The 72089-nt window shown below is 34.5% G+C and overlaps 3 protein-coding genes across 3 annotated transcripts; 2 read left to right on the top strand and 1 right to left on the bottom strand.

Moving 5' to 3' along the window:
- Nucleotides 1–12504: 12504 nt before the first annotated feature.
- LOC127851267 (uncharacterized) lies at nt 12505–35778 on the top strand. The gene is made up of 5 exons (XM_052384914.1): nt 12505–12697; nt 29646–29760; nt 33024–33362; nt 34198–34907; nt 35220–35778. The coding sequence occupies exons 2-5, from the start codon at nt 29655–29657 to the stop codon at nt 35235–35237; spliced, it is 1173 nt and encodes a 390-aa protein (XP_052240874.1). The 5' UTR covers nt 12505–12697; nt 29646–29654; the 3' UTR covers nt 35238–35778.
- Nucleotides 35779–47551: 11773 nt separating this feature from the next.
- On the bottom strand, nt 47552–59058 carry LOC127851269 (superoxide dismutase [Cu-Zn]-like). The gene is made up of 5 exons (XM_052384916.1): nt 58891–59058; nt 58163–58259; nt 57249–57318; nt 55124–55238; nt 47552–48632 (listed from the first exon to the last, which is right to left on the bottom strand). The coding sequence occupies exons 1-5, from the start codon at nt 58960–58962 to the stop codon at nt 48525–48527; spliced, it is 462 nt and encodes a 153-aa protein (XP_052240876.1). The 5' UTR covers nt 58963–59058; the 3' UTR covers nt 47552–48524.
- Nucleotides 59059–59173: 115 nt separating this feature from the next.
- On the top strand, nt 59174–70591 carry LOC127851270 (probable 28S ribosomal protein S6, mitochondrial). Its single transcript, XM_052384917.1, has 3 exons — nt 59174–59360; nt 61510–61649; nt 70281–70591. The coding sequence occupies exons 1-3, from the start codon at nt 59313–59315 to the stop codon at nt 70513–70515; spliced, it is 423 nt and encodes a 140-aa protein (XP_052240877.1). The 5' UTR covers nt 59174–59312; the 3' UTR covers nt 70516–70591.
- Nucleotides 70592–72089: the final 1498 nt, after the last annotated feature.

The raw sequence follows: 72089 nt of genomic DNA, 5'->3' as shown, positions 1-72089 counted from the left end.
CCTGATTGCTCAGGTGAGCTTTTGTGACCGGTCTTTGTCCGTCGTCCGTCCGTCCACATTTGTTCGTAAACACTCTTCACATTTATTGTCCAATCTTCATGAAACTTGGTCAGAAGCTTTGTCCTAATGAAATCTCGGTCGAGTTCGAAACTGGGTCGTGCCGGGTCAAAAACTAGGTCACTAGGTCAAAAAAAAGAAAAAACTTGTAAACACTGTAGAAGTCACATTTCATGCCCAATTTTCATGAACTTTGATCAAAACATTTTTGTTTCCTTGATATGAAAGTTGAGTTCGAAAATGATTCCGGTCAGTTGAATAACATGGGGCTGCGGGGGGGGGGGGGGCAGTTTTCCTTATTTTGCTATAGAGAAACCTTGAAAACACTCTAGAAGTCACAATTTTTTCCCAATCATCATGAAAGATGGTCAAAACATTGGTATTATTGATATCTCGGACGAGTTCGAAAATGGGCCAGATCGGTGAAAAAACATGGCCGGAAGTCACTTTTTTTGCCTAATCATCAAGAAACTTGGTGAAAAGATTGGTTTTATATATATCACATAAATAATTCCATAATTATTGCCTTTAGAATGTCCAAATTTTCATTATATTATACAAAATCCTTGTAAACACTCTAGAGGTCTCAATTTTGTTTAAGATTTTATGAATCTTGGTCATGATATTTATTTTTGTAAGCAAAGTTTGATGTTTGGTAAGGGGGGTCAACTCAAAATATAGGTCACCAGGTCAAATCTTAAAAAAACAAAATCACTCCATATGACAGAGTTTTGGTTCAATAATGATGAAACTTGACCAGGATGTTTGTCTGGACAATATCTAGGTCAAGTTTGACATTTGGTAAAGATTGAATGAACCGACTCCTCTCAGGTGAGCGAACTAGGGCCATCTTGGCCCTCTTGTTATCTTATTGACATGAGGTTCAAATGATATGACCTCCATCCATGAGATAGATATGTTGATTAATTTTTATGCGACTTTCATCTTTTCCCAGTATAACAATAATCACGAGACACATGTGTGTGTAACAGAATTTTATTTACACCGGATAGTCAAGAAGTACTCAATTATGGTTTTAATTCTAGGATATTGTTTTATCCGCCATCTTATGGTAACTTTTCTGTCTTCATGGGCGGATGTCGGTTCAGTTTGTGACGGTTTGGTAATACAATCATTTGCAGAGTTTTTATTGTATTTTACTGATGGAAGCATTGGAATGTTTATACGTGCTCCAAAAGCCAAAAACACGTGCTTTTTCTTTTACCGAAATATGTGTTTGACTTTTCCAGGGGACACTATGCCCCATGTGATGATTACGCCTTTAGGTGCATTATCAGGAGGCAAAACAATTATATATACACTATTACATATACTTTAAAGAGATGAAACCATAACATATTAAATAGAAATACGGTTGTAAGAATTCCATATATTTTATATAAATGACTTGAAACCTTACAAATCTGAACAAGAATCCCGTTATTTATAAAAATGATTAACGGAAAAAAATCCCTTAATGAAAAAGGGAGTGTCTTTTGCGCATAACAACATAAACTGTGCCATCTAAGGATTTTTTTTACATAAAATATATAAAGAAGTATGCTTAATCTTACAGGAAATACAAATACTACGCTGTTATCCGGCAGTTACACGTAGTTGATGTGTTTACATTGTAATACAATAACAATGACGGGTTTGTTTGAACTAATAAATATCAGAAAATGCTGAATAATTAAATAAGTTTTTACTTCCGCCGTTGTGCAACGATTAATTGCGTGTAACGAAACTCCTTTTTGCATTTTCTACACGTTTTCAAGTTTATATTGAAAGAAATGTGTAATTTGCAGTTACAGTATACTAAATAATTGTTTAACGTAGCTGTACTCTCTAAAAAAAATATCATAGTTGACTCGAAGGCATGTTTTACACTTTAAACTATTGTTCTGGCTTTATCTTTTGGAGATAATAGTAGGGCATAAAAGGTGTTCACTACTAAATCTCTGGAATATGATACACTTTTAATAGAGACTATAGTAAAATATCGCACTGAAAAAGGTTTCATTCCACTAGAAAACGGGCGGAAAAAGTTGCAAAAACAGTCGATTTTGATTTGTGTCAAGATCTTTCTTGGTTCGTACACGATATATCTTTTTTATTGCACAAATCGATTTCGCTTAGAATGGCCTTTAAGAAAAGGTAGGTTATGAGGGTCTCTATGTGCAAAATGTTTCATTTATTTTCGCTTAAAGTTGTCGCTTTTACATTGAATTATATAAGGAAACTATTTAGTATATTATGACATAGAGCGGGCGATAAATCCTATTCTCTTTCCTAGTTCAATTTTCTTGGCAAAGTTTTCATGTTACTGCATGTCTTAAGCGAGTTCAAAACGACCAGCTTCCTATAGTAGACGCAAAGAAGATGCAAAGAAACATGAACTGTGGCAAATTCAATATTTGACGGAAACGACTGCCTAACCATAGTATTTATGTCCGTTTAATACTGTCGGTGGAGAGGAGAATCAACATTATGTTCCATCACAATAATTATATAATTATATAATTAATGTTACGCAATTTCACGAATAGGGGTGTTTTTTGTTTTTCAATATACACTAAATGCGCACGTCTAATATCCCATGCTGAAAGCATTTGATGTTATATTGAGCAATAGACAGAAATTAATCGGTCCGCCTTTCGATTACTAGTATTCGCCCTGGCAGAGGGGGTAATCACGTGACAAATAAGATGGCGACGTCCATGCCGAGGCAGGTATTTTTCGTCGTTTTATACCCTTTATTACTTGTATTATTATTTTTTTATTCCGCTCACTTTCCAGGCATATTAGCAAGACAGTTACTGGCTTTTATTTCATAGTAATATTCGCTGTATATCTCGACTTTAATCGGTGCGAAATTTCTTAGCGGGATGACTTAACTAGGGCTTCACTAAGAAAATTTGCGGGGAGTAAAGTCGAGATATAAAGCGAATTTAAATACGAAATAAACGCTAATCACCTTTTAATTGATATGGCTGGAAAGTGAGCGTCATTTAAAAAATAAACAGAAGTAGCCTCTTTTCCTGTATATTCGGCCACTTAAGAGTAAAATAAACTTTTTCTACTGAATGAAAAGATTTTCAGCACACGTGAGACATTTAATTAAACATTTTATATCTTCCCCACAAAAGTATGGCAAAATAATTTACAACCCAGGTATTTCCTTAGTAACAGACCAATAATAGGTGGGCACCCTAGCAACCCTAATTTGTTGGTATCTTTCCTATCAATCTGTTCAGTCATCATTTTTATAGGAAAACATAAAACTTTGTAAGTAATTTGGATATAAATAATAAATACAAAAATACTGTTTAAACGTGAATATTTTCAGAATTATTGGTATTTACACAGCATGTGGCCGATTTTACTAAATTTGTACTTAAATTTAATTTTTCCCTAAAAAAATCAAAATTCACATGTTTTTAACCAAAATACAACATCTATGTTATAGATTTTTTTAAGTAAGCATAACTAACTTAAGGTTTATCAGAAATATGTCATAATTACCAAAATAAGGGGGTGGATGAATCTATAGGAATGGATGAAACAATAGGAAAGCAGGATAATAAAGGGTATAAATCGGCGATATGAACGTCGCCATCTTGACTATCACGTGATTACCCCCTCTGCAGTAAATCAGCTGAATCATGTTTCCATATGGTTATGATTTAACACAACAACTTTGATAACATAAATACGCTGTATTAAATCTTAAACACTTACAATACATTTGTATGTTGTTTTTTTAAGTTGCATACTTATATATGTCTTAATATAAACGAAGTGGATATACAAATGAAAATATTTAAGGTCACGCATTTAAGATTTTCACTTTATAGTGGTTGTTTCCAAGCATTGTAATGTTGCAGAAAACACTTTGTAGTTTTTTTTTATCAATTAACTGGTTGTTAACATTGTTTAAATGCACGTAACTTAATGAATACATCCAAACAACTGAAATACCGTGTAGGCATTGAATATATGTTCCTAGATTTTTTCAGAAATCGTTATCCTTTATGCATGCGCAAGAATCTTTATGGTTAGAGAAAACAAAATGAAGCTATGTTGGATTATTAAATGGTTGTCATATTTTGCATTATGTATATCCATTTATAATTAAAAGGCAAAAGACACAGAGAGTTTTTATACGATAATGTTAGTACACATTACGGTGTACAATTTCTGACATCGTATACTAATTGTAATCCATCAAAAGCGTTGCCTCGTATGGCGTATAAAGCGGTTGGAATACTTTCTAGAATATTCATTATGGTTCGTGAAATTGCAGGAAAGCGATATTTTGTTGTCTGTTTAGAGGCCTGATCATTGCTTTTAGCAAGTTAATCAATAGTTCTCTGTGATTTGAATTTGCCATCAGCAAAACCATTATAGTGCGTCAACTTGAGAACAACCGATATTCTTCTGACAAATGTATACAGATTTCAAGTGATGTCGTGAAGAGAGACGGATTTACATAGCTATTTCTTTGAACGTCCATTTATGTTTTAGAAACAATTTAGCTTTTAAAACCATACAACTAAGCTTTAGACGCAATCTAAAAATCAATATTAGTGTAATAATCGTACAGAATATTCAAAGAACGATTAGATTACGAAGATTCTTTAATAATGTAAAGTCTCACCTGACAATTAACGTCTCTAAATTACATCCATATTAGGTTTGACAAATGTACTTATGATATCCCGTATTTATTTAATTACCGACGTTGTTTATCTTGTATTTAGTCTAAGAATATGTAAGTGAAAACGTGTCCTCAGCAAAATGCCGAAAGGTCTATAATGTCAAAATATCCCATGTTTTCAGAAGCCTTTAAAGTACATGTAATGCGAAATTCCCCTGACTTGCAGCACAATTGTCCTTTCTGCAAGTGTTAGATTTTGAATAATGCATGTACATGACCTTGATTTCCAAATCCTGCCAAGAATAGCACGCAAAACCAGAAATCATGTTACAATGATAGTAGCTCAAAACGTTCGCTAGATATTGTGTACAAACGAAATCTTTTCGGATCGACCGACTGTCACTCCAACCGACCATAATGTGCATAGCAATATGGCCGCTTCTTTAAAGACAGCTTACTATTTGTTGCTTTCGATAAGTAAATGACGAGCGGCGTCTAGTATGCAAGGTTCAAACTATATTACCATATAAAGTGTACAAGCATTCAGATGAACTTAAATGAACTTAATTCAAATATAGCCTTACAAACCATGATCCCGCTAGTACGATCCATGAACGTTCAATACATCCATTACGTGCTTTACTTGTGTTTTGTGTGTGGAACATGTGTTTTGTGTTAAAATGTCTGAAAATCGATTCCTTGTATATTTGAGAATATAATAATTTCGTTATATTATTTTGGTCATGATTAAAAAAACGACTTAGTATTTCATACGAATTATACACTATTGAAAGAAGTATTGAAATCGTGTTTCTGAATGCTGCAATAAGACAGAAATACACAAGTGCATGTCTATTCAAATGCCAGTTGTACATTAACCAAGGAAAATAAACCGTTTTGGCTTGCTATATGTCATCGGAAGATGTGTTCTCAATATACAAATGAGTCATGTAAAGACTCAGTTAAGAAAGCATACAACTATAACATAATTAAAGCAATAATGGCTAATTAATACCTACGCACATTTGATATAATAGGTGAAAGGTCTAATGAAGGGACGTTTCTTTACCAGCTCAATTACCTTCATTTTAAAGCTTTATAATGTACACAGCATTTCTTTTATTAACCTGACAATACGTGATATTATATAAAGCACATATATGTTTGGCTACATAACACGCGTGGAATACAACTACATGTACATGTATTCCAATAGTTTCCCTTTGCAAAGTGAATTTACGTCAATAATATACTTAGCAAGTTCGTATAGATGAGCTCTGCCTTACATATAAAATAATAACTTCTATTTCTGAATGCGCTATTCACAGCTGCCTTAAAAGGAACTGCTGGTTATTATCAGGTTTTATATTATGCTCACACTGTAAACAAGTACATGTTTGTTCTATATTGTCACTGCGTTCATTTATTCGTAAGCATTAACACAGGCCAATCCTTTTTTGGGAGCCGTTTTGCACATTTACTTCACCCTTTCCTTTACCTCTTTTATAAAACCTATTTGAAGGCTTGTAAGGTAAATATTAAGCTGTAGGCGGATTTTTCCCCATGTTTCACAGATTGTGTTGGCCGAAAGGCATTTAAAATAATCAAACAGTTAAATAAATACTCTAAGTAATTCCACAATGACATCACTATTGACACGAGGAAGATTAAATTTAAAACTTTTATTTTGATTAAGGTGCATATTGTAGCACTTTTTTATTGTCAACGCAAAGAATCACAACAGTATATTTCTACTTGAAAAGAAATGTGCAAACAAAAATTAAATGTATAAATAATTCAACATACATAGTATGTATTAAACACGAATCCCCTCTTTGCACAAATTCCTGATGTAAAAGTATTAACGGTGACACAGCTCATACAAAGGTTGTTTTATATAATTACGGACAGTTTTAAATAAAACGTGACTAAGATACATATTTAAAGCTAGATTTGAGTTTATAAGGACGTACTAGTAAACCATGGGGTATTTTAATACTAATAAGCAAACTGTATTTGATTGACACTGCGTCACACAATTTAACAAATAAACAATTGCTGTTGCACATTGTTTACACAAACCGGGCAAATGTCACACTACATTTCAAATTGCGCCATGTTATTCAGAGATGATTTCATACTATGATACTGATACTTTTAATACTGAACATTTCAGGAAATTTAAACATGCACCACCTGTTGCTATTTAAAGGACAGACAGATAAGTTTGACGCAAGATTTTATTACTGAGAGCAAATATTATATCAAAACTGGTGCTAAGATATTACTAGCAAAAATGTGTATAGAAAATATACAAAAAATAACAAATAAAACTGTTAATCTTAAGATTCAGCATCTGATTTTTGAATTTCTGTTATTGTGCGGACACTTTTTGATGAAAATTATTAGTATGTTTATAAGCTAAGACAAATTAGCCTCGAGTTCAATTTGAAGTTTGTGAATTGATTTGATATTGTAAAGTCAGTTAAGAGAAATTATACAATCGATATGTGTAAAATCAAACATAATGTAATTGGCCTTGTACAATAAAATGGATTCATAATGTTTCAATTTCATGTTTTAACCATACTATTATAATATACCATATTATAATCAAGTTTAAAAAAATATGGAAATGTGTTGTTGTTTTTTACCCCTGTTATCCGAAAATAATAAAACGCACAAACATACCACAATTTAAAACAAGGACAATATTGTAGATATGTTAATAAAAAAACTACTATTTATAAATTAGTTTAAACCTATTTATTTTAGCTTCATAGCATCGAAAGCCTTAGGCATATTGATACACTCTGGGGTCTGTTTCTTAGATAGAACCAGTACTTGGTGTCTATGGAGGAGATAATGAGAACGCTACCCTAGTAGGGGATCGAACTCGCAAGCTCCCGACCTATAGGCGGACCACACATTCACTACACCACTGCGACCCTGTTTATCTATTTGTAACTATTATGCAAGTAATATGCATTTACTATTACGCAAGTAATATGCTTTTTTAATTATAAAACAGCGATGATGCATATCGTTTTTTAGATAATCATGGGCATGTCCAATGCTGAGCGACAAATGCTGTTTCGACAACGTAGAGATACTGATGCCGAAAGGCAACAGGCGTATTTGCAAAAAGGAAGAGAAAGATACAGAAGTGACCTTGATTAAGCAAAAGCAAAACCAATAATGCAGATGTCGGACAGAGAAAAACGAGCTACAAGAAAAAGTGGAGATGCCAAAAAAAGAAGTAAAGAGTCCGAGAGAAGGACCTTAATGAAAAATTAAAACACCTAAATACACCTCCCTCAAACCCTGAATATGATAATGCCAGTAGACGACAGGAAGAACAACACAAAAAGAAGAAACACAAGAAAGAAACAAAGTCCAATAGGGAAAGAAAGAAACTTTAAAAAGAAATAGAAAGATTAAAGAGGAAGGTAGAAATGTATACAAAAGAATGGTCAGAAAGGACCATCAGGACAAAAAGAATGCATCTGACACCCCCAGAACAAAAACACAGAAATTACTTCGAACTTTCACAAAAAAAGATGTGAAGATATCGCTGGTTGGATATCAAGTGTTGTTAGAGTCATTGAGAAAGAAGTACAAAGATAAAAGAGCAAGTTCAAAAGCAGACATAAGAAAAAGCCTCTGTAACCGGACAATTAAAAAGTATAGGTTGAAAACACAAATATATGAGATTGGAATTCGTCCAACACGCCATAAGACAAGGAAAACAGGGTATAATTCACTAACTAAGAGGATCGCCGAAAAGGTTCACCAGTTCTAAACCCGAAATGACAACTCAAGGTTGATAACGGGAAAAAAAACAAAAACACATACAACGGTTAAAAACCGGCGAAGAATCTTGCTTTTGAATTTGAAAACCCTATATAATAATTTTTTGTCCGAAGGGATAACAAAAATAACTTATTCTGTGTTTTGTAGTCTGAGACTTTTCTATGTTTTATTCCCCAGAACAAGTGACAGGAATACATGCATGTGCAAAACATGCAATAACACGGAACTAATGGCTGAAGCATTGCACATGGCTAAAGCTTTAGAAAGAACAGAGTTAAATAAACTAATTGGAGAAAAAGTGTGTACTGCTGAAGAAAATAGTTGTATGTATGGCGAATGCAAACTTTGTAAAAAAGGAATATCTTTCTGAATAAAGCAGTCCTAAATAATGATATAGAATGGTTTGAATGGCATACAAACAAAAGAAGTTCGCGAGATTAGAAAAGGCAGAACCATGACAGAAAAGCAAGTAACATTGACGGTTAGGGATAGTAAACAGGGTTCTGTGACAGAATTGATAGATAAGTTTGAGAAGCAACTTCAAAGATATCAGAAACACGTTTACCGCACCAACAGACAATGTGATTATTTTAGTCAAAAACGAAATACTATGGGTAATACAAATTGCGTCATACACATTGATTTTTCCGAAAATTACATCTGTGGATATTACAAGGAGATTCAAGGCATGCACTTCGGTGCTTCAAAAAACAACAACTGAGCTTGCAAACAGGTGTTTTATATATGAAACCAGAAATGCATCCAACTGTAACATCTGGTGAACTTAGTTTTATTGATCATGACTTTGACATAGACCAAGATGCAGTATCAAATATTCCTGATGATGTTCAAGTACCAAAAGGAGCAGACAAACTGGTTCCAGTTAAAGTTAATTCTGATGGTAATTGTTTACCTTCGTGTGGCAGTGTTTTTGCATTTGCTACACCAGACAGAAGCGATGAGATGAGAGTAAGAATAATTAAAGAACTAGCATTGAATGAAGATGCATACTTAGATGATACCTTTTTGAAGAAAGGTCTTACGTCTAAAAACGAAAAATCGTTGAAAAGCCAGTTTGCATAGTATCAGAATTGTACATACCTGGTATGACTATGAAACTTGATGAAAGCACAATTCAGGATATTTACAGGAAAGAGGTTTTATCGATAACAGAAAACCTATCATTTATGGGCATATGGCAGATGTTTGCTTTAGCAAGTGCTTTACAGTCTGTTTACCCTAATAAAGGAAATGGCATAGTTCGAGCTGTTTTGAACATAATAATTTTGCCTTGTAACAGAACAAATTGAAAATTCAGTGTCTATTTTATGGACTTGCGCAAGGGATGACATACCACTGGATCATTGGTCAACAAATCACTTTGTTGCACTGGTCTCATTAAATTAATGCCACCGAATCAGTGATAATAAGACGTGTGATCCTAAATGTAGAAACAATAAGCTTCCTGACTTATTCCATGTGCCTGATATTACAGACTGTTTGAACAGACACGTCCTTGTTAAATTCAATGGGCAGCCATATCCTGAATTTGTGCAGGACATTGATTGGAATGATTTGGAAGTTTCATGCAAGCATCAAGTCGGAACGAAAACCGGAAACTGCTTCTTCTGGCCGCAAAAGCTCAAGGATATTTCTTGGTATGACTATTCAGATTTAATGACTGTAATTCTGGGTCCAGTTCATGTTCCAGATTCGCGCCACTTCAAGATCTCTAAGAAAATCTGGAATCAAGCCTTGCAAAATTGCACGTAATCGACGTTACATTTTGTACCTAGATGAACTACATGTATGACCCAGTATTACAGAAGAAAACGGGTTTTCATATTATTTTTTTATTAGTTGTTACAATGTTAGTTTGGCAGTTTGCAGTTTAGTAGAATTGATTTCAATTAAATAGTTTCTTTGTGAAACATGAACATGATAGCTTCAAGGAGACGATTCTAGCTGATTTCTACGAAAAGGCTTTGATTAACAAATTTAGATTGCATAACATTTTATTGATGAAACCTAAAATTGTAATTTGTATGCAAAGATGTTCAATTGTTAATTGCAAAGTTACAGCTTCTTGTATTTTTTGCTAAGTTGAAGTTAGTCTTGCAAATAACAGTGTTATGTCTGGTACGAAATAAATTTTATCATTACTAAAACGTTCAAACGTTAACATAGCATTTGACGATGTAAGTAAATGTCAATTTGTTGAATTGTGTATTTCTAGTATTTAGATTACCTAGTAGCATTCACTATATTGGCTAATTCATTACTAGTGATTGAAGTTTGTTCTGCCATAATACTAGTAGTATATGATCTGATGCATTATGATAATGCTGTGTATTTGCCTAGTCAGTTCTGTTTTTATATATTTATATATTTATATATAGTATTTATTAGCACTAATTATGTAATTATTATTTAAAAAAGTTGTGTACTGGCTTACTCATAATTTCATGTGCTTGTTATAATCATTTGTATATGTCTATTACTGTAGTTATAATATTGCTTGTACTAAAATGTGCCCACATGGGCCATTGGCCTTCTGGAAACGCTGTAAATAAAATCTGAAATATGAATCTATGTTGAAAACATGTTGTTAAAGTTCAAAATAAAAGTTCATTAAACATTTAGGTGACAATGTGTGTCCTTTCAGTTACACACGTGTATTTTATGTAACAGAGCTTAAACATGGTTGTTTTTCATTTTAGTCGATTTAGATCTTACAGGCTTTTGGAGTAAATACTTGAGTTTTAATTGACACAGGAAGCCCCAATGCATCAACATTTTCTGTTAAATATTGGACAGCACAAAACATTTGTGATCGAAAACTTACATTTTACTTTGTATTTGAAATTATTTCTGTAGCTGAATCAAAAATTATGATTAAAGTTTTATTTTCAGTTTTGTAACTCGAAACTTGAAATTTAAGGGAAAAAAATCTACTTATTTTAGGCTCCTCTTCAATTTTTTTCTTATTGTGTACCCTAAATTCCAGCATTCTATACATAGATGGTGACGTCACTACGTTATAGTGTCATCTCTAAACTAAGACGCATCACATTCTCCTGGTTTGGTGAATTATACTTCCGCCAAAGTAGTTCTGCGTATGAATGAAAATGTTAATAATGAAAGAAAAATCCGTTTTTGTGTGTTTAAAACGGAGTGTTATCTAATCATGTTTAAATGTGATTTTGAATCTATATCAAGACTGATAGCGATAATCAGAAGCACGATTACCAGACCTACTTTCGCTTTCACTTTTGACTCGTAAAAGAAGTGCTACCCACACTTTCTTTCGCGTTAGTACACAGGCCAGTAAGACCGGTGTATACACAATGCAAATTCCAGTTGTTTAATAACTGTTACTGTAAGAACACTCTCTAGGACCACGCTTTTTTTTAAGTGACTCAATGAACAGAAAGATGATGAATTAAAGGTGACAAATGTGTTTGTACATACTGCTATACAACAGACTTTCAAATAATGCAGAAATATATACAGAAAAATAACATTGAGAATTTAATAAATTTGCTATTGAAATATTGCTTACATTTGATATTTGTTTATATAACGATTTATATATATCAATACGTGTGTTGTATTTCCATTTAATTACCTGGCGTTAATTTAGAAGTATTATGATGGAACAAGTGTGGAATATCAACTTTGCAATGTCGTCTCATGGTTAACTATACACTTACATATTGGATGCGGGTGTCACTTCACTCAAAATGTCTTTGTATATATTTAATGTATACCTAAATAGATTTCGTGCAAATAGCTTGAACATTTTTTTTAACAATGGAACCAATCTGACCGTTTATTTTCTCGTACAATTTCAGGTGGCGTTTTTGTATAATTGCGTTCCATGCAACTGCGTCATGTAAAAAACTTTTTTTTCTGCCAATCAATTACACGTGTAGACGTACAACAGGAGCGTCGCCTTTCTAGCATCTGCCTCCGTCTGCGACACATCCTCGAGAACTAATTGATTTCTATTTCGCTATCTCAGCGCCATCAAGCCGATATCTCTCTCTCCCAATGTATTGATTTCATTCCCAGCATTCAGTGCTCTCCCAAGGCGCATTAAGGCTACACTTTGGTCAAGGAAAAATCAGTTTCCGAACTGGATCTAGTATTTGTGACTACCATCTGGTACGTAAATTGCTTGTCATATTTAGTTTTATGTTTATTTGAGATCTTCTGTATAATATTTTATACCATTTACTTGACTTAATTTATTGATTGAGAAATGTTATTGTAGTGTACATGTTCAATACCATACTGAGTATTTAGTCAGAATCAATTTTTAAATTATCTTACAGATGTGCTGTGGACTTTCTGAATATATTTAGTTTTTGGACATAAAGATTCAATGCAAAAAAATTCTCTACACAAACAATAGTTTTGTAAGATATTCTTGAAATTTTATTTAATTTAACCTTCTTTGATTACACTTGTAATCAAATTGTAAACATATGGCTCATTTTGAACCGTTTTGCTTTGGGTGTTTGCTGATAGAATTTCAATAGATTGCATCAAATGCTACATTCGTGATTTATGTAACATTAGTTTTTTTTTGATTGGCTAAACATTCTTTGAATGAACAATCGCATGACGCTAAACCGCTGAAATGACTACGTCAACGTTCTTAAACAACTTTTGAATTATCTGTTTGTGTAAAGTTTGAAGTATTTTGTCGTTAAAAATACGGGATAAAACGATCTGACTAGCTAGAGCTTTCATTTCATAAACCCGTCTTAGTAATTAGTGAGTAGACTTATGGCTAGCTTTCTACATGTATTACTGAACTTGTTTAACACAATTTAGATTTTTTTTAATCGACAACTTGTTTCAGATTCATGTATGTAAATGTATATATATATAATTAATTTGAATAACTATATTATAAATAAAGATATTATTTGAGTACGTTGTAGCGGTAACCTTTGGCTTGCACTGAATGGTTAAAGCCCGGAGTTAATAGATTGTTTAAATTTATTATATTTTTTCATCTGTGTATTTAAAATAAAAACATATACGTTTGTCAATGGCGTTTGAATGTATTTTCAAATCTGAAGATGTTCTTGAGTCCTTTACAAATTTAATACTTAACATCATCAACATAATGTGAATTGTCAATTTAAACTTCCAATTTAATTCCAATACCTTTTATTTATGACTGTAGTTTCAAAGAAAGGTAACACTTATTTTCCTAAATAATTTTAGAATAATTTTGTTAGTAAAATGTTTATAAGCAAATGTGTCTCATTAATCAAAGTTAGCTGACTGTCAATTGTAAGTGACGGTATGCTGAACAAACGATTTGTTTCTTGTTTACTTTTACAAATAATTGCACGACAGAAAATTATAAATATTATAATCAAAACTTTCGGGGCACAAGTTTGTAATCTATATTTCTGGCATCTGTTAAAAAAGACACACATTTTGTCTTTATAAAATGTAAATAGTATAACATGAAATAATAACGTTCCTACTTGTTAATTGAAGTGAGCTTGAATCCGTATCTGACAATTATTAAAATTCCCTGTGAAGAATGGAACAAAAACTAGATTGAAAAGCAAGAAAGTTTTCACTCGCATTTAATGAATTTCGACCCAATTATACTAAGTTTTTTTACTAAAATATACATGAAAAATAAAAACAACACTAACACTTACCAGAACAACACAATTAGAACAACATTACCGCTAATGTACGATAACCGATTATGCAACAAATTGTATATACCTGAAGTGTAGTGACCGTTGAAGTTACATTAGTCTTTAAACAACTTATGTGCAGTGGCCATTGACAGGGTTAGTAAGGTCTGTTGATTATGCAACAAACTTTATAAACCCGAAGTGGAGTGAACGTTGAAGTGACAATAGTCTTTATACAATTATTGTGCAGTGGCCATTTCCAAGGTTAGTAATGTCTGTTGGTGTTTATTATGTGATAACACAGTGGCCATTTCCAAGGTTAGTAATGTCTGTTGGTGTTTATTATGTGATAACACAGTGGCCATTTCCAAGGTTAGTAATGTCTGTTGGTGTTTATTATGTGATACCAATCCTAACATGTATTCGATGTAATAGAATCACAAGAACGCCATGGAAACAGAGTCTTGGTAAGAATCGATTTTTTACCCAGGTTGGTTGATGAACATGTTGAAGAATTCAAAGATCGAATATTGATTAAAAAATTGTACACACATATGTTTAACCTAATAATAGTATAACATACGGCGTCTTATTTACAGCAAATATAGAATTAATACAAGTTAATGTAATGATTGTGCCAATATTTACTGCTTGCCATGGCAGCGATCTACTTTGTTCGATCGATTTTTTTCTCGTTTAATTGTTTAGCCTCTGGCACCCAATCCCCTTGTTATGTTTACTAAGTGCACCGTTTTGTTTTCAATTAGTTTTTGACTTTCAAACAGTTATTTGAAAATGGTTATTTTTCGGGTTTTTTAACTCTCGTATATGAATAAAAATGTGATTTTATATACTTTTGATTTAAAACAGTTCTAAAATATTTGTATTGTTTATTGTTTCGTCGACTGATCAGTGTGTTTAAGCAAGCGTGTGAAAATGCAAAATCTGATGTTATAAGCATTATCAACAGTTTTTTAATCAGCAAATAAAGTGCGTGTCTTTCGTATAAAAAGATAGTATTAATAGATTGGAACTTTGCGAAATTATACTTACACGAAAATATAATTGAAACAGAATATTATCGTTATAAAATAAAGGTTTAATATATTTGCTTTGCATTCCCTACCGTTCCCTACATGTGCTTCAATTAGGTCATTTATCAGTTACTGTTATGTGAATTTATACATGTAAACCAATAGAGTAAGGCAAAAAGAAAGAGTTGGTTGACTGACCGCAATGATATGACTAATATTATGTTGAAGCGACGACAAAAAATACAACATACAAACTGTGTTTTTCAGAAATTGCACTTGCTGTGAATGTTTAAATTGTTAGCTGGGTATATAGAGAATACTAGGTCGGTGCCGAATAAAGCAAAGTTTATTTTGCGAGGCTTAGAAAATCTGAACCACGAGCCTTGGCGAGTGGTTCAGATTTTCGTGCCGAGCAAGATAAACTTTGCTTTATTCGGCACCGACCTAGTATTCGATTTATCCCATCAATTTTCTTAGTCGTAAATTATTTCTTTAAACATAGAATAGGAAAATCGAACTAGACGGAAAATCCCAAAGATATTTTAAGAAAACATTGTTTCATTATTTTAATCGTGTCGAGCCTAATACATTACAAAAAGATCAGTAACCAACCTGTTTTTCGTTTATCATACCTCTACGTCCCCGATTTTTAAGAAATAATGAAAAAAAGACACTAAACAACTGCATCTTTAGCGTGAAACAACATGCATTGTGTCGTATGACGTATTAATAATGACGTCACGAGTACGCGCACTTAATATTTGTAAATAATGTTTATTTGCTTTTTGAGTTGCATTATGTGTAAAAACTATTTTACATCTTGGTATCAAATTGTTTGTTTTGTTAAATCTGATTCGATTTTACTAAAAATGATTACTTTATAGTTGATTCCGAGTAATATGAACATTCTTCGCCGCGCGTGACAGCTATATTTCAGCACTGCTGAAATAAAGGTAAATTTATTCCACAGTGGTTTATTTCGACAATGCACGTCTGATGATGGGATAAAATCCATATCACCATATTATTGTGTTCAGGAAATCGATGTTTCCTTATGTTAACAAATTATTTTCCGTTCAATAATACAAGATGCTTTTTTGTTTAAGACTTGATTCTAGATATCAACGCAGCAATTCAAGAAATGTCACTATTGATTAGTTAATTATTTACCATCTCGTTTAACAAGACGATGCCAGTAGAATATCATTATTGATTATGTTACAGGATCATGACTGGGATAAGATGACGCTGTATCATTTTACATGGAGGCCACACAGAAAAATGATTGTTTTAATAGAATTTGCTTCCATGAGCGCTCATAAAACATATAAAATGCAATTTTATCAAAGCCCTTAAATCTGCATTGTGTCATTTATTTGTTTTACTATTGGCAGTGTACTAGTAAATTTCTAAACTTCATATAGTGTAAATTGTACCGTGATATCTAATAGTTTTTCAACGAGTAGTACTTTAACTACAGTTGTAGATTTCAATGTAATATTGAACCAACAAAGAGTATCTAATAAATATAAAATTTATGTGAGCACATTACGAGCGATGTTGTATTGCATTTGTTTTAAATGCAGCACATCAGTAAAATGATACGTGATATAAATATTTAAAATGTTTAAACAATTGTATTTAAATGGCGCCGAGACTACTGAGTTCAGAAATGGCTATAATCAAATATTCTCTTAATTTACTTTTATTTTTGATATCAACACATATTGTGCAGGCGTATATTACAATGAATATGCATAAGAAACAAATAACACCAAATTAAATAAACAAAAAGATAGACATTGAGGATTTTAATCAATACCCCTATGAAGGAAATAGTAATTCCTCTGGTCAGATTTCATAAATGTCAATCGAATCAAGCTAACAATGATCGACCTTCAGAACTCTTACTATGCAAGATATGTCAATAGCGGTTCCAGTAATTATTAGAATTGAAATACATGGAAGGGAAAATTTAAGATTATGGCTTTCTTAGCCGATTTTTAGGGATAAACAAATGCTGCTCGATACGAATAAACGTACTAAATGACATCTGGGTTATCAATGCTGACGTTATTTCGCGATGGATCTCAATATTACACAAGGTCGATGTCATTTTTTAATTTGCAAGCACGGATCCTATGTGCTGTGATTCGCCTTATCTAGTTATGGTGGAGGCATTTATCAAATGTTAATCCCTTTACAAACACATACAACATTTGGGAGGAATTTTACAGTTCCAATGAATAATATGAAAGCAATTATATCCAAGATTCATTATAAGATGTCTTACCGTTTGATTTAGTAAATTGCCATAACACATAAACGAGCATAATTTACTAAAGAGCGATATATACTAGCAAGCATTAATTAGCTTGGAAAGAAATGTGTGCCTCGTGTATGGAATGTGATTTAGTGAAAATTTATCGGAAAACAAATCTGCTAGAATAAAATGTTTATTCTTGGATTCACTTCTAATATGTCTAGTCGAACAAAAGCACTATTGGAATTGTAAACAACGATGCATTAAATAAGTACACGTCATCATTATTGAGCAAAGGACGAAATAGAAATATCGCTCGTTTTATATTTGTTATCGTGTACCACACATATCGATAAAAAGGCAGCAAGAGGTGCGAAAACTCAAGTGTACAAGGCAAATATTGACTTCCAATCGTGAGATCTCTGTTTCAAGTCCCCTAACTCAGTGAAATTCCGATATGAAATAACTGTGAAAGTGTTGTGCTTTGCATTGTAGAATCATTATTTTATTTCGTTGATATGTTTTGTTATAAATAAACGTTATTAATGCAACTTTCGAAAAAGCTTTGAGCCTGTTTATACATTCGACAAGAAAACAAACTTTCTGACATAGAACATGCTTTTGCTATGCACATGTTAAGTGCTTCGACAAAGTTGGCGTAGGCGTTGTTTATGCATTGAACATGAGCATGGAAACAATTCAAACAAACAGAAAACGAATGAAAAATGCATCGCTTTTTATGATAGCACTTTCACGGGGAAATAAGGTTGTATCATATCAGCAATGATAACATATACATTAAGTTGATTCAGTTAATAACAAACATCATGTTATATGGCAAAAATCGCTTTACTATATGGCACCAGCAGTATCTTTGCTTAAGCCACCATTATGGTTCCTTTGTTTTCGAATATCTTCGTTTGACATTTTAATTTTTCATTTACAAAAACACAACGGACATACTATATACATGTTATATAGAAAATTTACCCGGATAATCTTTACATTAAACACGTTGAACAGTTGTTGTATGAGGTTCGTATTTCTTTATAAGATAAATTGTTATTTTTTCATGAAATGCTAAAGAACATTAAAAACCAATCTTAATAAAGATAATTGTTCTAATATAGTTCATCGTGTCTGATATCATTCAGTTATACAAATACCTATGAAAATATTTCATGAGTGATTTCCAACATATAATACACACAATCTCAACGGATATTCCCGTGTGGCATATCTTTCAGTTGCCTTCTGCAATTAGACAACAATAACAAACACACCCTTTCTTATTTTCGCATGTGAGGAACCATTTATTGGGCGTCATGTTTTGTTTGCATTTTTGCCAACGTCACGTTGGAAAACAATCCTTCAAACGTGTCTTTTTACGTTTGAAAACTTTATTTTACTAGATTTGCTTTTGAACAACCAAATTCACAGATAAAGGTGTATTTGATTTTTTTAGAATGACAAAAAATAAATAAATCTTTATAAAATCCAACGTTGTGAAGTCACTAGTCAAAAGGTTATTGGAAAGAAATGTGTGAGTTTTGGTAAACAAAGTTATGTTTGATTTTTTTTTTATAAACGTCGTCACCTGCGGGATGAATTGTGGTCAAAGCAAAGAATTTATTCGTATCACACCTTCGACATTGAAATTAACTCTACATCGTTGAAAATATAAATTCGACGGTGTATGTTTGCAACGTTCTTTAAAAGCCTTTCAACATTGTTTTACAGCACACGGGTGGCACTGTGTCTGAATTTCCAAATCTGCGGTACACTTGTGTTTTTAAATTAAAGTATGTGGGGTGCCCCTGTGCTCGAATCTTCAAACATCTGTGTGTGCTTGTTTTAAGTCTGAAGTTTTGTAGAAATTAATTTATGACACGCAAAATAATATAAAAATGGAATCGAATTCCAAACTGACGGTGCTATATGTGTCTCAATGATTTTCTTAAATTTCTGATAAAACGTTCAAGTCAATTTAAATGTGTACATTAGTCACACAGTTTAGAGGCCCAATTTAAAGGAATACAGCTTTAAGCTATTGTTACAAATATCTATAAAACTCTTGTTATCTTGCTTCATGAATTTATGGTATTTCCGTTTTTTATTTTTTCCCCTGTAGGCATCCCTGACGGCTTAACATTCAGTTTAATACCCTTTTAGTAATGCGTAAACGAATGTTGGTTACACCCATACTGATTAAGCATTGACTCATTGTGTGGCATCATAGGAAGGGAATATGACTGGGAGATTCAACAGTGATCATTATTGCACGAAACTAGAACTTGTAAATAAAACGAAAAATCAACAACACATACAGCAGTACTTTATTATTTATACTCACTATAACTCCAAAACTAAAATGGCGCGAAGTAACAAAGCATGGCAAATCCAAAAAGATGCGCGCTGAATAATGAAATACATAAATACATATATACATGTATTAATGCATTTGAAAGCATTGTTACACATTCAAATATATGGAAACATACAACTCAAACAACCAAATGGTGAAAAAAATCACGTATGTATTCATTGTGCATGTCTATATTCAGGCCGTTATTTTGTTATCTTTTGTTTTAGGTGAGCAAGGACCATAGATTTTGACGAATACCAATACAAATAAAAATTATTTTTAAATCTTATAAATTTTCACATCAGGACCTGGTATTTTATTAAAAAGTTGGTTGATTAAAAACCGTAAAGTAGCAAACAAGGTTTGATCTATATGTCTGTAGAGCTGCTTATCATGTTTGTTACAACACACGTACTAATGGAAAGTTGCCGAAATGACAAAGAATTTAAACCCAATCACATTTCAGTATAAATCAAATGTTCGTGCAAGTTTTGTAAAAGTTTGTAATATACACATCCAATTAAGATTTTTAACATAAATCCTGCATTTTTTCCGAAGTGATGTATTGCTTCTATATCTGATAGTAGAGAGTAACATATCTATATTTGATAAGTGACAAATATAAGCTATTTGAAGGCAAAATTGTCCGTCTATGTATCGACTTCCATTTCTTGAAAAATAATATAATACCTGATCCATGGCAAAATATATTTATTTAATTTTCGCCTTAAATGAAAATTTATAAAATGTTTCACATGACACAAGTTTTCTAAAAATGCATCTTTTTTTCCCTAATATTTTGCTCGCAGTGCAAGTAAAAGTTATAAATGTATGGAAGAGTAAACAAGAAATACCTGTAAAAAAGATATACGGCGTTGATTGTGGTTTGAGTTTGTGAAAGGTAAAGAGTTCAAAAAATGAGACCAAGGATAGCGAATGTCTTTTTCTGTGCAGTTCTTAGCTGGATCACACGCAATACTGGATGTTACGTTGAGTTTTCGCGGCTTATTTTACATAATTACATATTTCTGTCATAAACCTATAGATACAAAACAGAAAACCAAATGAAGAATGGAAGTGAAATTTAAACATATGAGTCAACCGGCCACACGCGAAGTATCCGTACATATTTTAAATATTTATACGCGCGTTCTTCGAACAAACCTGTTTTAGTGGTTTGTCGGGCATTGCTTTTTGATTCTATTATTAACAGTATCGAGAATCATCGCGCTCATGCTTAATACATTAGGCAATATGGTGGAATAATTCTATTAAAATTAATTAAAAATAATATTTATCATGGTATTGTTGAAAACACATAAAGAATCTATTATTGACATACCATAATTATATCGCTGAATATCTTCATTTAACATCTTTTGTGGTCTAAAGAAAATCTCAGTTCACCTAGTTCACGGATAGGGTCTATATTATATAACAAACTGGCCAAGAACTCAGGTCAGCACATAAGCGTCTTCGGACGCAGCGATGACCTGTAAATAAACCCTGATAACTCGCGGGTTGAAATGCAATGCATAAAAGTGAGGCCACGCTTCCACTGCTTTTTTTACTTTTACATGTTAACATGTTGATAGGAATATGAAAGTCAGTACTAAAATGAGAACATAGCCTTTAAGTAAAAACGCTGTTGCCTCTGAAAATAAAAGATGGACGCACAAACTGTATTGATTTCGAATTTGAGTGTAAAATTGTTCTATCTATTAAGCCTTTTCATTAGAGATAAAATTGTCTCATGCTGAACACGCAGTAAAATAGTGTTACAAAGACGCGGAAATGTTTCAAATGTTCTGATGGTATGCTCATATCAGCCTATGGGATAACTGAAGTGTATTCATTCTGAACTAGCCGCGGGAAATTTTATTTGAATTTTATTGGACAGTTACAAAGGTCAGGTAAGGTGAAAAGCTGGCGTATACAGCTAACGCCGAAAAAACGAGTGAGTTTAGCTTTTCAATATTCAATGTTTATGCGTTTTAAACAAATATTGTTTTAATATATACATATTTTGCCAAGAATATTACACATTTTCAAAGTTTAAATAAAATACTTTTTTTCTCATATATTTTTATTTGTATGGTCAACCGGTTGAAGTTTGTAATTTTGTTTTAATTTTTCAGAAAACAAATGATAAAAACTGTTTTGCCTACTACAGAAACAACACATATTTTAAAGATATGAGCAGAAAATTAGTCGCGAAATATTTCCATTCGATAAACAGTTACTCATGTGTTATTCGTACAAAAACACCATGACACATTTTTGTGTACATCAAAACATTATAGAATGCTTTTAAATTAATGCCATGCGAATTGATGACGCGTTTAATCAATACTTCCATTTTGCAAGTGGGAAGAGCAAACTGGCAAATGAAGAAATTATTGGGTTAAAACTGAAGGATGAGCGATAATGCTAGATAATTATGCACAGACTATTGCGTAGGATTTAAGCCGACCGTTCGCCAGTTAGCGCATTTGTCTACCCGCTTTGTCGTATCGTCGCGCATATGTATATCGTTCTGGCGTGAAGATGTGTTGGCGGCCCAGTAACGCACCAACGCGTTGAACGGTAGGCGCACTGAAACGACAAGTTGTACGCCTCATAACGACAATACGACGCGTTAATTACCTGTTATGATGATTGTTACTTTTGCGATTGATAAGTGCATCGATTGCATTCTTCAGCACACCATTTTTTCTGATTTCATACATAAACTGCCGACTCACTTGTAATGCGGAGTGTCCCAATTTTCATCTTATGTTTGTTTGGTTTTAGATTTTCCATAAGTATAGACCTTTGTATGAATATAAATAATCTGAAGATTGTTCATAAAATATGGCTTCGTATACTATTTTATTAAACACAATTAATTTCATTTGGATGATTTGAAATCAATATCTTATGTGTGTAACGTTAGTACAGCTCAAGATAAGTATCCTGGATAGCTTAAGTTATTTTCAACTGAAGTTATAGATGTTCTTTACAATATCTACCATTGCTATTAGTATGAATCTATTTTTTACCGAATATTGAGCGGGATTGAAACCTTTTGTTCACTGCTCATGCGATGATCATGTTACAATAGTGTAAACAACATTTCGTTTAAATGTGTTAACGTCCCTCCAATATCAATAACATGGGGGTGAATTGAAAGATTTGACAAAAATACAAAACTACTATCACATACTTACTTCAGGATGACATTTAATCTAAAAAAGCCTGTGTTTAATACAACATCAGGAAACGCCAACGTTCTTGAAAAAAAGTCATAGTGTATTTAGATTTCAACAATACAAATGCATCTTCCGCGTGTGAAAAGCTATTTTTAACGATTTGCCAAGTGTTATATGTGGAATGATGGGCGTAATGCCCTTTTTAATGAATACGACATAATCTATCTGCGATTTAAAAATGCACCAAAGCTCATTACTTTGGTGAGACCTTGGTTTCTAAGCGTTATACGTGCGACCACAACAGCGCTAATTCTTCGAAATGCTGTACGGTGATTATATCGATTGGTTATGTTTTGTTAACTATGATATGTGGAGCCAATGCATATTAGATGCGGCATTACATTTATCTCGTACTCGTTCTATTTATATACGTTAAATGCACGTTAGAAGAGGCGGCACATCGACTAATTTATATATAAATAGAAATAAAACATCTCCACCTATACATCTAAATGAATTATTGAAGGGAACTTGATTTTAAAGTTAAACTACATACATTTAATATTTAGCTTTCAGAGACATAGATGATATGTCTGTATTTAATGGTCGATAAAATACGATGACAATTATATCTATTTAACTTAAAAAAATACACACTAATCATGTGTTCATTCAATTTGAGTGTGTTTATCTAACATAAACACGTACATTGATTATACATATGTGCAAAGACGTCGAAATGTATACTCATTTATGTCAGTTTTGAAAGACCATGTTTGCCCAAAGTTTAAGATTATTTTTTGATAAGCTATTAAATGACATATTTTGACGAGAAATGATACCTTATATGTAATCTTATTAAATATGAAACCGGCGTATTTAATTGTTTCTCAATGCAATCGTGCTTGAATAATATATGATCTTCAGAATACCTAGTTTTGTCCCGTTTAACCCCCACGCTTTTCCAAAGAGTCAGGAGCAGGAAATCTTTTTTTCTCGTTCAACTTAAAACGTTCTGCACGGCACATGTACTTATTTTGCGCTATTGACGTTCTTATTGGGTTGAGGAGGATGCGAGTTGTAAGTCTTCTTACTAAGTTCATCCTAGTATTTCTTATGAGTGTGTGGATATATAGAACATTCTCAGAGTTTCAGAGATTTTCATACGCAACCGATTGCATGCAATTGGGAAGAAACGCTGCGACAGCGGATTTTTCTGAAATCGAATTATTTACCGTGTGGCTTAATTAATTTTGTTCTGCAAAGAACATGCTGAATAATGTATGATATCAGTGTTCCTATTTATTTAACAACTGTAAGAGTTCCCTATGGTATATGGATTAATTTTGTTCGGCAAATTCAAAGTGGAATAATAGATGATCTACAGAATACCTGTTTAATTAACAAATGTAACAGTTACCCGGGGTTTGCCACGTTGTCTTATAATGATTTATATACACCATGGGCCGTATTCCAGTAGCTTCTTAAGTTAAAACACAACTTAAGTTGAAATATTGCGCAATATTTTTTCTTATCTCCGCCATTTTTTTCTTTAAACATAAGATTTCACTTAAGTTAAATTCTGGTAGCTTCATAAACTTAATAAATTTCTTTACTCTGTGTATTTTTTCTCATATAGTAAAAATTAAGCTAACTTCCTTTAACTCTTTAAGGAATTTCTTAAAGAGTAATACATACTAAGCGTCTCATGTTTTGTTTTTTACATTTCAAATTTAACTTAAGAAATTTATTTAAGAAATTTATTAACTTAAGTGAAAACTTAAGAAGCTACTGGAATACGGCCCCATGAACAATTTTTACCAAATGCTCTTGGTGACTAGTAAGTACTGTATAGCATTATGCTATCAACTGGATTATTTGAATTTTCAAGAAGGCGAGAATATCATTGAATCAAACGGCGTTTCATATTCGTTATATCTGATTTCGTGACTTACGCCTTAGTAAGTTCATCTAAAGTTTATAACGAAATCACATATTGATAAAAATATCACGTTTCGTGATCTACGTTTTTGTATTAAGACCACTATTCGTGGAACTATTCTTAGAATACGTAGGGGTTGCTAAGAGGTAATTTCAAAAGTTTCCATTTGGATTGAGGATGAAACGCAAAACGACAAATCGATTTAATATCTACAAAAGTATGTTTAGTTTCAAATAGTGTTTTGTTATATTTGAAGGAGGTTTTCATTATAGCCAATTTAAATTGTAACGTGTTCAGTATTACCTTTATTAGTTGTATAAATCCTTATTTGGGAATACCTTCTCTATTGGAGCGAAACCGCGGACGCTTAATTGCTTTTTTCCATGCACACAAATTACCACTGTAGAATTTGTCTTTTGTTTAGGAAATGTACGTGAAAAAAACAACAACAGCTTTCTCATTCAGCAGGTGGCCAGACATTAAACGGACCCACAGGACATTTATGTTGCCTCTGAAAATGGTTTATATTGCAATGCCCGAAGGGCCTCGATGTTAACGATATATGAGGACCACCCGAGCAATAACTTCGAGTAGCTTGTCTTATTATTCAGAAACCCTTAGACATTAAGGCGTTGTAAATCCGGCTGGGAACCAATTGGGTGAACGAAAATAGTTCATCAGTCCGATTAAAGTAAGAGTTGTATGCCAATGTAGAAAAGTTGTCAGCCCCCCCCCCCCCCCCTCCTCCAAAAAACCCCACAGCAACAACAAAACAAAAACACCACCAACAAAAACCTGGATTGGCCCCTGTGTTCACGCGGATAATGTCACCAGTCTTTAAAGGATATGATCAACTGTTTCAAATGACAACCCTACTGTAATGTTGGCATGTTAGATGTCTCTCGATCGATTAACAAGTCCCTTGAGCGAATTCGATTGTGAAAAGCTATTATTTACGATTCAAATATCCATCGAAGCTCATTATTAGGAAATCCGCTTGGCGCGGCTATGCGTATCCATGGTTGCAAGATTGGAAAGCAACACAAGAATGGGAAGCAATACAGTAAAAGTTATGTAATGCTGATTGGCTGTTCAAGTTGAAAGGTAACGTTATTTATTGTGATGCTGATCGAGATAATCGTTGACTCTGCACCGGGTCGTATAAGTCTTTATGCGAGCTATACATTCAGTCGATGAAAACAAAAGACGAAACATATTAAATACATTGAAATATAAGACACATTTGCTAAAAGCATTCTTAAACATTCCGAACATGGATATAAAATGAACGAAACCAGAGTTATAATAAATATAAGTCCAATCGCTAAGTGTTGTGACGAATTTAGAGTTGCATGGGGTAATACATCTGTGAAAAGTGTTGTGTGATGAGTAAATATCATACTATCTAATTTGTTTTAAATGCCATTTCGTATGCGCCAAGGGACACGGAGTCGATTTGCACCATAAATCACTGATGGCCTTTTAAATTGTTTTCCGTAAAACAAATACTGAAACGTAGCACAATAGATATCAATGGTTGCAATGTATATTGTACTTTGTCAATACACATGTTTGTAATTGATCAAATACAAAAAGCAGTGTGTGTCGGTATTCATGTCAATCGGAAATAACTGCCAAATACATTATATCATGATCTCTTTCTGTCCATGACAGTTTGCAATTAGACAACTGATAGCAGCTTTCGCTCCCTTATTCAGCCTTTTGAGACCAACCACATCGTAAATGAATTGCGTCACCGGTCTTTGTTTACAACGTTTCTACCGCCTTCGCATGTCCTTGTTGGAACATGACGTTAATGGTGTACCTGTCAATCTGCAAGTAAAATCTATTTTAGTCCCCTGGTGGTAAACATGCAAACAGTCCATACAATCCTTTTTATACGACCGTCTCTCGGGGAGGTATTATGGGAAAAACATTCGGGGATACGCAGATGGGCGGGGCGGCGGGGGCTTTCCTCTCTATAAGCCGTATTTTTTTTATCGGATCTTCACCAAACTTTCTGGAAATGTTTATGTTACATATATTAGTTTGATACCCAGCCGATTCGCACTTCATAGTTATTGCCATACAAAAATTGCGACATTCGCCGTTTCCGCTCTCTTACACATATTATTTACATCGAATGTTCTTCACTTCAAACATTCTGCAAATGGTTGTGGACATGATAAAATGCAGGTAAATATCGATATTCAGCCAAAGAGTTATCGCCATGTTTTTTTTAACTCCCTTCACTTATTCCATTGTCACCGAATCTGGACTAAACATCTCAGATATGGGTTCCATTTTTTTACACAGGCGTGTGTGTTTTCATCCATGACACTGTTTGTGTCGACGGTTTGAAAGAAATATATGAAATGATAGAGGTTTGCGAAAGTACATATGATACAAATAAACATGAGCAGTGAGTGAATGCCAAACAAAGTATCCAGTATAAAAGCAAATTAACACAGTCTGAAAATGACACTTCATATCAGCATGAATCATGATCTTCCAGTATCAATAATCAAATTGAATGAAAACAATTTTAATAACATAGCTGGAAAAGATAAAATAAAAAAGGAAATGCACTATGGATGTTCATTGATCTATTACACATGTTCATGAAAAATCATATTAATCAGAAATAATATAGCGTAATTTATTAATGTGCACTTTTGCCGACTATACAACTATTGCTTTACCTCAACACAATTTAAGTATAAAATGTCGATTTGTATACAGGCTTTCAATCGTATTGCGTAATAAAGTGTGGCGATTGATCATTCCATAAGACACACATATTATAGAGTTGTTTTAATTACGTTAATTATATTATAAATATTATTTCAACCCATAAACATGTAACTCAAACTACAATTTTCATGGTGACCATCAATACACTTCTCCTTAATGGTGTGAAATCAATCCGACATCAAGATGCTCAGAAGCTTTAATCTGTACACATATTTAAACATTAATATAGGTAATATTAACAACAAATCTTATACCTTAGGCTATTTTGTTTCGCTCGACACGTTGTTCATCAAAATAAAATGATTCACAGTCGGACTGTACATACTTGCAAATAAACAATAGTATTTGCTACACATTGCCATTGAAACAGATTTATATATATAAAAAATGCCATTATTAACAGTATTGACAGTATTATGTTGCTAACAGTGGCAAGTCGCAACGCAATTTCTGTTTTGTTGACAGATACTTATATGCTTATATTGCATTTTACCCTCGCGCTCTTGTTATTCGTCATGATATGCACACACATCTTTCGCCCGTAATAAAATCTACTTGGTACAGAATGTTTTCCCTTTTTTCGCTTAATTTTCTTTTTTATCTACATTCACTGTGCCTTACTTATACAAAAAAAACGTTCAATATGCTATACACTGTCAATTTGGTAAAATAATGCATGTACACGTTGTGTGTACATTAGATCGTTTTTATGTACATCCAAAACAAAAGAAAAATATAAAGGCAAACATGTTTAGCACGATGTCTGGTAGTAATACCTATTGTTCAGTGTGCGAATAACTAATTCACTATAAGATATCCTATCTTTGTCCATCTTTGGTGCATTAATGTCGGACGTAGAAAAAAATATTTATGTGATGCCACTTTCGGTTTCTTGTAGCCTTTTTATTAGTTTGATATTTGAATATTTACTATATCTGCATCGCACTATGTTGGAAAATATTTATACATAGTATTTGATGTCATTTTGAGTGCTGGGAATATCGATTAATGTTAATCTCGATTTTATGAGATGAATATTAAAGCACTCAGTACACTTACCTCAGTACCAACTTATACATAAATAGTGAATTTACCCAAGAAAGTTTTTTTCCCTTCTCACTGTTACGTCTTTTTTATTATCAGTTTGGTCCTTAACGTTATCGTCTTTTTTTATTAGCAGTATTTGTTCTTAACGTTATTTATGATGCTTAGTTAAAATATTTATTGAAACGTTTATGTATGGGATTGATATGGATTGACATGCCTACAGAGCATAACACTTTGTATGCAGATATATAAAGGGCGTCGCATATGTACTTAGTGTGTATACAATCTGTATTCCATTTGATGCAAATGGTGTCTGGTGCATATTTCGAGATAAAAATGACTTTTTTCCAAACACAATGTAAAAACTATTGGAGAATGCCCGTTGACTTCACACAGAACAGCATATAGAGAATTATTTTTATTTGTAAAAAATGTAACTCACAATGCCATCAATTTTGGCTCGTTTAAAATAAATAAATATCATGTTTAAACACAAAGCATAGTATTGAATATCGATGGTAATGGGAGGAAACACTCTCTAGACCTATCTATCGTTACGATGGTACTATCTTCTCCCACCAACACCATTTATAATTAGTAATTACAATTCATTATGGTACAGAATCATTAAATGACGATACACGCAATATGTGATATGAAATAAAATCGCTTCTTAAAAATGCGACACAGTCTTAAGGAAACATAAAATAAAAATCTGACCAAATGCTTGCAACAAAACATTGCATATATTCAGAGTCGATGCACAACACACGAACGATGGTTTCGAGCTAAGATATCTGCCTGAACTCAAGTGTTATATGTTTGTTTGCTTTTTGTCTTGCAGAATATCGTAATGCGGTCCTTGGCTTTGTTTTTGGGACTGCTGGCAGTGGGATCTTGTGCACCTCTAGCAGAGCATGAAACAGCGGCCGTGGAGACTTCGGACAATGACATAAGAGGTATGGATGGCGTATGTGAGGTGAGCTTTGGAGTTCCTCTTTGTCGGGACCATCCGTATCTATACTGTTCACACTACATACCACTACACAAGAGAGAATGCGTCGTGCGTGTGAGGGTGCTGTTTTGTTGTATCTGTACGTTGCTACAACTGTGTTTCTCTCCTTCTTGTGAAGATAAAGTTGTTTCACTGTGATTGCATTTGGTGCGTTTAATTTATGGTTTCAAAGCAGTAACCACAACAAGAGTCGTACTTTATTGTATTTTGCTGTTTTAACTACTACGGTGTTTTGCGTAAGTTGTGAATTACTTGCCTCAATTGACATACATGAGTCATATTTGACGAGTGTTTCCCTCCGATTGTTGTTGTGTATGAGTTCATTATTGATTGTAATCTTCATTATGTTTTTATTATGTAATGCGTTGCTGTCATGCATGGTTTATATTGTAATTTCCAGAAAAACTTTGTCTTTATTACACTGCTGACAGTTGGTTGACAACTTTCACAAAATTCAACGAAGTTGTTGCTAATTGACTGAGACTTACAAATATAAGTATGGCCGTTAAATGCATGTTCACATATTGATTCATAAATTCACTCTGTTATTGTCTTGGTAGTTATGTGACAAATATATATAAAATGTAAATGTAATCATCCATTCAAGGAGTTGTGCCCGTGTTTTGCCAATACGCTTTATTAAATAGTGTACATTCATCCAGAGGCATAATTTGGAAGTAAATATCAACAAATATACGTTTCCTTTGAAAATAAACCCTTTAACAGAGTGGCGATAAAGGAATCAAATAAACATCTTATTTAAGTACTACATGCCTAAACATGCAATAATGTAAAGTTCACAATTGCACAGGAACATGGCGCACAAAATGTAATGATTTTTTGTTTTTGTTTTTATATCATATGTTTGCATTACACAATGTTAAATCAGCAAATATAAAAAAAAAAGCACATACACCCTTCTTACCGGCCTTGGACGTTCTAAAGAACGAAATTATTGTTTAGCTTTGTCATCAAAATTGGAGTCGCTACATTGACACAGCCTTTGTGCTTCCCTCTAAAAGCAAATGGTTTCTTTGCTGTGCGTTATTAAAGCAATACTGTCCGGCCTTCATTCATGAATCGTATCTGTCGTTGCTTGATGCAGTCTAGACAATGTGGTCCTTGATTTATTTAGAGAAATACTCTCCCAACGGAATGTCGAAATGAGTATGTACATGCAATATCCATCACGTACAACTCTATTTCCGAGCATTGTCTTTAAGTCATTGAATACATTTAGCTGTTTATTGTAAAGGTCATTGAATACATATAGTTGTCTAGTGTTCAGGTAATCTAAAACAGTTATGTGTTTAGTGTAATGGTCATTGCGAAAATATTTGGATTAATTGTTAGCGAATGACGTCTCCTGTGCTTTAGTTTTTTGTTCATACAACATTCGATTATTTTTTAATCAGTTCATGGTACAGTTCGTCGTGTCTATAGCAAATAACCTAATTAGCAAATTATTTAGAGGGTGCTTTTCTGTTCACGATATTACCGGTACTTTTAATTACCAAACATGCAACTGCACAAACATCAGGCTTATGAATATTTGCATAAATAAATTCGAGGTTAGCATTACTTCATTTAAGAATTGAATAGCATTTTTCTGCATTTCATCGGCGTATGAACTGTCGGGAAAAATACGCCTAATTTGCATAAACGCCGACGGCGTTTATGCATAAATTAGGTGTATTTTTCCCGACAGTTCATACACCGATGAAATGCAGAAAAATGCTATTCAATTCTTATAATTACAACACAAAATGATCGTAAAGCTGAAATTCTATCGTGGTAAGGGTCATAAAAGTCCTTTTTGCAATCTAGCGTATGAATCTATTTTCAGTTTCGGTTTCATCTCCGTCAAACGGGTTTATCGTTGAAGTTCGCGCAAAAAAATATAACGTCATTTCGCTATTGACCAATAAAAAACAACGCCATTAAGTTTCGCGCAAAACATAACGTCATTTTTGCAACTTGTGTATGACCAGAAAGTAGCGCTATGAATATTCATGTTTAAATTAGCATACGAATTGGGTTCATCGGAACAAATTATCCAATCAGAATGCAGCATTCATATGAAAGTTACAGTAATTGTAATTATTGACCTTTGGATTCAAAACAACATGTTAACAGATCGAACTGCATAATTTGTCTGAAAATACCCTGAAGTATATTTGTATCTGACAGTGTGATATAATAGACATCTACAAGTACAAGTCATTTATCAAAAAACGATTCCAAATCAGGTAATGCTCATTAATTAGTCTACATAGATGTAAAGAAAATACCTTCCTCAGCAATATAAACAGATGTTAATAAGAACATAGAATTGTAAATGTCAGTGGCATATCTTGCAGTAAAAAGAAGGAATTTCCGCCGACTGATCAGAATATGGTATTTGTTAAAATATATCACCACACTACGTAGTTCCTTCCTATTAGCGTCCATCCATTATAAAAGATCGATGCAATAACACGTAAACGCCATTTCATGTATTAAGACCAATATGATATTTTTTTGATTCGGTAGATTATTGATTTTAATTTACGAGTTATAAGAAAAAATAATATTTTCGCCCTGTGTGAAGATATTTTTTTATGATCATGCGTTTAAAAAAGTCGATAATCTACCCAAAAGCAACACATTTTCGTATGATTAAATTGGTTGACAGCCATTTCTTTAAATTGAGAAAAGGTTAAACTCTTTCGCTACAATAATGACGTCAACACACGACGTCATTGACGTTGAATTAGTGAAAAGTGTATATTTTTTTCACATGATTACTTTAACATCACTGATATTTCCCTATACACAACAGATAAGCATTTCATAATTTTAAATATTTTTACAAAGGTTTTGTTTAATTACAAAAAGTTATTTTTTACCATTAATTTAAAGATATGTTCTCCGCGTTGCAATAACCAAATCATACGAGGTAGAAAAAAATATGTGTATTATTATCTTTTTAATTATCTTAGAGATAGATATTGACGTTATGCAGCGGTTACATCTGCCGCACGTACACGTGTTCATGTTTGTCGACATTGAGAATCGTGTGTGCTGGACATGTTATATAAATGTACTTAATTTTAACAGGCTTGTGAATAAAAGATATGTTCAGAACAGCAAAGAAATTTAATATATAGCGAAATAGTTACAGGCTTGTTTGAAACCCTTTCCATGTTTTAACATTTGATATTCCAGTCAAAAGAGCGAAAGAAGCAATAATGTTTGGAAACCAACAAAACGAGGCCAAAGAAATGTCCAAACGCGTTGATCCTAGCATGGAAGACCAATCTGGAAGCGTATTCTCGGACGAGGCAAAAGACATCGAGTCACCCACAGAATCATTGGAAGAAGAACAGAACGACGTATTTGATGATGGTGAGAATGAAGATGGAACAGACGGGTTAAATGAAAGTGAAATGGAGGCGCTTGCGGAGGCAGATGAAGCAAATAATGGCGATACAACGGCGCTTGAATCAGCTGAAAATGAAGACGAGGCAAATGAGGCATATGCAAAATATCTTAAAACTTTGCAAGGTATAGTTCAGTAAAGTAAACAGTAGCTATTACAGATTTGCTCGGTACTAGGTTAAAATGTTCCATTGCAAACTGATTCGTTAATTGGTAGGGACTTGGTTAAGTGAATTAAAGTAAGTTGACTGAATTAACGAAACAAAACGCGATATGCCGTTTGTTGCAAGCTTAAAACTTTTGCCACAAAATAATGGCCATACAAGCCATACAACTTCTTTATTTTGATGTTTAGCTTTTTTTGTTTCATGTAAATTCAGAAGATTGGTAACTTCCGCAGATAAAAATGGACCTCAGCACAAAACGCTAGGCTTATTTTTTTGTTACAGGAATATTCAAACACAAAAAGTACGCTATGGCAAAGCAAAGCTTAATATATTTCTGAATTGTCTTTTCAACTTAAATACAACACAGAACTGCTCATTCACGGTTTGTGTGGCTTTAAAAAGTGTTATTTCGGTAAACGTTTATTCAACATTATGGTGCTTATCTTCTTCGCAATCTGATACAATATTGTCAATATGTAAATGTTATTTTGAACCCGTTGCGAAAAACAAAGATAAAAAAGGCAGCAACACATTTAGAACAAAAAACGTCTTTCTGAGTTCAGTCTTAATTGTAGTGTATTTTTCATAGTTTCGAAATGGTATCACATGCGTTAGTGGTCGCTTTGCACACTAACAACGTCAAAGCTGTAAATTGCTATGAAGTCGGAGGCATAAAATAATCTTAAGATACATTTAAATGAAACCCTACGTTAGCATATTTAATGATGTACACGTGAAATAAAATGGTTGTCTACATAACTAAAGACTAAAAGTTTTCTTTATTCTGTTTCAAGACGACGATGGATATATGTCTCAGTACTACAACCTTGTCAACTCGGCCAGCGGATCATCCGGCTGGCCATCCAATCCATATGAAGCCTATGGCGTTTACGGCGCGTCGCCCTTCCGTTACCGACGCAGCCTGCACCGCCGTTTTGTCGGCATGAACTTTCCCAGGGCCAATGATCTGAAACGTAGCCACCGCACAAAACGAGACCTTATATATCCATACGACGCTTTGGCCGATGACTACTATCCTCCGACCGAAAGCTATCTGCCGTATGGCGGCTATCCTATAACTGGCAAAGATGAGGATGATGACATTAACCTTGGTTATCTACTTGATGCCTTAGACAATGCTAAAGTGTACAACGACGGTTACGACAAAGTCATCGGATATGGCAACCCTTACGAGAGCCCATATGATGCATATGATACCTACGCCGCCCTACAAAATCCCTACGAGTTAGAAATTGATGAGCCAGAGGTAAAACCATGGTACGATGTTCCTGCGAAGCGACAGGCCGGTCTGTCATATTTTCCAGGCAATAAAAGAAATCCCGACTTCTACCCTAGCTTCCGAGAGCCCTGGACGCACTACCAAGCGTTTGTTCCAGAGAAGCGTTCCATGGATGAATACAGCGACGCCTACCGACAAGTGATGAAGTTGGCAGCGGCGCTTCGACGCCAGAACGCTTACTATCCTGGTGATTATGGCTATGAGGTATTTTTGATCTTATGGTCGTTGTTGTTTTTGTGAATGTTGTTAAAGCAGCTGTAAAAGCAGCAACAGCCACAGATGTTCAACAATAAGCAATCTCTGTGTAATATGAGATATGTTTTCGCTGTAGAGAAAACGTCTAGAGCCCAAAATATATTTTAAATGAAACGAATATATCAGTTGTTACTATTATTAATAGTAATACAATTTTTGAAAGTGAATTGTTGATTGTTTCATTATTTATTATATGCTTGTTATGTGTATGTTCAACTTGTTTAGTGTTTTTATATATAGATTTGATTTGTATCTTGGTAGGATTACAGAAAGAAGTGAAGTGACAGAAGATTCTTAAAATTCACGCGACCAAAGAAACGCATCCGATTGGTCAAGCGACATTTACAGATTGTTTTGTTCATGAATCAGCAACAGGATTGGTTTCTTTGTTCTTTGTCATTTAGTCACGTCTTTGCTTTTGTAAATATTCCCGATTGCAACTTGTTTTGTGTACAGGACACACGTTACTTGAATGCTTCAAATTCTACTTTTATATTGATAAAAATTACAATATGTATTGTTTGTAATAAAATAAATATGTGTTTACTTTCAATTAAACAAAATTTGCTTGATATGCTTGCATATACCCGTCAAAGCAACTTGTGTTTTTTTGCAAATATGAAGGTGAGAACATTGTTGTAATAAAGTATTTAAAGGTATACATCATTTACAAAAAAATGACATTCCAAAGTCTTAATAATTCATGCATATTTATAGAAAATTATATTACTAATGAATGTTAATTTTAAGCGTTAAAAACATGTATATTTAATCACATGTGGTGTAATCCTTACGTTTTGAATAAAGATTCCCGACAAAAGCATTTGTTTTGATAGATTTTTCATGAAATATTTTTTACAAAAACTTCTAAACTGCTTTCACCTTGCTTTGTAATTAAAACTTACCTTACAGCAATAGAACACACTTGATCTTTACCTTATTTCAATAAACTAACATGAAATGTGCACAATAAACAAGTTCCCTTCAGGTATTTTGCGCTGCTTCATAACCTTCTAAACGCGGAGCATTTTCATTATGAGTATCACCATAGATAGTACCACTGTATGTTTTTCATACATAATATTGTTTACCCGTATAAGCAAGCATTGTATTGTTTGTGTACATTTGAGATAATATAGTATCTGAACGATTAGTTATTTATTCTACGTCGATCCCGGGTCCTCTGGAAGCGAAAGCCAAGGCGGTACCGCAGTTCCACGAAGCTTTTTAAGTGGCGAAACATAACCTCTATACTAATACTCGACGTATTTTCAAATTGTTCGGAAAAATGCGTTAAAAGCGCTTTATTGTTTAACCGATTTCGAATGATGATTATGAGTCTCGCTCTGAGAAAACTGGGCATAATGCATGTGCGTAAACGTAAAGTGTCGTCCCAGATTAGCCTGTGCAGTCCGCACAGGCTAATCAGGGACGACACTTTCCGCTTTTATGATATTTTTCATTTAAATGAAGTCTCTTCTTAGCAAAAATCCAATTAAGGCGGAAAGTGTCGTCCCTGATCTTTTTTGAATGTATGCCAATTATTTTGAAAATCATGATTTAACTATACTGTGAACAAGTCCCTTTAAATGGGTTTTCTTCGCTAAACCACGTGCCATAATTCTAATAATAAGACCATGTACTTACGTAAGCGTAAAGACGCCATAGCTTTCAAACAAATTGACTGTGTGTGGAGTTAACATCTAAAAATTGTCTTTATAGTTACATATATAAAAATTGCTGACCTTTCAAAACTGCTTATTTCCATGTGGTTATACTTAAAAGTTAAAAAAAGACATATCGCAAAACAACGAGAATGAAATACTCCAAGTATAGGAAAAAATCAGGAACTTTATATGTCTCTTTGGACACATACATTAAACTTTATTGGATAAATACGAGCATGGGCGTTTGTAATACAATTAAGTTGATTTACGCCTTGGATTGATACATCATTTCCGAACACATATATTGCACTTTTTTTTTTATAAGGTCAACGGATATTTACTTGACGGTTATTGTCACTGTTTAACCGAAATAGCTTAAACGAGAATGTCAAACGTTTGTTTCAAAATCAGAAAAATGTATAAAGCCCGGCGTATACGTATGTGTGCAAATACATGTACACCGTGAAGAGAAAAATACGGTTGTTATTCAACACAGCGAGCGGAGAGCATTGAAGTGCTTCGATCTCCTCTTGCTCGTTGTAGCCAGCCAATGTTTGGTCATGGCTCTTGGGCGAAATGACTGACGCGTTGCAATAAGCTATAAACTATACACGGCTTACAAAGAATGCCCTAAGGATCTCAAACGAGCTTACAGCTCATTACATGACGCGGGACTTAAGGGTAATACATCACACGCTGTAGTTTTCACTAAAACAATTACCACTCGATCTCCTCACGATCATTATATTCACACAACGTGAGTTTTATTTCATAAGATAAATATCATATCTTACTGGTCTAAGAGAATATCAATCGTCATATAATAAAACAATCCGACCGAACCATTCGATTGTTGAAATGTCACGAACATATTCCGTTTGTGATTTCCTTCGATATAATATATCAAAACTGGGAATGCCTTGTGATGCTGTATAGCTGTATCAAAGAACTAATAACTAATAAAATATGTTTGTCTATGTATTCCCGTATTTTGCCTATTTAGAGTGTTATACAATATGTACAATTTAATTTAAGTTACCATAAACTTCATGGTAAATGACTCCAAGTAAGCATCTTGCATTTCACCAATTTTCTCCCTGTACACAGTAGACTTATCAAACCTCAAAATAAACATATACAGATGGATGTTCAACAGTTTTGCGATTTAAATATTTATGTACAGAACACAAAAGAGAAATAAAAGAGGCCGCATACTCATTGGATTGACCAATTGAATTAAAAAAAAACAACGGCGGAAATACTTAACTTTCCATCCATTATGTCAATACGTACACACACAGTTGACAGTCGTTCATACTCTTATATAAATATGTTTTGGCAAAGGCGCATCTACAACAATCTTATTGATACCCACGATTTGTTCTTCAAATAACATTGGCGTATTTTCATCTATGCAGTTTTCATTGGTCAACATTAATGCTCGTGTAACCTCGTTAACATCACATAAGGTGCATAATTGTCGACAGTCTTTGCATTTTAATGACTCTTGCTTAATGCGCAAATCGTGTTCTTTGTGCGAGACAGAAACACATTAAAAGTGAGGACATGAAACAATTCTTAAGTCTTAACTTCCAATCTAGTGATATTTCCCTTGCTCTTTACGATCATGAGGTTATCACTATAAAACATCGAAATCATATAAAGCACACGGAAAGATTCAAAGGAATTAATGCCATGGGCCGTTATCGGCATGAACGTGTGCAAACATAATTCATTTACAGCAGAATGTAACGCTCTGTTACTCCACTTGAGTTTTTAAAGCTAAAATTTGAATGTGTTTAGTGTGTATCACTTTTATTGAATATTTGAAAATCGTCACATAAGAACACATCTTGGACGGACAAGTGTTAATGTTATTCGCAAGCAATTAAATTAAAACTTGAAGAAAGGAATGAATACAGCTGCCGAGAATGTGTGTGTATTTATTTCGAAGTTTTTAAGGTCCTTATGGGCAAGAGGCGGCATTGTGTGAAGACCCGGAGTGTGCGCAAGCACTCCTCCCTTATTTGCTAAATATACTCGCGAAGATTTTGACGAATTTTTAATTACAGCTGCTATTTCCTGCTATTTAGTTTTTACTGAAACACAAAACAAACAATGACTACCGATAATTCAAAAATAGGCATCAATTATTTTAATGTTTTTTTTTCGAATAAATTTGCTATCATACAAACTGTCAAATTGGGTGCAAATCCACGCACAACATTCATGAAATTTGCAATACAAAAACATTCGAACGACTTAACGGAATATATTGAATGCACATAATTACAGTGTATTCTCGACATGCGAACACAAACGGAATTAAAGGCAATAATGGAAGAACAAGAGACTTGGAAGCAATACAGGAATCTCCTACTGGTAAAAATCCCTACCAATTAAACGTTGTCCATTACCAGAATATTGAGCGAAATTAAAGTCAATACAGAAACAACACTGAAAATCAGAATCTTTAAAGATCAGAATCTTTAAACTTGCAGATAAACTCTATCTTAACGTTTATGCGTGTCACACATGTGTTCCTATAGTTAAATAATACCTTTTTTGGAGTCTAAAATGGGTACCGGTAGATTTGAAGTCTAATATGGTAGAGGACAATACAATGATCTGATCTAAATCGTTTCAAAGTTTTCAAGTCTCGTAAATGCGTTGAGTATATAATTATCACATACAACAACAACTTCCATCTGTTTAGTTCATATCCAACATCTACTTTCAGACAATCTGGCGCCAGAAGAAACAAAGAGCCAATACATATGAAAAGGTTCTTGTCAATAAAAGCAAAGACCTATAGAATACACAGATTGGACACTGTCGTCTTCGCTATAGCGATATGCGATGATATCTAACGGCGGACGCGAGTCACGTGACATTGATTTTGGAGATGCCGGTGTACCAGTAGATTCTTCTCTGTTCCAGCTAATTTGTTTTAAAGCAATCAATTATGGGCACAGTCGGCCGCCGCAAACAGACATATTGAATATTTTTTGTGTAAACAAAAATAAGTTTTTATTTTCTTTGTTGATAATGCTTCAGGTTTTGGTAGTAATTATTCGTATGTTTCATTAATTTATCGGAATTTGAAAGAAAACAAGGGATTTGTTCATTTTCGATAAAAAAAATAAATTGAAAGGCACAAACGATTTTTTTTTTAAACTTCTTCATTTCTCATCACAGATTGATTAAGTAAGATGGTTATGCTAGGTGAGATGTTAATCTAGGTATGATTTATAAAAAGTAGACGAAAATAAGGCATTTTAAAGGGTTTTGCCTTTGTACAATTTTATACTGTAATTTAATTCAATCATGTTCACACATATCGCCAAACAGGTTTGTTTCTTTTTGAAAAACTTTTCTAGTTCTCATCCCAAATCGTTGAAGTATGATTTTTATGCTAGGAGAGATGTTAATCTAAGTATAAATTACAAAAAACGTAGAAGAAAATGTTCAATTTAAAGGATTTGACCTTCTACAATGTTGGTATAATTTTAAGCTCTTTTCCTCTGTTGTACACGAAAAAGCAAAAGCCTTTCAAATAAATTATTCAACGGCATTCTCGCCGCGATTTGGAAATTCGTATAGCGCTATTACTTCAACGATCGCGGCATTATAAATTTTTATTTTAGGTAAATAAAACCGAGATTTTGTAAAAGCATAATTACATATGTTTCTATGAAACTTTATTTTATAAAAATCGGATCATTATTGACCAATTTACAGCCGCTTTCTATAGCGCCGTAACATTTTCGCATAACTTTGCTCGATAATCGTAGCCGTTGCTACTGGACACGTCGCTATCTTATCGCAATCGTGATACATCTGCTATCTTCGGACTCCTCCGATTGATTTATAATCGTCTGCTGATCCTAAGTGTTCTTATCAGTTTCTCGACCACGTGACCCCGCCGCGAGATAGCCCGATAAGACGCGAAGTTTCCAATCTGTGTATAGACCGTTCCATAATCGATAAATTGACCGCCGCCATATTGTCAGTCACGTGACTGTCCGCCATTACACTGCTGCTAACTGGTGCGAGACTGCGATTCCAAAAGCCAAAAACGTAGAGAATACCCGCTTAACCGTTGTCGGATAAATATATTACTTAATGAATTAATGTGAGGCGATTATCACATTTTTGTTGTTAAAATGATTGTTTGAAGTTGAGATTGATTGTTACAAATAAAATGTTTAAAATGCTTTCGTGTATTTGTTTTTTTTTTATATCTGTAATCAAGTGGTAATCATCGGCGAAAATTTGCCGGTTCAGTCGCTCATACTATGTCTTAGACTTGTTACTTTTAACGTTTCACAAACAATTCACGCATGTATTGTTTTGTTGATTTTAATAGCCGCAACATCAAGCAATTTATATTTTAATTAATACTTATTAAAGATTCTCGCGCAATTCATTACCGCTAATTGTTTGTAATTGGTCTCATGTGGTAAAAATCAACATTCCAAAATCATAACATATTATATTAAGTATGATATTTTTGATACGCCTTCCTTTATTTTTCTTGTTCTAACTGATATCAAAGATAAAAAAATGTGGTTTGGATTTATATTTAATTATGGAATTTTGTCACGTTAAAAAACGAGCTTTTTATTATGAGAGAGTGATATTGATCTTGACGATCTTTTATGTGATTATTCGGAAGATGAAGAGAATGTGATCTATGTGATATATCTATATTTTCATCTGTGAATCATTTAACAGCTATAAAGCTAAAAAATACTAAAAAATGTATTTTATAGGTCTTTGAAGTAACGCAAAACATATGGATAACGACACCAAATGTTTAGTCAATCAATCCACACAAAAAAAACTCCGAAAAAAACACCTAAATAATATTTCAAAAATATATTATTAAGCGCCAAACGAATTTATTAATACATTTATTTGCAACTTTAAAAACGCGGCATAAGCATCAAATTAAAGATTATCTGAAGACTGAAAGGCCGACAATTTGACACAACAAAGAGCTCTATGCATAAGCCGTAATATTTTTTGCAGAAAAGCTTCAATAAATTACAATAGTAATACAACTTATTATTAAAATATAATTATGAATGGCATGAGTACGTTAGTGTGATAAACACGTGAGTAATAGAAAGTATAAGGGTGCATTGAAAATAAACGTACTACAAAGCCCTATTAAAAGCGAAGTGCATGACAGTATTAACATGTAATTTTAATTTGATGGGTTTTGTACAGAGAATGACGCTATTGAGGAATATAAACATACAACTGAAAAACACAACTTTACATGATGCAATTTGAACTGTGTATTAATGTATATTGAAAACTCGTTACTAGTGAGTATGAGTGGCAAATATCTAACATTTTAACACACATATATCTATATTAATATTTTTTTAAAACAATATTTACCCCCGTTCGTGTCAAATGTAATTTCTTGTTTTATGATGTCGTTCGTGCATTGCCGTAACATTAAATCTTCATACGAAATGACGTAGTTTTAATTAACCGATACCCGCTAAATACGTTAAATGTTATGTTTTTAGGTAAATTTTATAATTATCAAATACTTTTTTTCATAAATTAAACCAGGGATTAAACGGGCTAGTATCTTTACGGTGTACAATTTCTGATATTCTATATTGGACATAACTTTTAATTTGTACAATATGTAACATATCTAATGAACGCAACTGTTAAGTATGTCGGAGGTAAAATATTAAACCAAATGACTGCTTAATACTACCAGAAAGAGAAGACATGGTGGCATCATCAATTGTGTTTAATGACCAGACTGTCATCTGCCACCCAGTGTGGTTTATGACACCCCGGGATGACGCCATGTTGTTAGTTAAGTCTGGATAATATCTGATCAAAACGAGATAATCGGATTATGCAGAACAAACGGGCAATTCAACACTGGAATGCAAAAGGATTACGCGATTTTAAGATTGATGCATATAATCAAATGATAAATATTGCATTAAGTTTAATTAAATGTTTTTTTTAATGTGTTAACGTGTTTATTTTCCTAGACAAATACCTAAAAAATGCACGTTTTTGAAACATTTTTCTGTTATAACACTAACTTAACATCTCCTCTAGCAGAAAAACTTTATTTCATACAATTTGCATGACAAACAAACAAGTTTTACAAAAAGAAAGAAATTCACCCGTTGAATAATCGGTGCTCTCTTATATATGTTACCGGTTGTTTGGCAGTAGTGTAATGGCGGACGCGGAGAGTATTCAGGGGAGATAATTGGGTAATTACTAAATTATGGAACGGTCTATTCTATAGGTCTTTGATCAAAGTCAACCCATTGGCCACTCCATTAATATCCTAATAAAGCACAGGCTCAATAAGTACTAAGCTATTGTTGTCCAGCAATCCAATTGGCTTGCACTTCTCTGTTCACACGCACTGTACGTATCGATAATGGCACTTCCTGACAATCGTATTGGAATTTATAATTGACTGAACGGTCAATGATGTCGGATTATATTGGACAAATTAGTTGTTCGACAAAATGACCACCTGGTCTTTTTATCTGACCGACAGAGTTGCATTATGAGACTATTATGCGCTGAGAGAAACGCGAAAATATATTTGATGCTTAAAAAGCTATTAGCACGGACTCTAGATTACAATATACACTCCGTGCTATAAGTTAACGGCGACAAGTTAATAGGCGATTTAAAGGTTTAGCAAAGTTTATTAGCGATCCGGCATTCTGCCTTTGGCCAAGTACATATACATAAAAAAAGAAATATGGTCAGGCCTGGGAATCAAACAATAATACACATTAAAGATGAACAAATATGAAAAACATAACAAATAATAAGTGTGTCTATTAAATACAATCATGTTTGTAAGCATGCAAATATACAGCAGCTAGACGATTTAAATTCTCATCTCTAAGTTTGAAAGCTTTGACCAAAAATATTTCATTTTTTTCGATTAAGAACATTAGTTCAAGAACGCATTGATATGTATTTACTTATGGTAGCCCACGATATCGGGATATTATATTTTTAAACGCATTCGTTATATAATTGGCAACATATTTAAGTGATATTCGGATTCACAAACATTTTGGTTACAGAGTTTACAATTGCGATTTACTCGGGACAACCTGCTTCATCTTCCAACGGTCGCTTGTATGTTCTATTGGGTAACTTACCTCTGACATTCAGAATTTCAACACAAGTGAAGCGAGGTAGCATTATAATATGAATAGCTTGTGGAGACAATTTATTTCATTATTTGATATTGCACATCCACTTCCAGACAATAATCTTGTCCAAGCATGCTAAATAACGTAATGTGTGGGCGCAAATTAGTGCAGAGGCGATAACACAATATTTGTAGTTCGTGTGGATTTCTCTTTTCATTATACCAGACTGTTGAACAAAGCTTCGCTTTCCAGTTATTTATTTGAAAGAAAATTAGTTTGCTTTTTCAGTGGAAAATAATCACTGATAACAACATGGCCACGAATACGCAGTTGTAATAATAGCATTAATATACGCGATAAGAACACATATGGGAGAGCAATTGTTGTTTAACAATGTAATAATTCGTGATCTATACATAAAACGAACGACGACCGTACTTAGGTTGATTATACTATAAGTACTTAAAATATTGTTGGCAAAAGAGAAATATATAGAGGTTTTTGTATGTTGGCTTGGCGCATGAGTGATGAAGTCATTGATTCACGATTTGTGAAATAATATCGAGACGTACACTTACTGAAAAAAATCATCCTAGCTTAATAATACCTGGATAATAGTTTTTATTTAGAAACGGTCATTTTGGACGCCACATGGCCATCGCACTTTGCTATCCAAACCAGAATGTGTTAATTGCGTGTACGTGTGCGTATGTGCGTACAGCGTGGGCGAAGAAACATGTTTCTTTCTTTTTATTAAATCAACGAGTTGGTTTAAACTTTCATTTTATTCGTATAAGCATTCTAATACCGACCATGCCTCAGACCTTAAATTCTGTCAAAACATGTATCTTTTCAGAAAATCTTTTCTATGGACATCTTACCAACCATAATTAAAACAACGCATTAAAATCGATAAAATAATAATGATTTGATAATTGTTGATTGTATACTAGAGACTCATCAATAGAGTAAGTACAATACGATCGTACCAACAGAACAGTGAAGTAGATATTCCCTTCGCACCAAGCGAATATAAACATAATTAAACAAACGTTATATTGTTTTCAATTAAATTTAGTTCATCCACTGTCATTGTCAGTCGATCGTTCAGTTATCAGCACTGTAGTAAAAAAAACAGCAGAGAAAAAGATTACTTCATTACGATTGAAACTAGGAAGAACCGAGGCATTTATATGCTAGTATTGTGAACATTTTGTTTTGTTATATTAATGTCATTTTTACTTCTCATGTCACGTCCAAAGTGTTTCCAGAAAACGTAAAGGTGAGGACTGCATATGCATATAGCAGTTCATTTCCAACTAGATCTTGCTGATTCCATCACAACTTGTCTGTAAACATTGATCGACGTTCACCGTTAGGACAACGGCTGACAAGAGCACACCCGTTATACCATGTGAAGTTTTTACTAGCATTTTGTTTCATTTCAATGTCACTTGTTTTCCACATCTCCATCGAAACAATAATGTTTCCACGAAAATAAAATAGCGGACTTAATCAACTAAAGTGTCCATATGGGATGTTAAAATTACGGTGGAGGTGAATTTTCTTAAGTTTATACCAGATGGCTAACAATGATATGTTTTAACTTTTAACTAATGAGAAACAACAGTTGCTTGTTATTCAACTCAACGTTTCACCGAACATCTACAATACTCACGCAGATGTCGGCGTTTGCATAATGCTCTGGCTAAAATAAAAGTGCAACGTCCCCATATCACTATCTTTCCTACAGGTACTGTATTCGTTTAAACTTCAAACATGTTATCGAGTTCATTGTATGAGGTCAACGACGTTGTTCAATAACTGGGACCTGCAATTAAGAATATTCCCCTTTTGGTTCTTACAAATGCCCGCTCAACGTTTGCGTGCAACTGCTCTATATACATGTATCTACCAGAGATGGCGAAATAAAACTTAACACGTGTGTTCAGGGTCATCATGAACATTCACTGACTAATACCTTGAACTGTAACCAGCTTTTAAGCGGGATTTTGCCGTATTTTGTGCTTAAACAATTCAGGTTCAGGTTGATGCAAGAAACCATTTTGGTTCCCTGTTTGCGTGAATCATGTATATAGCTCTGTGACCACTACAAATATTCAACGGAGATGCAAACGTGTATAATTGATCATAAAGCAAAGTCACTAATCACGGCACATATTTAGCATACAATAATATATATTTTAGTATATTTCAGCCCATTCTGGTACTTAGAAATTCAGGTTGTCGTTTGCGTTCAACAACTCCATACCTGTATGTCTACTTAAGTATTGAAATAAAATTTTGCAAATGAGTTCAAAGTCTAAAAAAACCATAACAGTGAACTATAACAATAACTTTGAGCAGCCTTTAGCATGATTATGCACCTTTTTAACAAATAAAAGTAAGTTTAAGGTGGTCTGTATACATGTTCAGACTAAAGTATACGTTTGCATGGAAAATGTACATATCTCTGTAACTACTGGTAATACAAATATTCTATTGAAACTTCAAATATATCTTTTGGGTCAATATGTGCTGTCAATGACAAATGCCCATAGCTCTAACTTGCAATTTAGCATAATTATTCCCCTAATTGTTACTTATATATATATAAAGACTTACTAGTCTCCAATCAGTAAGATATTCCCCTTATTGTTACTAACATATATATAAAGACTTTATAGTCTCCAATCAGTAAGCTTAGTTTTAATTAAGGTATTGTGTTTAAATTGTGTTTGTATGAAGCTTACATGCAGACCTAGGGTAGGATTGCATTTGGGACCAGTTAGATCAAGATCATGGCTACTTAAAGTGGGTTCCATTCAATAACTCGAGTTGGATGCAAATATTGTGCTGTAATTGTGTGGGTAGGTAGCTTATATGTAAACATTGATTGTCCCATTCATTTCATTAAACTAAATACATTGGCAAAAAATTGAAAATGTAGTTTCTTGACATCGCATTTCTTGTTTTTATTAATTTATTTTCGGCCGGACGGCCAGACAACGCCAAAACAATATCCCTCCGCCTATGGCAGGGGATAACAAGGGCTGTTTGTAAAACATGCATGCCCCCCATATTGACTGTCAGTTTTAGTGGCAGCCATTGTGTGAATACGTTTTTTGTCACTGTGACCTTGACCTTTGACCTAGTGACCTGAAAATCAATAGGGGTCATCTGCCAGTCATGATCAATGTACCTATGAAGTTACATGATCCTAGGCCTAATTATTCTTGAGTTATCATCAGGAAAGCATTTTACTGTTTCGAGTCACTGTGACCTTTGACCTAGTGACCTGAAAATCAATAGGGGTCATCTGCCAGTAATGATCAATGTTCCTATGAAGTTTCATGGTCCTAGGTGTAAGCACTTTTGAGTTATTATCCGGAAACCATTTTACTATTTCGTGTGACCTTGACCTTTGACCTAGTGACCTGAAAATCAATAGGGGTCATCTGCCAGTCATGATCAATGTACCTATGAAGTTTCATGGTCCTCTGCCTAAGCTTTCTTGAGTTATCATCCGAAACCATCTGGTGGACGGACGTCATGACCGACCGACATGTGCAAAACAAGACATACCCTCTTCTTCGAAGGGGAGCATAACAAATATACCCTCTCCATTTGATATTTAATTGCATCTTTTCGCTCTATTAACACCATGAGATAAGGTCCTAAGCTTACTTTAATTTAACACTATGTATCAGAGATTACAGACATGGAAACACAACTGACAAATTAAACATTATTATCCAGTTATCATTTTATTTTTCTATGTATCAATTTTTAAGTACATATATTTATGTATAACAATATTTTCCATTGAATAATGCGCTGAAATTACTTTTCTCCAATGATTTGTTCAATCATAATATTCATCAACATTTTGCCCACATTATACAATACATCTTGTATATGTAAACATTTAAAGTTTTAAACATATTACAAGGATGGCATTCAAAAGCCACAATTTTCATTCACAAAACAGAACAACTTTTCTCCCAAGTGCATTGAAACGCATTGCTTCAGGTTACACTCATCTAAGAATGTTAACTTTGTTTAAACAATAAATTTTTAAGCATGATGCATACAACATACAAAAACATTTGACACAAATTATGCAAAAATTAAACCTTTCAGATATGCTTAAGAATAAATCAGTGGATAAATTAGACAGAATTTATTAAACAGCTCCAGGCTTATGTTATGTACCTCTTCTGTCATTCTGAAAAAGCTGCCAATATGGTGTAAACTCAAAACACAGAAAAATACAATGAAAGCGTATAAAAGTTAACTCAGTAAACATTAACATGATCACTGAAACTGTGAAAAAAAGGCTTTGAACTTTTTAGTGGAAGAATGTTTTAGTAATATATATTTGTGTCTGGTTACTGGCATTCTTAAAACAATACAGTATCAGACAAGATTAAAACAAAGATGTATTACCATGTCAGAACAAAAGAAAAGCATTGTAATTTGGAACTAACAAACAAAACATGCAAAAATAGACACTATTTCTATGCAAGAAAATCTCCTAAAAGTCTGGTGTTTTTGGCATATTATCTTATTGAACAAAAAAATCAACACATACACACTTGCTTTGATTACTTGTTATTTCAACACAACAGAATCATCCATAAATATCACACAACATAACCGCCAATTCCTTGAGCCTAAGGACATCAATCATCGAGAGGGCCTACACTTTGGACTTCACCCTACTTGGCGATGCCAATTACTCCACATGCCAGACGAGCTCCAGCATTGCCTGTCGTCTTGGAGAGTTCATGACCTCCCTTCCCAAGGTCGTCTACATCAGCATGAATCTGTAGAATATCACATGAAATATCAACACAAAATACAAGTGTGTGTGTTCAAGAATATTAAAGTGTATCAATACTGAAAGGGAAAATATATTACGGAAAAGAAAAATATACAACAACTATCAAGATGTTACTATTAAAGATGACATTGTATGCATTTCTGTTTTTGAATTTAAATTACTTGAGCTTACAAAATTACACAGACCTGTGCTAAAACCACATAAATATCTTAATTACAACAAGGGCTGTTTGTAAAACATGCATGCCCCCATATGGGCTCTCCGTTGTAGTGACAGCCATTGTGTGAATATGTTTTTTGTCACTGTGACCTTGACCTTTGACCTAGTGACCTGAAAATCAATAGGGGTCATCTGCCAGTCATGATCAATGTAACTATGAAGTTTGATGATCCTAGCCATAAGCGTTCTTGAGTTATCATCCGGAACAATTTTAATATTTCGGGTCACCGTGACCTTGACCTATGACCTAGTGACCTGAAAATCAATAGGATTCATCTGCCAGCCATTATCAATCTACCAACGAAGTTTCATGATCCTAGGCATAAGCGTTCTTGAGTTATCATCTGGAAACCATTTTACTATTTCGGGTCACTGTGACCTTTGACCTAGTGACCTGAAAATCAATAGGGCTCATCTGTGAGTCATGATTAATCTACCTGTCAAATTTCATGATCCTAGGCCAAAGCGTTCTTGAGTTATCATCCGGAAACCATTTTACTATTTCGGGTCACCGTGACCTTGAACTTTGACCTAGTGACCTCAAAATCAATAGGGGTCATATGCGAGTCATGATCAATTTACCTATGAAGTTTCATGATCCTAGGCCCTAGCGTTCTTGAGTTATCATCCGGAAACCACCTGGTGGACGGACCGACCGACAGACCGACATGTGCAAAGCAATATACCCCCTCTTCTTCGAAGGGGACATAATTAACAATAAATATCTCAATTACAATTTACAATTTAACATGTTACTGTTGGATTTGACAGAATTTTTTTTAGCCATTGCATTATAGTATCATGATCATGGTAATTTTGAGCCATTTCTCCTGTTGAACTGCACATTGCATGTGTCATTTTAAATTTATGGATAAATAATTATGTCATAATTGCTTAATTAAAATGAAATGCGGTTTGTTGCAATTAGGAGAGGTTGTTTTCAAAGTAACAAGAACATCAGTAAAACTGATTGATGTTATTGCTGTGGTTGTTCATTGTTTCTTTGCAATAAAATAGTAAGAACTAAAGTCTTAGAATTTCTAAAACTAATTATAACAAGCAAATTCATTGAATTGATATCCCCCGCCAATATGCTTCTGGACACAAAAGTGTTATATTTGACACTCAAAAAAGCATTTTTTCAAGATACAAAGGGCAATAACTCCTTTATTATCCAATGGTATACAATGCCATTTGGCGTACATCATCCTGTTATCCATATTTATACTCATACCAAGTTACAATGATATCCGCCAAAGCACTTCCAAGATATGGCTCCGGAAACAAAAAAGCATTTTTCCAAGATACAAAGAGCCATAACTCTGTAATTAACAGATGGTGTACAATGCCATTAGGCGTGAATCATCCTCTTATCCATATATATACTCATACTAAGTTTCATTGAAATCCGCCAAAGCACTTACAAGATATGGCTCTGGACACAAAAGTGCCGGACGGAAGGACGAAAGGAAAGACGGACGGACGGACAACACCAAAACAATATCCCTCCGACTATGGCAGGGGACAATTAATATGTACCAGTCAGAAGATATTGGAAGCAGAACCACCTGGTAATAGATATATTGTAGGGATGTCAACAAATATCCGAATATTCGGTCCCGCACCGAATATTCGAATACTATTTTCCGAATCGAATATTCGGAAGAAAACAAAACAAGGGCTGTTTGTAAAACATGCATGCCCCCCATATAAGCTCTCAGTTGTAGTGACAGCCATTTTGTAAATATGTTTTTTGTCACTGTGACCTTTACCTTTGACCTAGTGCCCTGAAAATCAATAGGGGTCATCTGCGAGTCATGATCAATGTACCTATGAAGTTTCATGATCCTTGCCATAAGCTTTCTTGAGTTATCATCGGGAAACCATTTTACTGTTTCGGGTCACGGTGACCTTGACCTTTGACCTAGTGATTTGAAAATCAATAGGGGTCATCTGCCAGTCATGATCAATGTACCTATCAAGTTTCATGATCCTTGGCATAAGCGTTCTTGAGTTATCATCCGGAAACCATTTTACTATTTCTGGTCACCGTGACCTTGACCTTTGACCGAGTGACCTCAAAATCAATAGGGGTCATCTGCGAGTCATGATCAATCTACCTATCAAGTTTCATGATCCTAGGCATAAGCATTGTTGAGTTATCATCCAGAAACCATCTTACTATTTCGGGTCACCGTGACCTTGACCTTTGACCTGAAAATCAATAGGGGTCATCTGCCAGTCATGATAATGTACCTATGAAGTTTCATGATCCTAGGCATAAGCGTTCTTGAGTCATCATCCCGAAACCATTTTACTATTTCGGGTCACCGTGACCTTGACCTTTGACCTAGTGACCTGAAAATCAATAGGGGTCATCTGCCAGTCATGATAAAACTACCTATCAAGTTTCATGATCCTAGGCATAAGCGTTATTGAGTTATCATCCGGAAACCATTTTACTATTTTGGGTCACCGTGACCTTGTGACCTGAAAATCAATAGGGGTCATCTGCGAGTCATGATCAATCTACCTATCAAGTTTCATGATCCTAGGCATAAGCATTCTTGAGTTATCATCTGGAAACCATTTAACTATTTCGGGTCACCGTGACCTTTGACCTGGTGACCTGAAAATCAATAGGGGTCATCTGCGAGTCATGGTCAATCTACCTTTCAAGTTTCATGATCCGAGGCATAAGCGTTCTTGAGTTATCATCCGGAAACCATTTTACTATTTCGGGTCACCGTGACCTTGACCTTTGACCTAGTGACCTCAAAATCAATAGGGGTCATCTGCGAGTCATGATCAATGTACCTATCAAGCTTCATGATCCTAGGCATAAGCGTTATTGAGTTATCATCCGGAAACCATTTTACTATTTCGGGTCACCGTGACCTTGACCTTTGACCTAGTGACCTGAAAATCTATAGGGGTCATCTGCGAGTCATGATCAATCTACCTATTAAGTTTCATGATCCTAGGCATAAGCGTTCTTGAATTATCATCCGGAAACCATTTTACTATTTCGGGTCACATTGACCTTGACCTTTGACCTCAAAATCAATAGGTGTCATCTGCGAGTCATGATCGATGTACCTATGAAGTTTCATGATCCTAGGCCTAAGCGTTCTTGAGTTATCATCCGGAAACCACCTGGTGGACAGACCGACCGACAGACAGACAGACCGACCGACCGACATATGCAAAGCAATATACCCCCTCTTCTTCGAAGGGGGGGGGGGGGGGGGGGGGGGCGGCAAAAAAATCAAGTAATTTCAAGGACTTTGTATTCATGAAACTTGCTTCAAACATTCTTGAACAAGAAATGTGGTCGTCAGAAACAACATGCCCCCTTTTGCGCCGCTTTGAATTTTTATATAATTTTTTTTTACCTTTGACCTTGAAGGATGACCTTGACCTTGAGCTTCCACCACTCAAAAAGTGCAGCTTCATGAGAACGCCGCTTGGATTTTTTATTAAAAAAATTTACCTTTGACCTTGAAGGATGACCTTGACCTTGAAGGATGACCTTGACCTTGAACTTCCACCACTAAAAATGTGCAGCTTCATGAGAAAGCCGCTTTGATTTTAATTTTTTTTACCTTTGACCTTGAAGGATGACCTTGACCTTAAAGGTTGACCTTGAACTTCCACCACTCAAAATGTGCAGCTTCATGAGAACGCCGCTTTGATTTTATTTTTCTTACCTTTGACGTTCAAGGGTGACCTTGACCTTTAACTTCCACCACTCAAAATGTGCAGCTTAATGAGAACGCCGCTTTTATTTTATTTTTTTGACCTTTGACCTTGAAGGATGACCTTGACCTTGAAGGATGACCTTGACCTTGTACTTCCACCACTAAAAATGTGCAGCTTCATGAGATACACATGCATGCCAAATATCAAGTTGCTATCTTCAATATTGAAAAAGTAATGGCCAATGTTAAAGTTTTCAGACGGACAGACGCCATATATTTGACATTTGACCTTAAAGGATGACCTTGACCTTCACCTTTCACCACTCAAAATGTTCAGCTCCATGAGATACACATGCATGCCAATTATCAAGTTGCTATCTTCAATAGTGAAAAAGTTATGGCCAATGTTAAAGTTTTTTTCGGACAGACGGACAGACTGACATACACACATACTGACATACACACATACTGACTGACGGACAGTTCAACTGCTATATGCCAACCTACCGAGGGCATAAAAAGTTGTTTCTCATGTCATAGAGTTTATTCTGGTAGTCGCGATAATGCGTCGCTAAGGTGATGACAGTACACCTGTCATAAATCCCGCTAATTGCCTACTTATAGGAAACTTTAATTGACCAAAGACAGTCACTTTGTGTCAAAATTATGATAGGTGCAAATCGCGTTGGCAATTAAAACACCAACCCGCACTTGATCTTATGACTTGATTACATTTTAAATGATCAAAGATTAAATGAGTTAAGGAAAAGCCGACTTGGTGTAAAAAATTAATAAGAATTTATGCAAAAGGCATCTTGTTTCAGTATCTATCATTGGTGTTTTGTCCGTATATATTGTTTGAATGTGTTCGCTATGTAAATAATACATTTAAGTTCAGCTTAAATTTTTTTAAGATGTAACTGTTTTGTCATGTTTTTTTTTTGGCGTCATGTAAATATTATGTTTGTCGTTCTATTGTTGATGTACAATATTAATAGTTAAACAAGAGATGTGTTAGTCAGAAACACAATGCGCCCTATAGCGCCACTTTGAAAAAAAAAACATTTTTTTTTGGTGACCTTTGACCTTGCAGGATGACCTTGACCTTGAACTTCCACCACTCAAAATCCGCAGCTTCATGAGAACGCTGATTTGATTATTTTTTATACCTTTGACCTTGAAGGATGTCCTTGACCTTGAACTTCCACCACTCACAATGTGCAGCTTCATGAGAATGCCTCTTTGAATTTATTTTTTTTGACCTTTGACCTTGAAGGATGACCTTGACCTTGAACTTCCACCACTCAAAATGTGAAGCTTCATGAGATACACATGCATGCCAAATATCAAGTTGCTATCTTCAATATTGAAAAAGTTATGGCCAATGTTAAAGTTTTCAGACGGACAGACGCCATATATTTGACATTTGACCTTGAGGGTGACCTTGACCTTCACCTTTCACCACTCAAAATGTTCAGATCCATGAGATACACATGCTTGCCAAATATCAAGTTGCTATCTTCAATAGTGAAAAAGTAATGGCCAATGTTTAAGCTTTTGGACGGACGGACAGACGCCATATATAAGACATTTGACCTTGAAGGATGACCTTGACCTTCACCTTTCACCACTTAAAATGTGCAGCTCCGCGAGATACACATGCATGCCAAATATCAAGTTGCTATCTTCAATATTGAAAAGTTATGGCCAATGTTAAAGTTTTCGGACGGACAGACACCATATAATTGACATTTGACCTTAAAGTATGACCTTGACCTTCACCTTCATCTTCAATAATGCAAAAGTTATGGCCAACGTTAAAGTTTTTTCGGACGGACAGACTGACTGAAATACACACATACTGACATACACACACACTGACATACTGACTGACGGACAGTTCAACTGCTGTATGCCACCCTACCGGAGGCATAAAAACAGTCTTTGTCATTCAATTTTAACAATTACATCTAGCTATAAACAGTCTCAAGCTCTCAATATTAAAATAAAAAGTCCGATTCCTTTGTTCCATCAATCTGTTAAAAAAATATTCACGAATATTTGATCAACATCTATTAAAAAATAATCAACAAAATCAACTTCAAATTAGCGACGGCAACACACTGTTTCATTATTTAGTCACTTCCGGTGAACTTCTGGTAAAAACGAAAGTAGAATTCATGGAGTAACGGTACGGTTTACAAAGTTGATTTTGTTGATTTTTTTGCAACAAATGATGACCGAATATCTGAATATTCGTTCGGAAGGATGACTGAATATTCGAATACCAAAATACCAAAATCGGTATTGGTTGCCATCCCTAAATTATATTGCAATGCTATAATGCTTCCATTAAAATTGTAATTTCAGAAATTGTTTTCTTAATTCTGGCCAAAAGTTGTACAAGAATAGCCTCAATATGCATAACTTACAATTAATTCAAACTTTGTGTTATTCATACCAAAAAAAGCGTACTGCATCGACTATGAACCAACCGAAATAGATATTTTGTAGCATAAAAAAGATCTGTTCAGTGTAAAATCCTGATGCATACCACCATGGTACGGCCAATGATAGATTCCGGGCCAGTCAGAGTAATCTTGCAGTCTGTGATGTTCACATCGCACGTCTCTGCCGTTGCTGTCACATTTCCCAGATCTCCGGCATGTCTGCAACATAATGTTATGTTTATCAAATAACACATGAAGTTACTTGTTTATCATTAAAAAAACAGGCATTTTGCTGCAGGTGACTGGGAGGCCCTAGGATGGACTTTTAGATCATTCCAAAGACGCCAAGTACAGGTTGATAATTAGAAACAGCCCCTAAAGTAAGGCTTTTTAGTACAATACAAAAAAAAAGACAAATCAAGTGTGGACCATGGGCTCTAAGGCCCTCACCTGAAAACCTGAGAGTTGATGGAACAAAATATTTTGAGAATATTGTTCAAAATAATAAAGGTACATTATGAAACATACATATTTAATTTCTATGCACATTTTTACTTCTACTGTGTTAACAAGGTTCCATATAGCAATATATAAAAAACTGCTCTGCCATCTGGTGTCCGTGTTTTTCAACGAAACCAAACCATTTTTAAATTGGTCACCAAGATATCATTAAAACAAATACTCTAAACAAATTTCATAAAGATTGGACTAAAAATGAAACACACAGGGTGTTAAAGGTTTCACATGGGTGAAAATTGAAAATGTCTGAAAAACGGAAATATTTGCTGGTGGTCCAGGGGGCCCCCCGGTGTGTGCAAGGCGAAGCCCGAATGGGGGCCATGGGAGGGGGGGGGGGGCGAAGGCCGCTGTAGCGCCAGAAATTAAGCCAATTACAAACCATTTTAAGTAAGGTAAAAGAACTTCTTGCGAGACTTTAAATGATAATGTTCTTATTTTCTCCATTAATAAATAATGGCATTAAAAACAATATATTACCGGTAATTTTACCAAATCGACAGAGTTGCATCCACACATGTTAATCCATTTTGTCAAAACACAACAGTATACACATTAGGTCAGCATACATGCAAAGCGTGTTTTCATAACGCCTAACACTAAATCCAGTTTTGTCTTCATGTTCTCTATAATCAGTACAATGGCTGTTTTAATAATAACTCAACTAAAAGACCGTAACGATAAAGATGCGTGTTTTATTTGAAATTTAGTAAGAGAAAAAAGGCAATTTCCAATTATTTGCGAAATAATTTTGTTATAGAACAACAAAGCTTTTAATCAAAATCCACAGATCTCAATGTTCTTCGCGCTATAAAGTTTGTATCAAAAATTCAATAAATGCACGCTTTCCACGCGTACGGCGTGATGTTGTACATTGTTACATGAGTTTTGCGTGCTTTTTGACGGGACAACGAGTCAACAAAAGATATGAGGCATTTCTGTTTATAGCTTTATGGTAATTCCAATTCTGGCAGTGTGATATCGCAGTAGACTTCCCGCAGTCTGACAGCTGTAAACTTCACAAACTGTACATCTGGTATATCAGAATATGTTGCGGTAGGTTTTTATTGAGTTACTTAAACGTGTGCCTGCTATCTATAGGCTGCCTATTTTTTTAACTCACCTGAGATTTCAATGAAACTAATGGTTTGACCAAGTTTCATGCAGGTTGGACAATAATATGACTTCAAGAGTATTACAAAACTTTTTCATTAATTTGACTTATTGACCTTGTCTTTGACCTCATGTGACCCAGTTTAAATATCTGCAAATATATTATAGGGAGCAATCTCCTTACCAAGTTTTGAATTAAATGAAGATCGTACAATTAATGTGGTATCTAGAGTGTTAACAAGGTAAATGTCAACACGAGACGCAAGACCGACAATCGCAAAACTGACAAACGGCAATCACAAAAGCCCACCATTAGCACAATTTGCTCAGGTAAGCTTAAAAAATATTATTGTACTTCAGTTTTTAAACTTTATTTAAACTGAATAAATCTTTAACAAGTCAGTTAAATTTCAAAATAAGTTGTATATAAAGCAGAGAAAGAAAATTAGCATGTATTCAATTAATTGATAACAATTAAGCTATAGTTTGTTACTGTGATTAACTCAGTATGTGTATGTTTAACTTTACATTTTTAAACAGTGACCCGTAGTGACTCCACACCCTCTTGAAATTAGTTACATTTAGTGCAACAATACATACCTTTCCTCATCCTGAGGAGCCCCGTGAGTTTTGCCACTTGGATTGAAGTGGGGTCCAGCACTTACACACCCTGCAAATCGAGAACAAATATGAGCATGTTAATATACATTAAATATTTATAGATCTTTGTAAAGTCTTTAAATTAATAAAAATTAAATCAGCCTTTAAATTTGTAAAATTCAAGTTAAAAATTTGCTGCACTCAGTTTTTTTTAATCTGATTTTGGGGAAAGGGCCTGGGCATATTTGAGGGGAAAAAAACGCGCGGAACGCCGGATTTTGGGGGAAAAAATCACACGAAACACCGGATTTTGGGGGAAAATAAGGAAAGTCTTAAAAAATCAATTAAGCATGTTTTACTTTTTTTTAAACAAATTCAAGGAAATAGAAAATTTAATTATGCAATATTTTTCTATTTTCTACACTGGATCAGGTTAACTTATATATTTTAAGATTAAAAAAAAAAAAAAAATTTTTTTGGAGGGGAAAATGAAATCTAGGGGAAAATTTACCAGCTGAGCTGAGGGGAACAAAAATCGGAGGGGAAAGGGCCGATTTTCGGCGGGTCACAAAGAAGGAAAAAAAACCTGGCACTTGATTGTTAAAACAAGTCTTTGTTAAATATGAGATTATATTTTGAATGTTATGAGTCATTATGTCTTTGAATTGAAAAGTTTCATTATGTCATCAGTACAATGGAGCCAGGATACAATGTTGGTCAAACTCAGGCACGAGAATGATTGGATTACATGAAGTTGTAAAAGGTCAATGGCCTTCATCAAAGCAAAATTTGACAGTATGCTCAGTGATTGATGTGTCACAACGCCTTAAAGTCAATTTCAAACAAGACACCTCTGCCAATTATTCTGACTTTCTGAATACTATGTGATCTTTCTGAAGTACGATTCTATTCACCATTGCTGTTGTCTCCAAACTCATGCACATGGAAGCCATGCTGTCCCTCTGCTAAGCCTGTAATTTTGCCACTCAATTTTACTGGTGCACCTGGACCCTACAAGTGAAAGGAAAAGAGGCATACAATTATATAAAATAATAAAGCTAAATAAGGATATAAAATAATAAAGCCAATACAAGCTCCAGAGAAAATTATTAAAAATATGTTAGAAATTATTAGCATTTACACAACCTATGTAGCAAAAAAAAATATTTTTTACCATTTTTTTTGTTTTCACACAATAACTTATATCAGTGTTTCATATTGGATTGGCTTTTTGCTGATAAAATTTGAAAATGATCTAAGAAATTATATATACATGTGATAGCATTTTCTAAATAAAGATTAGTTACTTAAGTTGTGTACGAAATGTGTCATATCTTCAAACTTGGAGGAGGCAGAATTTATAGGTAAGGATGAAACTATAGAAAATGATACATTTTAGTGTTTGGTTAATCACAAATGACATTTTGCATCAAGCCATCAACCAAACATCCATGGTGCCCCCATTCTTCACTGAGGTTAATTTGGTGTTCAAAGTTACCTCCGGACAATTGGAAGCCAAAACCCCAACGTGTTATTACAACAAACCGTTTTAAATTGCGACCGCTGTGACCCATTCACCGGCAATGTCATGGGTAGTTAGTTAACAGTCCTAAACAAAAGTAGGAAAACACGATGACATTACCTCTTGTGTAAAATGAATAACACCCGTAACGACACCATCGCCTTTAAGAACACAGCATGCGTTAATTGGCATTCTAATTACTAATTTTCACTGTCAACAGGAAAATGTCCCTGAACGTGAACCTTTTTCACACGGCACTGTTGTCAACTACATAACGGGTTACATATAACCATTAGTAGTTATCACCTGTAGTCAATGTGCTTATTTATCTTGTTCGTGCCGATTTCAGCTATGCAACGGTAATCGCCTCCAGGAAGCACGCATTCTGGAGTCTTCTGAGTGGATGCACTGGACTGGGAAGCTACATATGACCAAGTGGACAACCCCAAATAACTTGAATAATTTTAGTGTATATCCGCCGAAAATATTTGTTGTTCATAACCTTTGTGTGTACATAATAAACTCAACTAAAACATCACAAAATGCCTGCTTATGAAGCATCAATCATCTTAAAAAATTTCGCACAAAGGGTAAGTTTAAGAAGACTTTATCAGGAATTTTAAAGTCCATTTACTGATCATTTGGAAAACATGTTGTTTTCTAATTTGCAACATGTTTCCGCGACTCACCTTGATCACTAGTGACTAGGCTACATCGCACTAACTTGAACCTTGCCAATACTTATAATTATTCTTTCCCTTCTTTTCTTTCATCCGTTTCTATAGATTCACCAATCCCAATATATTATATTGTAAGACAATTTTTTTTATTAAACGTTAGTAAAATAACTTTATTTAGAAAAGTCTATCATAAACATTAAAATATTGATTTTTGGTTAAAATTCTTAAATTTTAGATTTTGTTTTTAAAATAATATGTTTAAAATTACAAAAAGGTTTATATGTTGTGGAAGGGTCAATAATGTAAAAATATACAACAGTGCCAGGGCTTTTAAGCTCAGCTGCCATGGTGTCAGGTTTAATAAGTTTTGTGTTTAGGTCCTCTTTTCTCATAAAGTATCAAAGCTATTGCATTCAAACATGGCACACTTACGGTCTTTCATGGGGGGACTGGGCAGTCAAAGTTAGATAACCCTGCCCGGACTTGCTGGCAATTTGACAGAATTATGTGCCCTTTTTATAATTAACAATTTGAAAATTTTGTTAAATTTTGTGTTTAGGTCCACTTTATTCCTAAAGTATCAAAGCTATAATTGCTTTCATACTTGCATCACTTACTATCAAAGCTATTGCTTTCATACTAGCAACACTTACTAACTATCATAAGGGGACTGTGCAGGCAAAGTAATGTAACTCTGACTGGCATTTTGACAGAATTATGGTCCCTTTTATACTTAGAAAATTGAACATTTGGTTAAGTTTTGTGTTAAGGTCCACTTTATTCCTAAAGTATCAAAGCTATTTCTTTCATACTTGCATCACTTACTCTGGTTGGCATTTTGACAGAATTATGGCTGTTTTATACTTAGAAAATTAAGAAAATTAAAAAAATTATGTTTTGGTCTACTTTACTCCTAAAGTATCATATGTATTGCTTTCAGACTTGAACACTCACTACATTTGTAATTAAGATGACTGTACAGGACAAGTTGTAAAACTCTGGTTGGCATTTTATACGGAATTATGGCCCTTTTTGACTGAGTTACTTAAAATATTTGGTTAGATTTTGTGTTTAGATCCAATTTACTAATCTACTTTCTACAAAGTATCAATACTATTGCATTCAAACTTCAAATACTTTCTTACTATCATGAGGAAATTGTACCTGGCAAGTTGTATATGTAATTTGTAAAGTGTTAAGCGTGCAGGTAAACATATCAAATTGTGGGGAAGCATTGAAGTTTGTGCTATTTTTATGCCCCCGGTAGGGTGACATATAGCAGTTGAACTGTCCGTCAGTCCGTCTGTCAGGCTTTGCGTCCGTCCGAAAACTTTAACATTGGCCATAACTTTTGCAATATTGAAGATAGTAACTTGATATATGGCATGCATGTGTGTATCTCATGAAGCTGCACATTTTGAGTGGTGAAAGGTCAAGGTCATCCTTCAAGGTCAAAAGTAAAAAATACAATCAAAGGGAAGCAATAAGCTTTAAAAGGGAGATAATTTCTAAACCTGCCAAATGATATATTGAAATTTTATTTCAAAGCGGGGCAATAGGGGGCATTGTGTTTCTTACAAACACATCTCTTGTTATAGAATAAAAACTTGTTATTTCCATACTAGTGATACTATTGTGATTTAGGGAATTTATCTTTATATTTGTGGCACTCATCTGCAGAGACATTTACCAAATTTTACAGCATTACATTTTCAAATAATGACAACACTATTTGGAAACTAACATGCAGGCATACTCTTAAGAATTATGATATTACATTAATAGAAACATACGATGCCACTTTGAAATTGTATTATATCATGTTTTTGTGTTACATGCATGTATTATGAATCAGCGGCCTTGATTTACTGAATAAACTGTTCAGTTCTGTTCTAGCTTTGCTGAAAAGTAAATTTAAAGTAAAGAATAAATGTAAATACATATGAACTCCAATAGTATGCAATTTAATATTATTGTTGCATTATGTGATGAAAAAATCATTTGGTATATACAGATTTATCGAACATTTAGTTGAATCATTTCTTTTTGGATATTCCAGGAAATAATGAAAGATGTACTGAAAGCAGCTTGCAGAATAGTATATTCAGAGGACGGTGTTGTTAGGAAGATGGAAAACCTTGGTGTCCGAGAGCTCCCACATCCCATGAGAGTGCAGAGAAGACGAGTCACACATGGACAGTAAGATTTAGAATAAGTCTATAATAAGTCATTACTTGACCATTTGGCATGCTTTTATTTAGCTCACCTGAGCACAATGTGCTCATGGTGAGCTTTTCCATTGCCATTTCTCGGCCAGGCTTTGTCCATTTTCCACATTAAACATTTTAATACCTGAGAGGTCACATTTTTGTCCAATATTCATGAAACTTGGTCAGAACATTTTTTTTGCCGATGAGGTAGACCTTGGCCACGGTTGAATCTGAGTCAGGAGAGGTACAATCTAGGTCACTGTCAAAGTAAAGAAAAAGCTTATTAACACTTTTTAAGAAACATTTATAGTTTAATTTTCATATAACTTTTGTCACAGCGCTTGTTCAAATGATGTGGCAGCCAAGATGAAAAAAACGTTCGAGTTCGTTGAAAACATGGCCACAAGGGGGAGGGGCAGTATTCCCAATATGGCAATAGCTAAATCTTGTTAACACTTTAGACGTAACATTTTTATTATGCTCCCCCAAAAAATTTTGGGGGGAGCATATAGTCGCCGCTTTGTCTGTCCGTCCGTCCGTGTGTCCGTCCCTGCACAATTTTTGTTCGGGCTATTTCTCAGCAACTAATGACCGGAATTCAATGAAACTTTATTGGAAGCTTCACTACCAAGAGGAGATGTGCATATTATCAGCGGGTTCTGGTCGGATAATTTTTTATAGAGTTATGGCCCTTTGAAATTTTCCATTAACTGTACATACATGTATAGTGCAATTCTTGTCTGGGCTATTTCTCAGCAACTAATGACCGGAATTCAATGAAACTTTATGGGAAGCTTCTTTACCAAGAGATGTGCATATTATCAGCAGGTTCTGGTCGGATGATTTTTCACAGAGTTATGGCCCTTTGAAATTTTTTATTAACTGTACATATAGTGCAATTCTTGTCCAGGCTATTTCTCAGCAACTAATGACAGGAATTAAATGAAACTTTATGGGAAGCTTCACTACTAAGAGGAGAAGTGCATATTATCAGCGGGTTCTGGTCGGATGATGTTTCACAGAGCTATGGCCCTTTGAAATTTTATATAAAAAAATTCTTGTCCCCCCAACTACTGTGCCGTCAAGATGTTTCCTTTTATCTGAATATATAGTGCAATATTGTGACAAAAAAAACTTTGGGGAGCATCACCCGTCTCTGACGGTTTCTTGTTAAAATATTCATGAAACATGGTCGGAACATTTGTTCTAATTATGTCTTGGCCAAGGTTTAAGTCAAGGGGGAGGGGGGGGGGGGGGCATGAAAAGTTTTCCAGCCCCTGGGGTGGGAGTGGGAAAATTTTCTTTATATGGATTAAGTGGAATCTTGTTAACGCTCTATGGCTTCATTTATTTCCAATCTTAATGAAACTTATTTAGAAAAATTTTCCCAATTAAATTTGTGTGAAACTGGGTTATGTAAGGTCACTAATTCAATTTTTTTTAAAGTTTTAACGAGAAGTAAATTTTGTGTCCAATATTCCTGAACATTGGTCAGAGCATTTGTTCTAATGATATTTCAGGCAAGTTTGAAATGGTTCCAGCCCATTGAAAACAAGGGCTGTTTGTAAAACAGGCATGCCCCCCATATGGGCTTTCAGTTGTAGTGGCAGCCATTGTGTGAATACGTTTTATGCCACTGTGATCTTGACCTTTGACCTAGTGACCTGAAAATCAATAGGGGTCATCTGCCAGTCATGATCAATGTGCCTATGAAGTTTCAGGATCCTAGGCCTAATGATTCTTGAGTTATCATCAGGAAACCATTTTACTGTTTCGAGTCACTGTGAACTTGACCTTGACCTGAAAATTAATAGAGGTCATCTGCCAGTCATGATCAATGTACCTATGAAGTTTCATGATCCTAGGCGTAAGGATTCTTGAGTTATCATCCGGAAACTATTTTACTGTTTCCAGTCACTGTGAACTTGACCTTTGACCTAGTGACCTGAAAATCAAAAGGGGTCATCTGCAAGTCATTAACAATGTACCTATGAACTTTCATGATCCTAGGCGTAAGGATTCTTGAGTTATCATCCGGAAACCATTTAACTGTTTCGAGTCACTGTGAACTTGACCTTTGACCTAGTGACCTGACAATCAATAGGGGTCATCTGCCAGTCATGATCAATGTTCCTATGAATTTTCATGATCCTAGGCGTAAGCATTCTTGAGTTATCATTCGGAAACCATTTTACTGTTTCGAGTCACTGTGACATTGACATTGACCTGACAATCAATAGGGGTCATCTGCCAGTAATGATCAATGTACCTATGAAGTTTCATGATCCTAGGCATAAGCATTCATGAGTTATCATTTGGAAACCATTTTACGGTTTCTAGTCACTGTTAGCTTGACCTTTGACCTAGTGACCTGACAATCAATAGGGTCATCTGCAAGTCATGATCAATGTACCTATGAAGTTTCATGATCCTAGGCATAAGCATTCTTGAGTTATCATCCGGAAACCATTTTACGGTTTCTAGTCACTGTTAGCTTGACCTTTGACCTAGTGACCTGGCAATCAATAGGGTCATCTGCCAGTTATGATCAATGTACCTATGAAGTTTCATGATCCTAGGCGTAAGCATTTTTTAGTTATCATCCGGAAACCATTTTACTATTTGGAGTCACTGTGACCTTGACCTTTGACCTAGTGACCTGAAAATCAATAGGGGTCATTTGCCAGTCATGATCAATGTACCTATGAAGTTTCATGATCCTAGGCCTAAGCGTTCTCGAGTTATCATTCGGAAACCATCTGGTGGATGGACCGACTGACCGACGGACAGACCGACATGTGCAAAACAATATACCCCCTCTTCTTCGAAGGGGGGGGGGGGGGCATAAATATGGAGGGTGAAGCGGGTTTCCAAGTATTGCTTTTGTGAAACCTTCTAAACACTCTTTAAGTCACAATTATTGTGCAATCTTCATGAAACTTGGTTAGAACATTTGTCAAAATGATATCTAGGCCAATTTTTCTAAAATGGGTTGTGTGAGGTAAAAAACTAGGTCACTAAGTCATATCAAAGAAATTGCTTAAAGGGGCCTTTTCACAGATTTTGGCATATTTTGAAGTTTGTAATTAAATGTTTTATATTGATAAATGTAAACATTGGATCTAAGGATCTCCAGTAAAAATCAAGAATAAAATTTAAACTAGAAATGGCGCGGCAGAGGCCGATGCGTATCCCCACGCCGCATGTTTGACCCAGGGTGCGCCCCAGGGTTGGTATGGGGCCATGCATAGTTGAGATTGTCCGTATTGTCATAAGAGATGTTCAGTATCAATTTGAAGTAAATCGGTGTAGAATTGAAGAAGTTATAGTAAAAGGCAATTTTGGGTGGGCGTGGTCTATGTGGGCGGGGCGCCCCAGGGTTGGTAATGGGGCCATGCATAGTTGAGATTGACCGTATTGTCATAAGAAATGTTGAGTGTCAATTTGAAGTAAATCGGTGAAGAAATGAAGTAGTTATAGTAAAAGGCAATTTCGGGTGGGTGTTGTCTATGTGGGCGGGGGCCCAGGGTTGGTAATGGGGCCATGCATAGTTGAGATCGACCGTTTTGTCATAAGAGATGTTCAGTATCAATTTGAAGTGAATCGGTTAAGAAATGAAGAAGTTAATGTAAAATAACATAAACAAGAGGGCCAAGATGGCCCTAGTTTGCTCACCTTAGAGGAGTCGGTTCATTCAATCTTTACCTAGTGTCAAACATGACCTAGATATTGACCAGACAAACTTCCTGGTCAAGTTTCATCATTATTGAACCAAAACTCTGGCATAGGTAGTGTTTTTGTTTTTGTAAGATTTGAAATGGTGACCTATATTTTTAGTTGATCCCCCAAACATCAAACTTTGCTTACAAGGATTTTGTATAATATAATGAAAATTTGGACAATCTAAGGGCAATAATTATGGCATTAATTATGTGCTTTTGCTCATCATCAAACTTGAATGAGATCTTTCAGCAACTTTAATAAAGAATGCTTGAGAAGTGTGAATGCTAGAGTGTTTACAAACCAAATGTGGACGGACGGACAGCGGACAAAGACCAATCCTAAACCTCACCTGAGCAATCAGGTGAGCTAAAAAGTGTGTTTCACCGATCTGAGCCATTTTCCAACTTGTCCAAGAAATCAATAAAACCAATGTATTGACTAAGTTTCAAGATGATTAGGCAAAAAATGTGACTTCTATAGTGTTCGATCACAAGGTTTCTTTCTATATAGTCACAAGGAAAACTGCCCCACCCCCTGGCAGCCATGTTTATTGACCCATCGGGACCATTTGCAAACTCATCTGAGATATATATAAAACAAATCTATTCACCAAGTTTCATGATGATTGGGCAAAAAATGTGACTTCTAGAGTGTTCACAAGCTTTTTCGGCGGAGCTGACTACGCCAGCTTTTCACCTTACGTGACCTTTGTTAGCGTCCAATAGAATTCAAATAAAACTTCCCGCGGCCAAGTTCAGATGAATACACTTCATTGACTGCATTGGCTGATTTGATAATACCACTAGAACATTGGAAACATGTCCGCGTCTTTGTGACACTGTTTTACTCCGTGTTCAGCATGAAACAGTTTTACCTCTAATAAAAAGGCTTAATTTCTCTCTGATAGGCGTTTCTTGTTTGATTTAATTATTTTTAATTTGTTTAGCAGTCACATAAACAACCAAGCTATGTAATATGGAATTTTTACACCCATTATTGCTGCTTCTTCCTGTATTTGCGCGATGATTATCTGAGATATTAACTCTATGATTCTATATTCTCAAATCTTTTCTATAAAGAAGGAATGTAGTTGACAATTGTTAATAGTTTTATTTGATCGTTCGTCAAAAAGTTGTAATTCTGTTACTCTTGTATCTTCAATGCAATTGAGTAATTAAATAGTAATTAAATTGAATGCGTTTTAATTCCCTTTTATTATTGTTTAATTTGAGTTACAATGCTATGACGTTAAATTTTATTTACACTTAAATGTATTATGAATATTGCTGGGCCAAGTGTGAGGTTGAGCGCTCTATAACCAGGTTTAAACCCCCAATGCTTTGCATTGACCGTTCCAAGGCGGTGACCCCAGCTTTATTCATATTTTGTGTTTATGTTGGTTTGTATTGTGCTGTATTGTGCTGTTTTGTACTGTTTGGGCAATCGGTCACTTGCCTTAAATAAAGGACCTACTAATTGTTTTTAATGAAAATTCAATACTGCTCCAGCAGCTGGAGTTTCACTTCTTTATATTAATAGATAGAACAGTTTTACACTCAATCTCGACATCAATACAGTTGTGCGTGCACCTTTTATTTTCAGAGGATTGCCAGCGCGAGAACGTTGTGTACTTAAAGGCCATGTTCTTATATTTAGTACTGACTTCCATATTCCTGTCAACATGTTATATGTAAAAGTATAAAGAGCAGTGGAAGCGATGCCTCACTTTAATGCATTGCATTTCAACCCGCGAGGTATAAGGGGTCAGTTCGCGGTTAGTGTGTTTGAATGTCAGAGTTTATATACAGGTCAGACCTTATGTGCTGATCGGATTTCGCGGTCAGTAAAATAATAGTTATATAATAAAGACGCTATAGCGTGAACTAGGTGAACTCGAATTTTTTTTACCAGAAAGATGTTAAATGAATCCAGCGATATTATTATGGCATGTCAATAATAGATTATTAATGTGTTTTCAACGATACCATGATAAATATTATTTTTAATTAACTAACAAGAATTATTCCATCATATTTACTAATGTATTATTGCATCATATTGACTAATGTATTAAGTATGAGCGCGATGATTCTCGATACTGTTAATAATCGAATCAAATAGCAATGTCCGATAAACCACTAAAACAGGTTTGTTCGAAGAAAGACGGACAGACAGACAGACAGACGGACGGACGGAAGGACAGTCCGATCACTATATGCCCCCTTTTTCTTCGAAAGGGGGCATAAAAACATCCAACCTCGAATAACAATTAACACATAAATGAAACACAACTACACTGTATAATTATGATTAATAATCAAAGGGGAGTAACTACTGTATTCTTAAATGCAATATTTAGAAGAGTTGTCTCACATGTTACATGACCTTAATTCATGAATGATTGCAAGCCTTTTTACTATATAAATATAAGGAAAACTGCCACGCCCCCTGGCAACCTTGTTTTTCAACAGACCGGAACCATTTTCAAACTTAACCCACGTATCTAGGAAACAAAAGTTCTGACAAATTTTTCATGAAAATTGGGCCAAAAATGTGACTTTAGAGTGTTGACATGTTTTCACTATATACATAAAGAGAAAAATGCCCCGCCCACTGGCGGCCATGTTTTTTCACCGATTTTACACCGATATGGACCATTTTTGCACTCGTCCGAGAAATCAATAAAACCAATGTTTTGATTAACTTTCATGATGATTTGGCAAACATTTTTACTTCCAGAGTGTTTACAAGTTCTCTATAGCCAAATAAGGAAAACTGCCCCGCCCACTGCCGGCCATGTTTTTCAACGGACCGGAACCACTTTTGAACTCAACCAACATATCATTGAGACAAACATTTTGACAAAGTTACATTAAGATTGGGCATGAAATGTGACTTCTACAGTGTTTACACGTTTTTTTCTTTTTTTGACCTAGTGACCCAGTTTTTGACCCGGCATTACCCAGTTTCGAACTCAACCGAGATTGCATTGGGACGAAGCTTCTGACCAAGTTTCATGAAGATCGGACAATAAATGTGGCCTCTAGAGTGTTTACGAACAAATGTTAACGGACGGACGAACGTACGACGGACAAAGACCGGTCACAAAAGCTCACCTGAGCAATCAGGTGAGCTAAAAATGAGTGAAAATCTCTGACCCGGCCCACTCCAATCCCCATAACTTTTGACCCAGGGGTCAGATCAAAATTCCAAATAATGCAGGGTCGCACATATGCTCATAGCTACCATGTGTGTAAGTTTCAAGGTTCTAGTGCTTATAGTGTAGGAGAAGATAGTTGCCAGGACGGACGGACGGACGGTGGAGATAACCACAAAAGAAAATAAAGTTAACCGCGGCAGGGCTAGACCCAGTGACCCCTGGAGTCCTGAATTAAAAACAAATAAGACCGCTCGGCCATCCTGCCAAGTATGCACGACAAACGTATTTTATACTTTATATAAGCAATCTTCGTAGTTTCACAAAATTTAACAACAGAACTGTCCAATTAAATTATTCAATCGTTTCGCGTTGCAACGCTTTATAATTTTCTAGTTTTTAAATCGTCAAAAGATGCATATAATGGATATATTAGAGCATGGTAAATGATCAGTTTTACTGTTTCCTCACAAATATCATAACTAAAACGAAAATTTGCGAATCTGAAACAACTTTTTTCAATTCTGTCAATTTGCCAAAACATGAAAAGGCCCCTTTAATACTAGTCACATTTCAAATTAAATCTTATTGGACAAAAGAAATTTGGTCAGAAAATTTGTTCGTATACCAAAAGTTCGAAAAATATGTGCCTAGAAATTAAGTATTCATGTGTCATAAATACTTGAATTATTTTTAACTAATCCTCCTGAGAATATTTTAGTTTCTTACGGTCGGAGGTGAGCGCCATAGGGCCCATGGTTCTTTTGTGAATACAGGTAGCCATGTCCTGAGATGCCATGCCTATAACTGAATTCCAATAATGCATTGTATTCCATAGGTTTAAACTTACGCGAGTACTGAATGTTTTGGTGGAGGAAGGAAAAGTAGCCACTTGGTTTAGAACAGTACATGTATGACACATAAGAGTGTGGATTTTATCCCTGAGAAGACTTCCTGTGGAATCTAGTAAAATATTTTACAATAACATTTTTTTTTGCTACCAAATGAAACAGATTCGCAAGTTGTGTTTCTTATCCAGAACGTGTTTCTATTTCCAGCAAGTTAGCTTATTTGGTAGAGTGATTCACATCTACACATCTGATGATCGCGAGTTCTATCACCTGATCGACCACATTACTTGTGTTGGGATTGGTCGTGTAATTCTTTCCAGCGCCATTTTCCCGTGACATTTGACTTAAATAAATAGGACAGTTGTCTATGATGATATTTAAATACCACCCCAAGAAAATCAATCCACAAAAGTTTCCTGATTTTTTGTTCTTAAAAAAATATCTATAATTATGATTTGTAAACCAGTTTCACTGGTTGAGGTGTTGTGAAATTCAAAATGGAAATTTCAACACGTGCTTCTTACTGACGAGTTCAATCCAATTTTTATGTGGAGTTGAGCCTAATATTGTTACCAAATGCTTAACTTACTAGCCAGTTTGTTGGGTAGCGTCTCGGTACTGTCGGTTCGTTGTCTTTTATAAAGACGAGTTGTATTACAACAAAAAAAAAAAATTCCCCAAGGTTGACACTGCACAATTCTCAATTAAATCCTTGCTAGGCAGATATTAATAATATTATTACTCAAGTCCAGCTATACCTTGTACTTTGATTGTTATATGCAAAATAAAACTTATGATTTAAGCAAATAAGTTTCAATTTTAATTAGAGCTATTAATGATATTATCAGCTGCTCAGGCACAACACGATTGTTTTACTGTCTGTTTTCAGCTATTTCCTACTCCAGTTCGACAGTTCCGTTGAGGGCATGAGAAACCTCGAAAAGAAATACAAAAATACAGCAGAAATTATGAAGTTTGGAATCATTAAACGTGAGGAGGAACCACGCAGACCCTGTTTAGATGGACCTTGTTTGTTTGGAGAGTTGGCGCACCCTGAACATGAACGGACAGCTTACAAGAGAAAAGTGCTTCGAAATTTTAATAACAGGACTGTTAAATCATAATGATACTTAACTTTCGGAGGGTTTCATTATCACACTATTACACATGTATTGTATGTAAATAAAATTATATCATTAAGGTTGCCTTACTTGTGGTCATACTACACAGTCAACTTTCGATTCGATTAGACATCAGATCAGTGTGACATAACCCGTTCAACTGATTGTAGCATTTCACCTGTGACCTGTCGCCATGAGAATTTCAAAAATGCCTACATTGGAGGTTGTTTAAAACTTCAATTTATCGGTGCAAGTGCTACTTGTAAAACGTTGAATCATATGCATTCTGAAAAGATGTTTTTACAATCGTATAAGTTGCAACTTAGAGAAAGATGTTTATAGCACAGGACTCTTTTCATCAACCTGTTATTGGACTTCAGAATAAACTTAGGTCCAAGTACTCCTTAAACATATGAAAGGCTTTAAGTGTTGCTTTATGAGAGAAATAAATTGTTATAAAAGAATTTTGTTTTACGAGTTTATATCCCGGTAGGATGGCATATAGCATTTGAACGGTATGTCCGTCCGAAAACTTTAACATTGGTCATAACTTTTGCAATAATGAGCAACTTGACATTTGGCATGCGTGTGTATCTCATGGAGCTGCACATTTTGTGTGGTGAAAGGTCGTCATCCTTCAAGGTCTAGTGTTTTTCCCAGGAGGGCAAAGGGGCATGGCGCATTACTTTCAAAAAGGGCATTTTAGCGGGCAGTTTAGGCAAAAAAGGACAAAAACGTTCCCTGAATACCTGAAGTACCGGGAAACATGTTATCGCATCAGAAGCCGTTGTGGAAAAAATAACATATAAACAAGCACATTTAATAGTGATAGATGCACTTAACTTACTTTGATTTATATTAATATATTTACCTTGCCATGTACATTTAATATGCTGTTTCAATAAACTGTACAGCACGAAAAACATAACAAAGCAATATATGCATATGAATCTGATTATACACAGATCCACTAACATATAAATGAAACCATGTTTGTCTTATCCCATTTTCTAACAACAGATGTTTAAAACAACATTGCGAGTAAATTAATCGCTAACAATATGCAAACACTCGTTTCCGTGACATACATCCACCGAGTAGATTACAAAAAAATAAATAATGTTGTTGCTATCTAAAACATGTTTATGCATCGTTGATTATCACAGACATTTCATTAATTCCTTCTTAATGTATAATCTCCATCATTAATTCGATCGTTTACGACGTTATTTGCCATTTTTGACGAGTCACAATTTTATTCTGTATAGTCCGCCATGTTGATAAAATGTCAAATGATGTAAGCGACAGGTGCGCATAGCAACGTTAAATCATATACGCGATTCGCATTTTGTTAAATTGGTATAGGGCTCAGTAATTATTTCAATAATTAGATCTAATTATCTTAAAGACGAAAACGATAAAGAATAAATTTGTTTGTGAATTTAAATGTAATTATGCGTAAAAATATATGTTTTGATATAACTGAATAATGCTTGCAAAGCATTATTGCCACGAGAATAACATCGAGTTTTTCATCAAAAGTCTCCGAAGTAATGATTATATCGTGGAGGAGTACA

The sequence above is a fragment of the Dreissena polymorpha genome, chromosome 11, assembly GCF_020536995.1.
Source record: "Dreissena polymorpha isolate Duluth1 chromosome 11, UMN_Dpol_1.0, whole genome shotgun sequence".
NCBI lineage: Eukaryota > Metazoa > Mollusca > Bivalvia > Myida > Dreissenidae > Dreissena > Dreissena polymorpha.
The sequence above is the reverse complement of the archived record's forward strand: the minus strand, read 5'-3'. Positions and strand labels throughout refer to the sequence as shown.

Coding starts and splice junctions, on each gene's coding strand:
- LOC127851267 (XM_052384914.1), top strand. CDS start 29,655: ATGCGGTCCTTGGCTTTGTTTTTGGGACTGCTGGCAGTGGGATCTTGT. Junction 29,761..33,023: donor TTCGGACAATGACATAAGAG/GTATGGATGGCG, acceptor TTGATATTCCAG/TCAAAAGAGCGAAAGAAGCA. Junction 33,363..34,197: donor ATATCTTAAAACTTTGCAAG/GTATAGTTCAGT, acceptor TTCTGTTTCAAG/ACGACGATGGATATATGTCT.
- LOC127851269 (XM_052384916.1), bottom strand. CDS start 58,962: ATGCCAATTAACGCATGCTGTGTTCTTAAAGGCGATGGTGTCGTTACG. Junction 57,319..58,162: donor GTTTGGAGACAACAGCAATG/GTGAATAGAATC, acceptor CTCGATTTGCAG/GGTGTGTAAGTGCTGGACCC. Junction 55,239..57,248: donor GCTCCTCAGGATGAGGAAAG/GTATGTATTGTT, acceptor ATTATGTTGCAG/ACATGCCGGAGATCTGGGAA.
- LOC127851270 (XM_052384917.1), top strand. CDS start 59,313: ATGCCTGCTTATGAAGCATCAATCATCTTAAAAAATTTCGCACAAAGG. Junction 59,361..61,509: donor TAAAAAATTTCGCACAAAGG/GTAAGTTTAAGA, acceptor TGGATATTCCAG/GAAATAATGAAAGATGTACT. Junction 61,650..70,280: donor AGACGAGTCACACATGGACA/GTAAGATTTAGA, acceptor GTCTGTTTTCAG/CTATTTCCTACTCCAGTTCG.